Raw genomic sequence first — 72089 nt, 5'->3', positions numbered from 1 at the left:
AAAATAACCGCTCTATATTGAACTCCTCCCACAGTGAACCAACCATCTGCTCTACACACCACCGTGAGGAATGACCCTGGCTGACCACAGTGGAAGCCTGCCGCCACCGCCAGGCCAGGCCCTGCCCTCCCATGCTCCACTGTGCACAGGTGGCGCCACCTACTACAAGGCAGTCAGAGAGATGGGGAGCTTCTCTCACTAACCTGCTAACTCAACAGGAGTAACTTCACTTGACTGAGCTCTGGCCTCCAACGTTTCTGTGCATAATTTTATGAAGAATCTAAATGCCATTCACTAGATCAAAAAGAAAAAAATAGAAAACTCTGGACCAAGTAAATTTTGAACTCAAAAAATTAGGAGGGACACCAATTACATTAACAACACTTTCTTTAAAAAATAGAATCGCTTTCTTTTGAAATCAACCACAGTGGTGAGACGTGTTTTTCTTTTCAGGTGCCCCAGGATGGCACACAGCTGTACCCAGCAAATCCTGCCAGCTTCCGAGTCCCGGGATGCTGCCCCGCACCAGCACATGGGGCAGCGTTACCTCCCGACAGTGTGGAGAAGAGCACATGTCACCACTGGGCGATGGGAGAGCTGACAGAGACTCTTGGCTTCTCAACGCCAGACACGGTTGAAGAGCTTTCCTTGTTCTATTAGAAAAGTTCATGAGGAAGCTGTGAATAGGATCAGTCCAGAGAAGTAAAACTCTTTTATTTTCACTGTCCAAACATCAGTCAATGTACTGGGAAAGCCAGCGGAAGCCCTCGCCGTAGCCTTGCCTCTTGAGCACACTGCACATGAACACTTCCATGGGGCGGGCATTCAGCTCCTTCAGGGTCACATTCCCCTACGGGAGGCAAAACCAATAAAGGCCTGTTAGCATCCACATGGTGGAAAAGCTTGAAAGGGTGATCACAAATCACTCTCTTTATTCCTCAAAAGCAAAGGAAGTAGGAATTAATTATAGAAACGTAGTCAAGGCCATGCAGGTAACTTCCCCAGAGCTTCATGCTTTCAGCACAGTTCTATTCCCAGATTCTCTCTGTAAAGAACCTTTACTTTGAACACACCATCATCTGGAAAGTTATGACAGCTAACCAAGAAAAAGGCCACTAGGACCCACAGAACCAGCATGCTCTTTGATGGAGAGAAGTCCAAGACTCTTTGGAAATAAGGACATTCTTGGGGCACCTGGGTGGCTCAGTCAGTTAAGCATCCAACTCTTGGTTTCGGCTCAGGTCATGACCTCAGGGGCATGAGATCGAGCCCTGTATAGGGCTCCTCACTCAGTGGGGAGTTGGCTCAAGATTCTCTCCCCCTCCACCCCTCCCCCCACCACACATGCCTGCTCTCTCAAATAAATCTTTAAAAAAAAAAAAAAAAAGAGGGGCGCCTGGGTGACTCAGTGGATTAAGCATCTGCCTTCAGCTCAGATCATGATCTCAGGGTCCTGGGATCGAGCCCCAAGTGGGACTCCCGTGCTCAGCGGGGAGTCAGCTTCTCCCTCTCCCTCTGACCCTCCCCTTGCTGTGCTCTCTCTCTCTCTCTCTCTGCATGCTCTCTCTCAAATAAACTCTTAAAGAAAAAAAAAAAGGACATTCTCATTAGCACAAGCATTCAGAAATCTATACTAATAACAAATTATATCAAGGAAATTAAGAATTCATGTTGTATAACGCTCATGCAGAAGAGGGAAACTAAATTAAAGCAAATGTTTCTAGAAAGAAATCGATAATCAAGAAGAGGTAAAACTAAGAAATAAGAAACCATATAAAAAAAGTCAGAAGGTTATCAGAGACCCCAGAACAGGGAAATTTTTAAAACTGACTATGCCAAAACTACAAGCTGAAAAAAACAGAATTCCTGCTTAACTACAGTTGATCTCGATTTTCTCTCTCATAAGCACTTCTGCATCAGAGTTCTCCTTCCAGCTGGAGACAGCATATAACCTACTGATCTGAGAGACTCAGGTTCTATTCCTGGTTTTATCACTGACTTGGCTGTGTAGATCTGAACAAATAACTCTCAGATTTTCCTCATCTTCAAAATGGGGATTACAGTCCTACGTCTCTCAGCAGAGAACACTGAGGATAATCCAGTGCTTGGGTTTCAGTGCTTGGAAAGTGATCATGAATGATCACTCTTCTTCATAACCTGAAATCTCCGGCCAAAAACAAGACTGATTTCTGGTTAAGAAGGCCTCCTTCAAAAAAGATTTCTCTGAATTAGAATCAAAAGAGAGTCAGAAAATTCTTAAACTGGTAAGTTTGCCTTTCCTACCAATTTCTTCATCCTCATATACCTGAGGAAAATTTCATCAGAAAACAGTGAAAGAATAGGCTCCTGCCTTCTGAATGACTACAAATCACCTATTGGTAAAACCAATCCTAGGCCCAGTTAAACTTTTGAAAGACAAGTAAAATCTAGATAGCAAAATATGAATGTCTCGACAGCTGTGAATTTCCTTAATAATATGTCCCCTGATGATTTTTCTCTTACCTTTCCTGTGGTCTGTCCATAAAGCCCAAATATCTCACGGAGTTTTTCTTCACTGATCGCATCTGTTCTGTCAATCTTGTTACCCAAGATAAGGATTGGCACATTGGATATTGTTTCATCAGTCATTAGAGCCTAAAGACAACATAAAAGAGCTAGGTGAGGAATCTATGAAGGCCCACCAGATCATGAAAACCACCCGGACTTTCACTTGTCTACAAAGTATCAAATGTAAAGAGAAATTCTGATCATCTTTATACCTGAGTGATGAACTAAAAGTCTTCACGTTATACAACACTCTTAATATTAGGTAAGAAACTCCTCAAAATTACCTTGACATTAGGTAAGAATCCCCTAACAACCTCAAAACAATTGCAACTTAAGGCTGTGTCTATTTACAGGGCAGCAGAACTGCCCCAACCTTAACTCTGAGATAAATCACTCAGCCACAGACCATCCTCAGGCTATCCACTGAGCAGAGTCCTAGAAGACTGAATGCTCTGGCTACAGAGCCTCAAAGATGGCGACAGGAAGTCCCCGCATATACAATGAGTGCCCAATGTGTGCAAAGCACTATCTCAGGCACTGATAGGGATACAAAGAGATAAGACATATCCCTGGCCTCGAGAAATCCTCACTCTATGTTCATACACATCTGTCAACAAAGCAAGGCAAGTGTATGATTGTCACAATGAATAGGGACAGAATATAAATACCAGAAGACATTCGGGGAAATCAAATGGCAGGGGAAATGGTGGACTTAAGGAAAGTCTTAGCAAAGTTGAGGAACCCAAACTAAGCTCTGAAAGAAGGGCAGGTTTTGGACAGGTGGAAAGGAGAAGGAAGAATATAAGCAATGCTTTACAGTAAGAAAAGAATTCAGAAAGCCACATGGAGAATTGCCTGTCTTTATATGTTGACACACAGTAAAATAGAATGGGAAGGCATGATCAACATTATGATGCCTGAGACGTTAGCTGCAGTAGATCCTAAAGACCCCAAATCCAGAAATTACTGAATAGAATCTGTGTGTAAGGGGGCATCTGGGGGGTTCAGTTGGTTAAGCGTCTGTTTTCGGCTCAGGTCATGATCTCAGGGTCCTGGGATAGAGCCCCATGTCGGGCTCCCTGCTTCTCCTTCTGCCCCTCCCACCCCCACTTTCAAATAAATAAAATCTTAAAAAACAATCGTGTAGAAGAACACATTGAATTCATACAAAGTATCTATGTGTGCTCAGATAAGAGACAGTGACCTAGCCCAGGATGGCAGCATCCAAGGAACAGTGCCGCAGGCACTGTGGAGAAAGAAGTGAAGAGACTGATGTCTAGATGATAAGACAGGTAAAGAGGGGCCTGAGCTGGCACAGATTTCAAGCCTGGGAATCCAGTGCCCACTGACAGGAAAAGCTTGGAAAGGAGAGTAGAGCTGAGGGGATAAAGGGGAACATACTTTCGACCATCTTAGGTTCCAGGGATTGTTAGATAAAATCAGAGTAAGGATGTCATTCATTGATTAAATACTAACCAGATGCCTACTGTATGTCTGATGCTTTGCTAAGTGCAAGGGTTTCAAAAAGAAACAAAGGTCGGTCCCTTCTAAGTTCACAGTCTGATGAAGAGACCTACAAGAAAACCAGTGAGGACCACAGACACTGATAAGGTGGCGAGTCTAAGTCCAAGAGGTCAGGGAAAGCTTCCTAAAAGAGGTCATGGCTGAACTCCGGGATCTCTGAAAGGACATTTTTTAATTTACCAGCAAAAGTGGGTGGGGGTCCGATGAGAAAGCCTACAGCAACTTGTGCATACTGAAGGAAGGACAAATTGTTCTCTATTGTTTGGAATGTAGTTCAAGGTAGGCAATAAAGAGAAAAGAAGCTGGAGAAATAAACAGAAGAAAGATCAGGGAAGACTTTATGCAAAGTCTTTGCTATGCAAAGGATTTGTGGATTTTATCCAGAAGGTGATAGAGATCTATTAAAGGATATCAAAGAGGCCAATGGTAAGTCTGAAAAGTTCCTTCTAGCATTACAGAATGTGGCAGGGTGGTACTGAAATCTACATTCACAGGATCTGGACCACATGTCCAGGTAGATGGTAGGGAATGGTTCCATTCTGGGAGACTGGAATTGGTAGGTGGAGTTCTTTAGTAGATAGCATTATGTATGAGGCTGGAGCTCAAGAGAGGTTTAAAAAAGAGAAATCCATATGGGAGTCACTGGCCTGTGGGTGGCAGATGAAGGAATGAGAGTAGGCTGAACTAGCCTAGGATAAAATACAGACCCTAGGGAACACCAAAATTTAAGCAGGGGAATGGGTGCTTGTGCAAGAATCTGAGAAGTATTAGCCAGAGAGAGCACACCAAACCCAAGAATGCAAATGGGAATTCAACGAAAAGAGAGAATGCCAATGCCAAGAGGTCAAGTAAGGGAAGGAATGCCCTATAAGCGATTCTACGTAAGACCAGAGCTATAGATTCAAGAAACATACTCACAAACTCACAAATAAACATGGCACAGGTTCAAATTGCCAGGAACAAGAATGCAGAGAGACAGTTACAAATCAAATAAAAAGAAGAGGTGCAGGGTGACCCAGTAAGGATTAACAAAGGCAATATGACAAGAACTGTAAAGGCAAGAAAATGCAATGTTGAGAAAGGAGAAAACATGACAGTATCAAATGCTGCCTGTGACCCAAACTGAAGACTGAGAATAGACTGCTAACTAAGGTCTACAAAGTCATTCAGTGCAAGGGTGGGCAGGCACAGAGTGGGAACCCAGATTCAAACACATAAAGAACCCTTCATCTCTCTCTTAAGGTTTCACTCTCCCAATGCTTCAAAAACAGGGACCATCCATGATATGGGAAGGAAAAAGGCGTTCATTATGCTGGGGCAACAGGCACATACTGGGGAGTGTGGGAGCAAACTGGACAGTCACCCTATGATAGATAAAAACAAAGTTAACTTTCTGGAGTTCAAGCTGAGTTTCCTCAGGACACTGAAAAGCAAGGGCTTAGATTTTAAAACACCTTCTTACTGTAACTAGGACTTTCATCAAATGGTAACTGGAATGCTGAAGTATTAGCGCTACTGACCTATATTCCTTAAAAGAAAGAGAGACCATAAAAAGAAAAAATATAATCGTACATTTAGCTCAACTTTGGATTCCATGAGGCGAGGATGATCTGCACAGTCGACCAGAAAGACAATCCCGTTAATTGCTGGGAGGTAATTTTTCCAAACCCGACGTGCTAAAAGACAAAGTTTATAGTTGCATTAATCAAAAAAAAAAAAAAAACATATTTTGAAAAATTTATCTTTTTTTTGCCCTAAAATGGGCAAACCTTGGATAGGTTTCAATAGCATTCAATTCCATATAGATTCCCCAAGTCCTAACCAGTATTAAATCAGAACAAAGGGTATACACTAATGGCGTATGAACTGAATCTGATTTTTTCAAATTAAAAAATCAAGGTTTTCTGCCTGATTTTCGGAAAAACTGCAACATCTGGCAATCCCACACATACCTACCTACATGTCACTAATCAGCTGGAACTGAGTGGTAGCGACCCCTTTAGATGAAGTCTGGGCTCTTCCATTTGGCAAAGTTTCCACCACTCCCTACTGTCTGACACCCAGTCACTTTTACTCAGTTAAATGACCTACCTCACCCCGAAAGCCAAATTCATCAAGATGCAAATTACCTGTCCATATACCATTAGTTCCAAGTCAGTTCCTAACTAACCAATGTGTACGTGTACTGAAACACCTGCTCCGTCCATCCTCAGGAGATTGGGCCTGACAGGTGGTTGAAGTTGCCAGGCAATTACCTCAGTCTCCCATATTTAACCCAGGAGGCCTTATAAATTTTATTTATTTTTTTGTTTATGCCATCAAGTGATAATGGTTTGGGAAGCAATACTTTAATTTCTAAGTCATTCATCTCTAGTTACTTTCACTGGGATGAGTAACAAAGCATCTCTACATCAAATAGTTAATAATGGTTACCTCTGAAGAGTGGGATGGGGAAGGAGAGGCTGGGGGAATTTCCACCTTTTACCTTCCATATTCATATGCTGAGTGTGTATTCAATTTGTTACATGGAGCTTGAACTACCTTTTTTTAAGTAATCTCTACACCCAATGTGGGGCTCAAACTCACGACCCTGAGATCAAGAGTTGTATGCTTTGCTGACTGAACCAGCCAGGCGCCATGAGCCTGGCCTACTTTTAGAAGTTAAAATTTTTAAGTTTTTTTTAAGAAAAGGAAATCTCCAAATATATAGCATTTTAGTAATTTGTGTAAAATGGTGGCAAGTTATTGTGATAAAGTAAGTCTGTTAAATAAATTTGCCTCAAACAAAACAAAACTACATGTAACACATTCCCCCCCTTCTTAATCTATCAAAACCTGAAAGCTAAATTTATCACACCAAATAATACATTAAGTCTCAGTTGAGGGGTTTAAAAACATCTTTCCTGCTGCATTCTCCAAATGGTCTCAGTTCAGTTCTTACAACTGTATTATCTCTGAATTTAAATTTGTAAACAGTTACAAATCCTTTTGAAAGAAGCAGAAAAGCCACCATACACCCATTCCTACCCAAATGAAAATACAAGCTCATTATAGAAAAAAAAGATACAAGATCATCTATAATCCTCCAGAGAAACACACCTACTGCTAATGTTTTCCTATATATTCATTCAATCTTTTTTCTATACAGGTATTTTATGTGATTGTGATCATACTACATATGATTTTTGTGGGATATAAATATTAAAGGACTGAAATAAATGTAATTATATAATGAAATCACTGACTATAAAATCATTTGGATCACTCAGATTTTTGGTTAAACTTACTTGGCTAAAAAATTAAAATTACCAATATTCTGTTCTTTTAACTACGCTTTTAAAAAGCTGTATTAGATTCAACCTAATATAATGAATGCTCCAAAAGGAGACTTCTCAACTCAATAACAAATGAATAAATCTCACAAAATTTCAATAGTTTCTTTTTCCTACTTTGCAGAATATTTATTTTCACATCTTAAATGTTTTACTCCTAAGCCTAAAGTCTTGCCAAATGTGAAGTAAGTGTCCATCAGAAAAAGATGCCCCATTGTATGTATCTCCAAAACCCACACAAGATACCTGATAGGAATCTAGGAACCAAATGGACATGGCCATCATAAGGCAAAATGTACTACAAGAACAATAAGGTAGAAGGAAATGTTCTACCAACCGCTCCACATGGATAGAGTATACAAAATAGATCAGAGTGGTCGCAAGTATATCACTGTATTATTTTTGCAATTTTTGACAAATTTGAACTTACTTACAAATAATAACAATTTTCTACATACTTACACTCCATTGACTAAGGGATATAAAAGAGACATGATTAAATTTGATATTGTACTAGATCTTGTTCAAGAGGAAAAGTGCTATGAAAGAGATTATGGAGACAACTGACAAAAAGAGAAATATACACTACAGAGTAGATAAAAATAAAACTTCCTAGGTTTGATAACTTAGTATGTGTTACATAGAGACTAATAAATTGGGGCAAAAGGTATAAAGGAGTGGAGTTCTCTGTATTTATGCAACTTTTGACAAGTTTGAAAGTACTTAATTTTAAGTGATAAGATCTCAATCATAATTTAATCACCATTTAAAAGGTAAAAATGTCACAATGCTTAAAAAAAAAAAGGGTATAAAAAGAACCATACGTCAATACCATTCTTCCACTGAATCATCTCTTACCTTGCTCATGCCCACCAAGATCAAAAGTTGTAAATGTCATTCCAGCAATTGTAAGCTCTTCTGATGCTGAAAAATTGTCAAAATAGAAAAAAGACATAAACTCTTCCATCCAACAAGGCCCAGCTCCCAGTACTGTAAGTTAATACAAACACAAAATTTAATGAAGCTTTTACCTTGGAAAGAAAAGGATACAAGGGTGAAAACATTTCTTAAATTATTCTAAAAAGCCAACTTTCTTTTTCTCCAAAGTGTCTACTGCTTCTTAGAAGTAGACATGGGAGATGTGTCCCCTTACAGAACTAGTGAGAACAGATACTGACAGAGTCCCAGAGGGTTAGATTTAGGGGTATATGACCTGAATGTCATACAGAGAATTTTTTTCAAGTGAGCTGTCTTTTGAGATCTCAAGAAATCAATCAACTGGGGATTCATCCCCAAACCGTGACACTGACCTTCAAATATCAAAAGGTCACCTGGTATTTTCAAACCTACTTGGATGTAATGTTGGAACATGTTGGCCCAATCGGTCATCTTTGAGCATGTGTAGAAGAGTGGTTTTGCCTGCATTGTCCAAACCCAAAAATACAAGTTTTCCAGATTTCTTGTAGAGTCCTAAAAAAGAAAAAAAATTTAACATAACTTTGCTTTCTACTTACCAAAGGCTGCTTGTATTTAGATTGTTGGAGGAAATGTACAAAGTCTGAAACCTATGATATATTTCAAGTAAATGGTTTACCTAGGAACTGGAGCACGCTGCTGAAGCCATTGTAGATCCACTCAAAGATGAAAGACATTATTAATGCTTACTACCTGTAGAAAATATGAAAGCAGCAAACATTAGCTTTCTGAATCCTAGTACAGCTCTGGAGAAGTTAACCCTTATTCGGTAGCCCTGATGCATGTTTATTGTCCCATGTTTTCAGGTGTAAGAAAATAAAGGAAGTCTCTGGGGTCCTCAGATCTGCACAAACTCCTGATTTTCTATCAGTTTTCAATCTATGATACTCCAAGGACTAGGAGTTAAAGATATACTTTCCTCTTTTCTCCTCCAGGCAGTTGCTCATTCACATTCCCTAGATACATGGCTGCTGTCTATACCAGTTAGCAAAACCTCTACGAAATCAGTCCCATCAATAATCTAGATCAAAACATCACATCAATACACTAAGCAGAAAATAAGAATGAAAGCATATTGACCCTTCCTTGTAAACAGCTCTAAAAAACAGTCACCAAAATCCTAATGGCTGACATAATTTGCCCTGCCCCACTTACCAATGACTATTATTTTTTTAAAGATCTATTTATTTATTTGAGAAAGAAAGAGAGCTCGCGGGAGCGGGGAGGGGCAGAGGGAGCGAGAGAATCTCAAGTAGACTCCCCACTGAGCAGGGAACCCCGAGCTCATGACCTGGAGCTGAACTAAGAGTCAGAAGCTTAATCGACTGTGTCACTCAAGCACCCCACTAATGCTATGTTTCTTAACAATATTTATTTAACCCCTCTTACTGATTTGTGTGTCGACTTATAAAAAGAAACGATATCACTATTATGGACAACCATGAAGAAATAAGAGAATCTTTTCATAATGTGAGTAACCAAGACCTAACCCATTTTACAAATAGGGATTTTCTTTAAAATAAGAATACTTGTTCAGGGCATAGAATTAGGTTCCTAGCCAAGTACACACACTAATTAGTACTAATATTAAGACCACTTTTCCTACTGTTTTCCATAAGCCTAGACAAAACAAAAGATGACCCAAAGCTACTAAAAGGTCTACATACACTGGTAATGAACAAGAGGACTCTGAAAGGAGTTAAGAGGGTAAGATCTAAAGCCAGTGGTGGTGTCAAAGTTTCTCAGGTTCAACATTTTCTGGTCACTGAACTTTTGCCTCAGTATCTCAGATTTGGTGCAGGGAAAAAAAAAAAAAAGATCCCCATCAGCAAGACTCTCAGGACTCAGTCCCCATCCCCCTTCACTCTCCATCAGCAAGAGCATGTGAACACAAGGCTACACTAGATGTGACCAACTGCTCTCAAATACAACTTTCATGAACTTTTGTTTTAAAAAGTAAACAAAAGTTTACTTTTGTTACTTTTACTAGTGACCTTAACAGGGTTACCCACAAAAACCCACCTATATTCTTTACTCAAAGAATGCTAGATAAAGAAGTTGAAAAGTTGAGGCAATACATGTTAATTTGAGGGCTCCTGGCTGGCTCAGTCAGAGGAACCTGTGACTCTTGATCTTAGGATCATGATTTTGAGCCCCACATTAAAGGCAGAGACTACTTAAATAAGTAACTAAATAAACTGAAACATATATATATATATATATATATATATATATGTATGTATTTTTTTCTATCCAGTGACTGAGTTTTGTTTTGTTTTTAAAGATTTTATTTTTTATTTGAGAGAGGAGAGAGAGCACAGAGGAAGAGGGAGAGGGAGAAGCAGACTCCCTGCTGAGCAGAGAGCCTGATGTGGGGCTTGATCCTAGGACCCTGGAGTCATGACCTGAGCCACAGTCAGACGCTTAACTGACTGAGCCACCCAGGTGCCCTGAATTTTTTTTTTTTTTTAAATCAGGCCTGGGCGGCTGGGTGGCTCAGTCAGTTAAGCGTCTGACTCTGGCTCAGGTCATAACTCCAGGGTCCTGGGATTGAGTCCTGAGAGTCCTGCATTGGACTCCCTGCTGCCCCTCCCTCTTGCTTGTGGGCATGTGCGCTCTGTCTCTCAATTAAATAAATAAAATCTTTAAAAAAAATAAGGCCTTACCTATAAACCTTAGGGACTGCTTAATGCTTATTTTCTATGGGTCTTTAACATGGAAGGCCAAATGAGGCTTGGGAGTTTGGGTGAAAGTAGAAGCTAAGGCAAAAGCTTTTCTAAAAAAAAATACTAACTATGGGGGTTTTTTTTGCCCTTTTCAGTAACATTAAAATATATTTTGGCAGGGGCGCCCAAGTGGCTCAGTCAGTTAAGCGTCTGCCTTCGACTTGGGTCATAATCCTGGGGTCCTGGGATGAAGCCCCTCATCGGGTTCCCTGCTCAGCAGTGAGTCTGTTTCTCCCTCTCCCTCTGCCGCTCCCCCTGCTTGTACTCTCTCTCTCTCTCTCAAATAAATAAATAAAATCTTAATATATATTTTGGAAGAGACCAAATTTAGCATGTTAAATAATGTGGTAACTTAGTCGGCACTTTAAGAAGTTTAATGACTTAAATACACTTACACAGCTCCTGTTTTTAGGTTTCCTCTGTAGATAAGTAAAAGAACAATGTGTCTCTTCTCTGCAGTTCCCCCAAACCAGTCATCTTTCCCTACTTTTCTCAGTCTACAACTTGGAGAAGTGAGGCTCACCTTTACAGAGAACCTCTCTTTAAGATCACTCCTACTCTGAACTCCTTTAAAAAACCCATTGTTACATATTCATGTGTACTACACAGGGTTACAACCAATACTTTTATAGACTCTTTGTGAAGTTTTACCACATCGTTTTAGAATTCTTCCAAACTCAATGAATTCTCCAATGGGAAAACCCCTCTTTAAGGAATTTTTCATGGTAACTGAATTAGTCTGATTTTTCCAATTTATCTCCCCTTGACATTCTTGCTCCCCTCCAAAATGATCTATGGAAAAGTGCTCGGAGAAACTCTTCAGGTGATGTTAAAAAAAATTATAAAAACCCTTAACAGACCCAAAGTGTTACACTGTATTGCTACAGTTAAGGAAATGGCTTCAGTGGCTCCTCCATCCTTGAGATCTTAGGATCTGTACCCCTCATGAGTAGTTTTACAGTTTTATACAGTGCCTGCACATACATCTCGTTTCAACCTCACACAAACCCTACTGGGCAGGAGTCCTTAGTTTTCAACAACAAGGCAAGGATGCTGATACTCCTAGGTCAGCTGGCTTAACCAAAACTGCTCAGCTAAAAAAGTGTCAGTGCCAAAACTGAAACCTTCCTTTTTAAATGCCAAAGCCAAAGCTCTTCCTGTTAATATTACATAAAATTCAAATCCAACTCACAAAACTGCTTTTAAAGAAACATAAAACTTCCTTAACCCACCAGCTAAACAGATAATCTTCTAAAGTTTTCTTCCTTACAACTTACCATGTCTTCTGAATGGTATTTTAATAACTAGCATTCTATTTATTTCCTATCCTTGATCCACTCTACCACCTTATGGCATCTTGTGGCAAATTAGCGTACTCTAAAATTTAAGAACTCTAAACTACCACAAATTAAGAACTCTGAACTACCACAAAAGCACTGCCAATGTACCCCAAACTAAAATTTGCAAATTTCAGGAATGACATCAGAATGAAGTAAATAAAAAAGAGAAGCACTAGCCAATACTGACCATTAGCCAGTAATACATGCATTACTCTCTCTACATACTCATTTCTTATGCATATCATTACAACTTTGAGACACCATTCCTGGGACACATCTGGGATAGCAGGCTGCTGGTTTTTAGCTAAGAAACTATGCTTAGCTGCAGGGTAAATATCAAAGGTCAAGCAAGCCCCCAGGCAAAGCACCACAAGTACCCTGTCGCGACCTAAGCAGAAAGATCGAGGTAAAGGAGAAAAGACAAGAGCAAGGGAGATAGTAACAGAGACAATTTAGTGCCAACCCTCACAAGTGCACTCCTGACCTCTAGGCTAGAATCATGAAGAAAACACTAATCTATACCAAATGCACACGAACGAATTTTTCCACGCACTGAAGAGAGGGAGGAAAAGGGGAAGGTGGAAGAAGAAAATACGGGGTTCGACTCAGGGCATCTGACGATAACACAGAGCTGAAAGTCGGGGAGGGGGGGTCCGCACTGGACTGGGAGTCAAGAGATCCGGTTCGAACACTCCTCTTGCTATCGGCCGGGCCTTGGCCAATTCACTGCCTCGCGAACCTTATTATTCCCCAGGATGCAAACCAAGGATAGTCATCAAGGACTCCCACCCGCCCAAGGGCTGAGGCTCATCCGAGACGGGATATGAAACCGTTTCGCAAACCTGAGCACACAGTACAGACAAGAAAACTGTTATCCCGCCCCACAGCTGCGGGACCCCCGAAGGAATGCAGATCGACCCGATACCCCAAGGGCTGTCAGGGAACGAAGCAGACCGGCCAAGTCGGCCCGTCCCCACCCAGAACCAGCCCCGAGGCCCCACAGAACCGCCTGCGTGTCACTTCCCCCCCCCCCACACACAGCAACCCCGCCTGAGCCGGCCTCCGCCCCGACCCTCCCCGCCGTCCGCCCCAGCCCCACGGGTCCCTCGGCTCCTTCCTTCGCAGCAGCCCCCCGACTCACGGCCAAGGGGGCTCCTCCGGCGGCGGCGGGCGGCTTCGACCCTCCCTCACAGAACACAGCCCAGCAGCACCCGGGACCGCCAGCTATTCGCCGGATATACGTAACACCCCCTCCCCCGGGACTTCCGGGCGCGCGCTTGCCCCCGCCCCCTCGTAGCGTCACGGCGCTCTGAAACGCCGGAGCCACCTACCGACGACTCGGGCCGCGGGGGGCTGGGCCTCAGGCGCGCAGAGCGATCCCGGGGGCGGGCCAGACTTGGCTCCGCTTCCTCCGGTACGGAGAGCACGACGCGCGAGACGTGGCAGCGCCGGGACTCCGGGGGCAGGGCAGGAGCCTGGAGTTTCGCAATGCACCTAGACGCTCGGGATCGCCGCTTTTAGTCCAACTGCCGTCGCACACGATCCGGCAAAATCCGGAGCGGCGACAGGTGGCTAGGTAGGTTCTCGGACAGAAGAGTTGCCCCAACAGCCCTCCACCTAGGGTGGATCCCAGAAGGCCTTTGCTTCCAGTCACAGTTCTCTGGGGTAGCCTATGTTTTGGAAGAACAGCTAATATTCACTGAGCACTTACGTTCCAGGCAGTGCACTGAGTATTTTGCATGCATGCCTCCCCGTATTTGGCCTTGATAACAGCCCTTATGAAGCGGATACTGTTATTTTCCCCATTTTGCAAATGAGAGAACCAAGGTTCAGAATAGCCCAAGCTCATAGGCTAGGAAGTGGCAAAGCAGCACGTTGGCTTCTACTCTGCCGTCCTTCCCAAGCATTTTCTCATTTAATTCTGAAGACAGCCCTACGAGATTGGTATTATTACTCCAATTTTACAGATAGGAAAGCTAAGGCAAGTGATAAGATGAATGATGTTTTGGGATAGTAAGACCCAATATCATAAACATTTCAGTTCTCCTTAAGTACAATTACAAATTTAACACAATTCCCATAAAAGAAATAATAGGATTAATAGGTTTTGTGTGTTTTAAACTACCCTGTTTTGGGGTGTCTGGGTGGCTCAGTCGTTGGGCGTCTGCCTTCGGCTCAGGTCATGATCCCAGGAGGTCCTGGGATGGAGCCCCACATCGGGGCTCCCTGCTCAGCGGGGAGTCTTCTTGTCCCTTTGCCCCTCCCCCCTGCTCGAGCACTCTCTCTCTCATAAATAAATAAAATCTTTTTTTTTAAGATTTTATTTATTTATTTGACAGAGAGAGACACAGTGAGAGAGGGAACACAAGCAGGGGGAGAAGCAGGCTTCCCGCCTAGCAGGGAACCCGATGCGGGGCTCTATCCAGGGCTCTATCCCAGGACCCTGGGATGATGACCTGAGCCGAAGGCAGACGCTTAACGGCTGAGCCACCCAGGCGCCCCTAAATAAAATCTTTAAAGAAAGCACTTTGGTGCTAGTGCATGAAAAGCCAAACAAACCAATTAGAACAAAATACAGAAATAGACCCAAATATGTGCAGAAATAAGATTTAAGTGGCATCTGGCAACTGCAGTAATACTCAGAGGGAGCTGGATGGACAAGCTCACTACTTTCCCCCCTCTTTTAATCCTGTGAGTCTCTGCATTGAGTTTGAATCTTGTCCAGACATACAAAGCCATGCTCTGAGGCTTCTCCCCAGTTCTGGTTAAACCAGGAGAACTGTGTCCATAGGGCTTGGACCCTCAGTGTATGTACCCTGGAGGCATAGGGCTGCCCTAGCACAAGCTATTGCATTGGATTACTGGCCCTGATAGAAGGCTGGCTGTAAGAGGTCAGGGTGGGGGGGTCCCAAACCACAAGGGTGGCTTGGGGGGCTCAGGAGGAAGGAAGGAGCACAGAGGAAAATTATCAGGAGAGCTGCAAACTCTCCTTACCAAGTGGGCAGCCTTGAGCAAGTTGACAGATGCCCCAGGCCACAGGGTACCCAACTCTAAAATGAGTGAAAGAAGGATGTTGTACATGTAAGCAATTTTTCCAGAGTATGTTTTCAATAAATGTTTCAGTTATATGTTTAAAAATAAATAAAAGGGTTGGGACAATAGGTAGTCAAAAACAAAACAAAAACCTAGGGGCGCCTGGGTGGCTCAGTCAGTTAAGCATCCAACTCTTGATCTCAGCTCCGGTTTTAATCTCAGGGTCATGAGTTCAAGCCCCACGTTGGGCTCCATGCCCAGCATGGAGCCTACTTAAAAACAGACAAACAAAAATATTGCCTAAACACTTAAGCAAAACATTTAGTTGTAATTGACTGGAAGGCTGTTTGAGCCCAGCCTTGCTTTCAAACGTAACCACGTGTTTTCTTTTTGGGGTTTTCTATATTGGTGTGTCTGGTTGTTTTGGGTTTTTTTGTTTGTTTGTTTTTTGTCTGTTATGTCTTCATCAAGATAAGAAAGAAAACCTGTAATTCCTAACGAAAAAAAGATTGACACATTCAACTACAGAAAAATAGGAAAGTTTTCTATGACATATAGTGCTGATGGAACAGTGATGACACCATAAACCCAAAAGACAGCAAGTTGGGAAAAAATATGCATAATCACATCACAAGTGAAAGGTTAGTATGAAAAATACTAACTGTTGTTAGAAAGATAGGCAAGGAGGGGCACCTTGGTGGCTCTGTCGGTTGAGCGTTTGACTCTTGGTTTAGGCTCAGGTCATGATCTGGGGTTGCGGGATCAAGCCCTGCATCGGGCTCTGTACTTGGTTCGAGTCTGCTTGGAATTCTCCCTCTCTCCCTCTCCATCTGCCCCTCCCCCCGCTGACACACACACTCTCTCTCCAAAATAAATAAATCTCAAAAAAATTTTTAGAAATATAGCAAAGACTAGGACCAGACAATTCACAGGAAAGAAATATAAATGGGTCTTTTTAGGATAATAAACCAATAGAAACAGAGGAATTTTATGTAATTCTCCCCCACTCTGTTCTTACTCCCCTACACATGCTCAATACTATTAGGTAGATAGGACTCAGAAGCTAAAATAGAGATTGAAAGACATGTGTCAGTCATGGCTCTCCAGAGAAACAGAACCAGTAGTATAATATATATACACACATACATAAACATATATATATATGGATATGTGTGTATATGTGTATATATACACATATTGGCTGACATGGTTATGGAAGCCAAGATATCCCAGATCTGCCATCTGCAGGCTGGAGAACCAGGAAAGTTGGTGGTATGATTCAGTCCAAGCCTGAAGGCCTTGGAGTGAGAATTAGGGGGCTGCTGGTGTATGCCCTGGTGTCTGAAGGCCCTAGAACCAGGAGCTCTGATGTCTGAGGGTAGGAAAGGTGGATGACCCAGCCTCAAGAAGAGAGAAAGAGAATTTGCCCTTCCTTTGCATTTTTGGCCCATTTGAATCCTCAAGGGATTGGGTGATGCTCACCCACATTGGTGAGGACAGATCTCTTTACTCAGTCTACTGAATCAAATGCTGATCTCTTCCAGAAACACTCTCACAGACACACCCGGAAATATTTTACCACCTACCTGGGCATCCCTTAGTCCAGTCAAGTTGATACGTAAAATAAACCATCCCAGCATCTATTGGAACTGTCAACATGGAGGTAATGGGTGAGCCTGATAAATGCAGTTTTGGAGAATAGGTGCTAGACTGGAATGACTTAATGAGAGACGAGGAGAGGAAGAAATGGGGCAATGACCCTGGACAATGCCGTTAGAAACATGGCTGTGAAGGAGAGGAGAGACCGGGGATCCAAAAAGTCATAGATGATGAAAATTAATATTCTTTTCTGCTCAGTGGTAAAAACTGGAATACCATCTGTGTCAATATTTAAACATTGGTTCAAATCTTGAGAAAATAAACATTTGACTTTTGTCATCTGGATGATTTCATATAATGTTGATTAGAAAAATCATCCTGGAAAGCAGTCTTATTTTATTTTATGTTATTTTATTTTTATTTAGAGTGGGAAAGAAGGGGGGCAGAGGGAGAGAGAGAATATTAAGCGGGCTCAGCGCGGAGCCTGGATGCAAGGCTCAATCTCAGACCCTGAGATCATGACCTGAGCTGAAATCAAGAGTCAGACACTGCTGAAGTGAGCATGGAACCTCCCGCATCTTCAGCTTTCTGTGCCTGGTCCGTTTGGGCATCTCCATTTTCTGCAGGGTTATTCCCTTCCTCGCCAGGATTGGCTTTCCCTTTTTTCTCTTTGGGTCCCTTCTTTCCCTTCTTTGAAGGGCCTTTCCAGGTGTAGGTTCTGGCTTTGGAAGAGCAGGTTTAGAGTTGGAGGCATCAGGATGAACTCATGTTCAGCTTAATACAGATACAGACGGCTATACGTGGAAATATTTAGATTTTTGTATATACACAGGTCGGTATGCACACGTATTTCCTTGCTTTGTCAGCTGGGAGGACCCAGAAGCAACAGCAACTCAGCAGCAATGAGCACACCTAGCACCCAGATCTTGGCTTCTAATACCATTCTCCAATGAAAGGAACCAAGGTTCCTTGGAGAAATGGCTGATTCTAGGGCTGGGGCAGGGAATACACAAAAATAAAATTAAAAGGCAACCTCTAGAATGGGAGAAATATTTGCCAATCATGTATCTGATAAGGGATTAAAATATATAAAAAACTCATAGAACTCAATAGCAAAAAACCAATCTGCTTGAAAAATGGGCAGTGGATCTGAACAGACGTGATTCCAAAGAAGACATACAGATGGCCAACAGGTACATGAGAAGGTACAGCATCACTAGTCTTCAGGGAAATGTAAAACCACAATGAGATTAGTAGAATGGATTTTATCCATTTTTAGATGGATATTATCAAAAAGACAAGAGATAACAAGTGTTGGCGAGGATGTGGAGAAAAGGGCACCCTTGTGCACTGTTGGTGGGAATGAAAACAGTATGGAGGTTCCTCAAAAAATAAAAAATAGAACTATCATATGATCCAGCTCTTCCATTTCTGGTGTATCCAAAGAAGATAAAAACACAATCTTAAAGAGATATCTGCAATCCCATGTTCACTGCAGCATTATTCACAATATCCAAGATATGGAAACCACCTAAGTGCCCATCCGTTGTTGAATGGATAAAGAAGATGTGATATGTATACAAATGAAATATTCGTTCAGCCATGAGAAAGAAGGAAATCCTGCTATTTGTGACAACGTGGATGAATTGGAGACATTATGCTGAGTGAAATAAACCAGAAAAAGATAAATACTGTGTGATATCACTCATATATAGAATCCAAAAGAGCCAAACTCCTAGAAACAGAGTAGAGTGGTGGTTACCAGGGGCAGAGGGGTGGCGAAATAGGGAGATACTGGTCAAAGGGTATAAACTTCCAGTTATAAGATAAATACGTTCTGGGGATCTAAGGTAGAGCATGGTGATTATAGTTAATAACACTGTATTTTATACTTGAAAGTTACTAAGAGAGTAGATCTTAAATGTTCTCAGCACAAAAAAGAAATAGTGATCATGTGAGGTGACATGATGGAGGTGTGAGCTGACGCAGCGGTGGCAATCATTTTATAGTGCATAAGTGTATCTCATCAACATACCATACACCTGAAACTTACAGTGTTATCTGTCCATGTTCTCTCAACCAAACTGGGAAAAGAAAAAGACAGAGAAAAAAGGCTGAGAGAAAGAGAGAGAATAAGAGGGAGAGGAAGGGAGAAATATGTGATGGTATTTATGTATTTATGCTAAATGATTACTATTTATAGGGATTTATAAAAGAACATTTTTTGAAAATGGGCTCTGGAATCAGACTGCCTGGGTTTGAATCCCAGTTCCTCCACTTACTCATTCTGTAACTTCGGATAACTTAAGTAATCTTAAGATGCCTAAAATGGATAATGATAGTGTCTACCTCATTATAGTGTCTCTGGTGGCTAGTACAGATCCTGGCATATAGGATGTGTCTGATGAAGTTTGTTCAATAACTGACAGAGTGGATGAACTAATGACTTTTATGAAGATTAAATAAGATTATATAATTTTAGTTTGCTGGCACAATTCAAACATTCAATAAAAGTTGAATATTATCATCAACATCCTCTTCAGCCTTAAAATCCCTTCCTTTGCACGGGCTGTTCCCTCTGTCTGGAACACCTTTCCATCTCTTCTGTGCCTTGTTGCTCAAGACCCAGGTCAAGCAAACTCCCCCTAGTCAGCCTTTTCCAGGTGGCCCCTTCCCATATTGTCCCTCGACTTCTTTTCTACCATTAAAGCACCTCTGAGGTTGGTTTACATTGATTTTTGTTTTTTTCATGATGGCTTTATTGAGATATAATTCACATATCATAAAATTCACGCATTTGCAGTGTACAATTCAGTGATGTTCAGTATGTGCATAAAGTTGGGCAGTCACCACCCCAATTTTAGAATATTTTCACCATCCCCCAAAGACACCCCATACCCATTAGCCCCACTCCCCCTCACTCCAGCTTCTGGCAAGCCCTGGTGTACTTTCTGTCCCGATGGATTTTTCTATTCTAGACTTTCATGTAATGGACTCATACAAAATAGGGCCTTTGTGTCTGGCTTCTCTCACTCAGCACGTTTTCTAGGTTCATCCAAGTTGTAGCATGTGCCCGTAGTTCATTCCTTTTCGTGGCTGAATACCACCTACTTCGTGGTTATACCACATTTTACTTATCCACTCATCAGTTGATGGACGTTTGGGGTATTTACACTTTTTGGCTATTATGAATAATGCTGCTATGAACATATGTACAAATTTTGTATGGACACATCTCTCTCGGTATATGCCTAGATCTGGTAACACTATGTTGAACTTCTTGAGAAACTGCTTGTTTTCCAAGGTGGCTGCGCCATTTTGCATTCCCACCAGCAGTGTATGAGGACGTCCAATTTCTCCATGTCTACAATCATTTTTTTAGTGTACCACCGTACCAGGGAATTCTTGACGTCAAAGAGTGTAAAATTGTGGTTTTCTGTCACCCCAGCTCTCAGCCCAGTGCCAGTCACAGAGAGAAACTTTGTCCTCACCTCTTCCCTGCTCCATGGGACTATAGCAGCGTCATAAAGACATGATACCTTCCATGTTAAAATAGATGCTCAAGGTAGGAGTGGACTACTTTATTACACAAAATGCGGACACTGAGAAGTAAAAAGATCTGCCTGATGTCACACAGAGTCAGAGCCAGAACTCATGACTCAGGACTGGCGGCACGGAGCTCTTTCCTACAGTGCTCCATGAACTGCCTCTGAATTTACTCCAAGACCAGAGGAGAATCAACTTTGGCTCCAGGGATCTGGTGCCAAAGCCCTAGGATGGAAGCCACAGATAGCAAATTACCCTGCAATAGCATGTTTCTCTTCAAAATGCCTGGAAAGCCTACATTCAAAAACCACAGCATGTCTGTGTCTTTGAATAACCTTGTGATTATTCACCCTCCAGTACAATAGAAGCCGCATGACCCTGCACAGAGTCTGCGCTGTGGCTTTAGGGCCCCTGGGCACGGGCTGCGTCCCCAGGGGGTGCTGGAGCCTCCGTGTGGAAGGTCATGCATACTCCATGATGGTGCCCTCTCAGACCCTCTGTGGAAGCGGGCAGGCACCAGCTGCTGGCTATGAACTTGAGTTGTACAATGACGCTGTTGTTTCTGTTTGCAAAGGCATTCCGAGAAGCATCAGGTTGTTACTGAACTCCCACTATGGACTCAGTGCTGTGCTGGGTGACAAGGCATAAATATGGCCTCTGCCTGTGAGGAGCTGGCAGGCTGTTTAGGGATCCCAGCTCCGTGCTTGCAATGTATTTTAACGAGCTAAGAGGAGAGACAGGGATGCTAGGGAAGTAGACTTGAAGCAGGAATGTGGGACAGCAATGCCATCCGCCTCCGCAGGGAGGGAGCAGGGGGGCAGGCCAGGGCAGGATGGCCCAGGTGCATGGGGGCAGCAGTGAGAAGCCACACGCCCCACTGGAACATCCACACTACTGCTCTAAGGTGGAGGTGCGGGTGTCAGCTGAAGAGGCCTTCTGGGGCACTCAGGTCAAGCTCCTTATTTCCCAAGAATGGAAGTTGTGCATGGAAGGGGACCCAGCCCGTGAGTCTCTTGAGACCCCCTGACAAAGTGCAGCCAGTATTATGTGGCTTGCCAGGTGAAAGAGGAGACCAGCTTGGCACTGGGGAGAGCCATGGGGCTGGGATAGTGTCACATTCCAGCCCTTCGCAAAGGGCCGGGCCCAAGGCACTTAGAGACCTCAGGCAGGTCACATGGCCTCCCTAGTTCCATGTTGCAAGTAAATTAAATGTGATGAAGTACATAAAGCATATAGAACAGGGCCTGATACTTATTTAGTAAGTACTCACAAATGGGAGCTATTTAAAAAAAAAATTTTTTTTTTAAGTAATCCCTGCACCCAATGTGGGGCTCAAACTCACAACCCTGAGATCAAAAGACACATGCTCTATTGATTGAGCCTGCCGGGTGCCCCTCCAAATGGGAGCAATTTTTGTTGCTACTGTTGCTGTGGTAGTTGTTGGCTGATTTTCGCACGCTAATTATATTACAACTTGCCAAGAACTCTTTCACTAATTTAGGAGATTTATGACTAGAGCAGTGGTTTCAAACATCGAGGCATGTTAGAATTACCTGAGGGGAACTGGTTCAAAATTAGATTTCAGGGCCTAGCCCCTCCCAGTTCTAATTCAGTAGGAGATATATATATATATATATATATATATATATATATATATATATATAATAAAATATAAATAAAATGTTATCTATATCTATCATATATAATATGTATATTATATATAGTATGTCTTTAATTCTTTATTTTTTATAACTGTCTCAGGTGATTCAGTGCTGGTGGCTCAAGGACCACAGGGAGAGAGGCTGCCTTGCGGACCCTGCCTTTTCCACGCTTATCTCTACGTTCCCACCCCTTGAGATAATCCTTGTTAACTGTGGTTGGTTTTGTTTGTTCCCAGAAATTTTCTATGCCCTTACAAGCATATCCACTAATATATCTCTTTTCCCCCATGCTCACTTTGTGAAAAACACAAATAGGATCATAGGATAGAGCAGGGATTGGCAAATGTTTTCAGTAACATGTTGAACAGTAAATATTTTCGGCTTTGCTGGCCATATGGTCTCTGTCCCAACTACCAAACTGTCCATTGTAGCTTGAAGGCAGCCACAACAATTCGCAAATGAATGGGTGTGGCTGTGTTCCAGGGCAGCTTCAGTTGCCAGACAGGCAGCAGGCGGGATTTGGCCCACCAGCCACAGTTGGCTGCTACAGAGTACAACTATCACTTGGATATTTTGAATCTTTTCTGTATCAGCCCATGCAGTGACTTTATTCTTGAACTGCTACATGGTACTGAGAACATATTTAGCCACTTCTCAACTGGACAATTAGGTATTTTTCCAAGTTTTGCTGCACCAAACAAAGCTTCCATACCCTGTGCGCTTGGTTGACTATTCTTTTGTCAACTGGAATGAATTCTCAGAGCAGAATTGCTGACTCAAAGGGTAAGTGTGAGTTTAAAATTTTGACAGAGACTGCCAAATTGATCTCAGGCTCCTTTTTAAATTCAGATTGCCACATAACCTTGTGATTTTCATTGCTTAATCTTACTTCTGGTGAATATTTTCTGTTAGTTTAAAGGTTTTGTAATAACGAAAGGAAAGATTCCAAAGACCGACAGAGGGAACAATGAACTATGTGGTAACGGACTCCAGTTTATAATTCTTTAATAAATACTTGCCTACCATGAAGCGATTTGCACAGCATTCTTGTCCATGTAAAAGCAAATTCCCTTCTGCCCAGACTCCCAGAAAGCAGTAGGGACAGCTCTTTCTCAATGTAAAGAACATTCTGTGCAAAAGCACAATTTAAGCCCTTGCAGAGCAAGTATGTGGATCAGATAGGACATAACTGCTTTACAGCTACAGCACACGCACGCCTAGGCTCCATGATGGTAAAAATGAATTGCATTTCCAGTGGGAGTTCTCAATCAGACCCTTTTACACAGCTGGGCCAATGTTTCAGGTTCTCTTGCCTGGAAAAACGCACTGATCACACTCACTGTTGTTGAGATTACAGTTATGAACAATCAGCCTCCACCGAGCCTCTCCTATGACCCTGGCACCAGGGAAGTCCTTCACCTACATTCCTTCCACCCGGTGTGGATGGCTTCATGACCATCTTACAGATGGAAAAACTAAAGCTCACCCCGTAGGTTAAGTAATTTAACTATGGTGATAGAGTCAGATTTGACTTCCAAGTCCACGGGAAAAAATACAATCATTTACTGCATTGAAACGTAGCAAAAACTTTGATGACTGATTCCTAACTATTGTACCAATTCTTAGGAAGTCCTGCACATTGTATAATCTTTCATTACAAAATCTATTTCTCATCCTGACAAATAAATCACCTTCAGAAATCACATACGACTGTGACTGAGGCAACGTTTAAAAACAGACTTACAAAGGGAGTAAGAGAAATATTCTAAAATCTGAATGCTGACATTTCTGATTCTGGTCCAGACAAGATGGCATAGACCCATTTTTGCCTGCTCTTCATGGCTAAGCACAGCTACAAACCCTGGAAATGGCAAGAGACAACCAAAGGAAAACTCTGATTTTGATCAAGTGGCAAGCTGGTTTGGGACCAGGACCAGAGAGGAGAACAGTGGCAGGGGCATATGTGTCCTACCACCCATGGGAGAGTCCTTCCCAACCCTTGACCTAGCAATGGAAGGCAGGCCAGGTAGGTTCATTCCTCCCCCTTAGAGAATGGGAGTCTGTCTGGTGGCATGACACCAGCTGGCAAGGGGGATCACTGGGAGTCCAGCCAGGAATAAGCCACCAGGGAGGTATTCTCCTTCCACACAGACTCCCCCTTTCTCCCTAGAGGTGGGTGGGCAGGCTGAGCCCACGGGAGAAACCTAGCTATTGCAGGGGACTAGTCCAGGAAGCCTCTTTATCTCTGCAGCCTACAGCAAGACTCTCCTCCCCCACCCAGGGCACTAGCTTAGTAGGGTGGACTGGGAGGACCAGTTGGGGGAGCCACACACCCTCCCGCCAAGAGATGCCCACCAGCACCTTGAGGCAGCACCTGCAGGAACCAACAGAAGCCCCAAAGGCACTAGAGAAAACCAAACATACCAGAGTAACAGTGCGAAGTGCTGAAAATTAAACCGCCATTGAAACCACGGTCCACAAAGTAAGCCGAGCCCCATGCACCAGCCCTCAGTGGGGATGCCTGCTAAAATACAGGATTTACACAGGACCATAATACACAAAATGTCTAGGACACAACTAATCCATCATACTGTGAACGAAGAAAATCACAAGTTGAGTGAAAAAAGATAATGGACGCCAACACGGTGATGAATCTTGACAAGGATTTTAAAGCAGCCATCTTAAAACTGCAGTTAAGACTGTCGATTAGAAATTCCCTTGAAATAAGTTAAAAAATAGAAAACCTTGGCAAAGAAATAGAAATTATAAGAAAGAACTGAATGGAAACTATAGAACTAAAAATACAGTAACTTGTTCCATAATAACACCACCTGCTGGGTAGGTTCACTGTCAACGTGGAGATGACAGAGGACAGGGTCCATGAACTCTAGGACACAACAACACAACTCACCCAGTCTGAAACAGACAGAAGATAGACTGGAGAAACAAAACAAAGCCTACGGACCCACGGACAACACGGGATGTGTTCTTAGCACTGTTCAGTGTTTTGGGGCGCCCGGGTGGCTCAGTCAGTTAGGCGTCTGCCTTTGGCTCAGGTCATGATCTCAAGGTCCTGGGATGGAGCCCTGCATCAGGCTCCCTGCTCAGCGGGGAGTCTGCATCTCCCTCTCCCTCTGCCCCTCCCCCCACCTGTGCTCTCTCACTCTCTCAAAGAAATAAAACCTTTTTTTTTAATTTTTTATTTTTTTTTAAAGATTTTATTTATTTCTTTGAGAGATAATGATACAGAGAGAGAGCATGAGAGGGTCAGAGGGAGAAGCAGACTCCCCGCTGAGCAGGGAGCCCGATGCAGGACTTGATCCTGGGACTCCAGGATCATGACCTGAGCCTAAGGCAGTCGCCCAACCAACTGAGCTACGCAGGCGCCCCTCTTTTTTTTTTTTTTTTTTTAAGATTTTACTTATTTGAGAGGGAGAGAGAGAACGAGAGAGAGGAGAGCATGAGCTAGGAATTAGTAAGAATATAGCATCAAGGGGTGCCTGGGTGGCTCAGTCAGTTAAGCGAATGCTGTCGGCTCAGGTCATGATCCCAGGGTCCTGGGATCGAGCCCCGCATCGGGCTCCCTGCTCGGCGGGAAGCCTGCTTCTCCCTCTCCCACTCCCCCTGCTTGTGTTCCCTCTCTCGCTGTGTCTCTCTCTGTCAAATAAATAAATAAAATCTTTAGAAAAAAAAAAGAATATAGCATCAAGACTTCTTTAAACATAAGGTATTTCATTCTCAGGTTCCTAAAAATAAAGTCAGTTTTAGTCTAATAATTAGGAAATTGAATTATAAGATCATTGATAGAAAACAAACACCAAACAGCACCCATGCCCACTTGGTAACGTCAGGCTTCAGAGTAAAGTAAAAATACTATAAATGAAGTTCCAGCAAAATAATTTTATTTTCTAACACATAGTAAACATATACATCCAACATGCACTCGTCTTGCACATTTATTCACAAATGACTTCCAAATCACAACTGCTTTGATATTGAAACATGTACTAACAGTTATCTTAGTTGAGATATGAAAAATGCTTTTAGATGCAGAACATTCTGAATATATTGGTCGCAGCAGAATTTGCTTTAGTTAGATTAGTTCTATGAATTTAAAGCTTTGAAAAGCTACTACTTTTGCATCTAATACTCCAGATGAATAAGATGCAGCAATATCAGCTTGTATTCCACAGAATATTCATTAGTTTTTCTGGTGATGGAACCACTTATCCACTGCATTCAGAGAAAAGAAAACCAAATTAGAATCTCTATTAAGAATCAAAATTAAAAATAATAAAAAAAGAATCAAAATACACCCAAAATATAACAAAGAATACCATACTTGCTTTAATGTATCCTACCATAGATTACCTTAAAACAAACTTACGCCTGAAGTTTCACTACAGCAAAAACAGGTAATTTATCACAGTGTTTTCTTCTGGGCTTTCTCACTCTTGATACTAATCAATAAATATGTGGTTCTCACCAAAGAACCTTACAGAGAATTCTCAATGTAAAGGGGGAGAAAGCTGTTTTCTGGGTGCAGCAGCTGGTGGCCAGAGGGGGGATCCAGAGCCCCACATGCTCCAACATCCATGAGGCATCTACCCGGAACCCAGAGGAGAACAGCGGGTCATGGTTTGGAAACTGCTGTGATGGGGGTTGGCGTGAAGGGTGGCGTTAACAGCCATCTTTCTTCCCGCATGCATTATGGAACTCTAAAAATGTTTCTTCTTCCCTTCCTTCTCTTTCTCTGTGGATGTGGTGTGTAAGATAAATCTGTAGATACAGATAGAATTTTCCCACACATACACAAAATGTTTAGTGTAATTTTACTAGAATATAGATCTTACCATCTGTTGGTACTGTGCAGGCAGATTCGCATGGTGGTGGTAACTAAAATAAAATATTAAAATGTATTAGTCTAATTCCAGAAAAAAAATTAAAAAAGTATACCAACACAAAAATCTAAAAGAATATGAACAGATAGTAACTTCCCCAATTTTTAGGTTCTAAAAATAATTTATAATATATAGGAACAAGGCAAGGTTCACTCTACTGCCAAAAAACAAATTCAGGCCCTTAGCTTTTGATTGCACACAGGAGGATAAATAAAAAGAAATGTTGTTTGAAATAAGTGATTGATGCATATATAATGAAATTTATATATACACACACATATACATAAAAAGTAGGCAGAGTGTTCTCACTGAAAAGTTATGACTGTTAACCAGTGGTTTTTCCCTTCTAATTTTTCTCATTCACCTCAACTTTGTCGGGATTCATATTATAAAGATAAATCTAAATGTACTGGCTTCATGGTTAAATTTTTTTTCCTTGGACTACACCCCACTTACAAGGCAATAAAAAGTCAGACTTCATATTCTTTTCCTTATTTAATATAGTAAATGAGAATAATTTAAGATTATCTATTTCAGTCTTTTGGTTAACCCAAATCAAATAATTAAAAATAATACAAAGCCAAAATTACTTCTTTCATGAATAGTTTACTACCTCACGAGGAAGTCTTTTCCAGGGTTATGAACCACTCCTGCATGGTGCCTGAAAACTGACCATTTTCTTAGTCCTTGCTAAAACGAAGTCAAGTAAGTTCCCATTAATTCTTTTGGAAGAAGGGCTTATGATAGGCACACAGGATTTGGATTAGTCGCTACCTTCTGGAATCATTTTGATTGTTACAATTGTACTATTTTCCCATTTAGAGTTGACTAGGACCCTTCTCAGCTTCTCCCTTCAGTCAAATGTCCACTTGTGTGTGTTCATGGTTTATAATTTCAAGACTTCACACAATAATATGCATAGGGGAACTCCAATATCTGTTGAAAGAAGTACTTTCCCTCCCCATTGGCATCATTTTTTTTTTTAGCCACCAAGTATGTTCTTTTTCAAGGAAAACTTTTACATACAGCATCCACAATAGCTTTGGCAGCATCGGGATCACACTTGAAGGGGCTCTCAGAAACTGTAGTATTCATGCTATTAAATAAAACAAAAGTAGTCATGAGTCATAGTAACAAAACTTGTCTCTTCAGAGTTAAAAAGCAACAGAGATGGTAGGCCAGATGAGATTCAAGTTTGGTTTACTTGAATCTCAAGTTCACTCAAGTTGTAGGATACAAAATCAATATATACAAAAATCTGTATTTTCCATACACTAATAATAAACTATCAGAAAGAAAAATGAAAGAAAATAATAACATTTACAGTTACATCAAAAAGAATAAAATACCTAGGAATAAATTTTTTTAAAGTAATCTCCATGTCCAACGTGGGGCTCAAATTCACGACCCTGAGATGAAGAGTCGCATGCTCTGATTGAGCCAGCCAGGCACCCCAATTTGGGTGGGAAAGATGTGTACACTGAAAAGTATAAGACACTAATAAAAAGAGACTGAGGAAGACACAAATAAATGGAAAGAGTCCATGGTCATGGACTGGAAGAATTAATATGGTCAAAATATCCATACTACCCAAAGCAATCCACAGATTCCATGCAATCCCTATCAAAATTCAGTGGCATTTTTTCACAGAAACAGGACAAACCTAAAATTTGTGTGAAGTCACAAAAGACCCTGAATAGCCAAAACAATTTTGAGAAATAAGAGCAAAGCTGGAGGCCTCATACTTCCTGATTTCATGCCACAGTAATCAGAACAGTATGGTATTGGCATAAAAACAGATACAGATCAAAGGAACAAGATAGGCCAGAAATAAAACCCATTCATATAAGGTCAATTAATTTACGATAAAGAAGCCAAGAATATACAATGAGAAAAGGACAGTCTCTTCAATAAACGGTGTTGGAAAAACTGGACAGCCACACGCAAAAGAATGAAACTGGACCACTATCTTATACAGTACACAAATATTAAATCAAAATAGGTGAGACTTGAATAAAAGACCTGAAACCATAAAACTCCTAGAAGAAAACATAGGCAGTAAGCTCCTTGACATCAGTCTTGGGGATAAATTTTTGGATTTATCCAAAAGGCAAAGGCAAAAGCAAAAATAAACAAGTGGGACCATATCAAACTAAAAAGCTTCGGCGGAGCAAAGGGAACCATCAATAAAATGAAAAGGCAACCTACTAAATGGGAGAAAATATCTGCAAAGCATATATCTGATAAGGGGTTAAGATCTAAAATATATAAAGAACTCATACAACAATAGCAAACAAACAATCTGATTAAAAAATGGGTAAGAGGACTGGATAGGAAATTCTCCAAAAAAGACATCCAGATGACCAACAGGTACATGAAAAGGTGATCAACAGCGCTCATCAACAGGGAAATGCAAATCAAAACGACAGTGAGATGTCCCCTCACACCTGTTAGAATGGCTAGTATCAACAAGGTAAGAAATAACAAATGTCAGTAGGATGTAGAAAACAATGAAGCCCTTGTGCACTGTTGGTGGAAATGCAAACTGGAGTAGCCACTACAGAAAACAGTAGGAAGGGTCCTCAAAAAATTAAAAAAAGAACTACACCCTATGATCCAGCAATTCTACTCCAAGTATTTACCTGAAGAAAGCGAAAACATGAAATAGAAAACATATATGCACCCTCATGTTCACTGCAGCCTGATTTACAACAAGACATGGACACAACCTAAAGGTCCACCAAGGAATGAATGGATGAAGAAATGTAGTAAATGTAGTATATATACACAATGGAATATTAGCCATAAAAGAGAATGAAATCTTGCCATTTGTGACAACATAGCTGGAACCTGAGGGCATTATGCTAAATGAAGTAAGTCACACAGAAAAGGCGATGTATCGTATGATCTCACTTATATGTGGAATCTAAAAAAACAAAAAACAAAACCAAGTTCATGGATATAGAGAACATACTGGTGGTTACCTGAGGTGAGGTGAAGGGTGGATGGTGAAGGCGGTCAAAGGTACCAATTTTCAGTTACAACTAAGTCATGTGTATGTAATGTACAAGCATGGTAACTATAATTAATAATACCATATTGCATATTTGGAAAGTAGCTAGGAAAGTGGATCTTTAAAGTTCTGATATCAAGAAAAAAATGTTGTAATTATGTGTGGTGATGGGTGTTAATTGGACTTATGGTGATCATTTTGCAATATATACAAATATCGAATCATTACACTATATACCTGAAACTAACATAATATTATGTCAATTATACCCCAATGGAAAATAATTTTTTGAAAGTTGAAGATGGTAGACCAGATGAAATTCAAGTTTGATTCAGTGGAAAGCTTTCTCACCTGTATTAAATATTCTCTTTATTTTGCCAAGGTATAATTATTCTTGTTGCCAATTTTATTCAAGTACCTAAACAAGTTCAAATTTAGAAATCTAAGGACTGAATGCCCTGTAATTCTCACTGAAATAACTAAGAAATGCAAATTAAAATGAGAAACATATCTTTCCAAATTAGACAAAAGCAAAAAATCCCATCAGTTCCTGTCAGTGCTGGTGAAGCATCTGAGATAAATGGCCTAGCGGGAGCAACACTTAGTTCTTGGAGAAACATTTCTGGAAAATACACTGATAAACTGTCTCCAAACCTTTTAAAAAGTCCATGTGCTTTAATAGAGAAGTTCTACCTCTCAGAATTCAAACAGATTTAAACAATGATCTATAAATGTTCAATATACGCCATCTCACCATTGATAAGAATGAAAAGCTGAAAGTAACCCAAAATGTCCAGCAATGGGGATGATTAAAAATGGTGTATCTAGGAGGTGGGATATTATACAGAGATGGAATATTACATAATATTATAAAAATATTTTTAATGATATGAGGAAATACTTATAGTGTTAAATGTTTAAAAAAATCATCAAACATGGGGCACCTAGTAGCTCAGTAGGTTAAGCATCTGCCTTTGGCTCAGGTCATGAACCCAGGGTCAATGCATGTTAAGTAACAGATAACTGCAGATATTTCCTTGTTCATTTTAGATTATTTCTCATCATACCCATGTTATACTAGTACTATAATAATGAATATATAGGAAATTTTGAACTTATGGATAAACAAAAACAAAGCCTATATTTTTAAAAAATCCTCCTTATCAGGATCAAGCCCTGAGTTGGGCTCTCTGCTCAGCGGGGAGCCTGCTTCTCCCCCTCCCTCTGCCTGCCATTCCCCCTGCTTGTGCTCTCTCTCTCTGTCAAATAAATAAATAAAAATCATTTTAAAAAATTAAAAATCATAAAACAAATTATACATGCAATATAATCCTAATTATTTTTTAAAGTATTACACATACAAGAACTGTAAAAAAAAAAACACACACACTCTAAATGTTAATAGGAATATCTACGGAAAAACTGATAAGGAGGATTTTTTAAAAATATAGGCTTTGTTTTTGTTTATCCATAAGTTCAAAATTTCCTATATATTCATTATTATAGTACTAGTATAACATGGGTATGATGAGAAATAATCTAAAATGAACAAGGAAATATCTGCAGTTATCTGTTACTTAACATGCATTGAGGTCATTTCTATAGAAATAAGACACCACAAAAATTGAGAACTTAAAAGCAATGTCTTATGATTGTGCATTTTCACACAAATGTATAACTGCTCACTTTTTCTTCTGTTTGTGAAAAGACAGTGTTTTCACTTTATAGGACATTATCCTGACTCACAGAACAGAAGATCCCTGAGAATTATTTTTATACATTAGGGTTTTCCCATACTCAGAAAAAAATCTTACTGCCAACTTTTGACATTTAAAAAAATGAATATGATACACATACACACACACACATATATATAGTTAGAAAATTCAGAAAGTCGTAAAATGAAAGCCTTCCTCTCCTCTCCAGATGGTTGTCCTCAAAGGCAATTATAATTTATAGTTCTTCCCCCCCTCCCAAAAAAATTTAGATATAAATACATAGATGCTGGTATTATGTGTGTGTGTAGGGGGGGGTTTATCTTGCATAAATAGGATCATATTAAATATACTACTAGGAACTTTGCTTTTCTCCCTTTATTTTGGGTATCATTCCATATCAATTATACAGATATTCTTTTAATGTGCCATATACTGGCACATGTTCTAGTATATAGATATACTTAACCATTACATTTTTTCCTAATATTTTGCTATTATAAATGACATAATGAACATCCTTATACATGGATCTTGGCGAATTATGGATATATTCCTAGCAGTGGTGGTGTGAAGAAATACATGCAATTTTAATTTTTCTATTGGATCCTGTCAAATTGCCCTTCACAAAGGTATACCCATTTATACACTCAACAGCTACATATGTATGTTCTTGGTATCCCTAGCTATCATCTGAGTTTCTTTTAATTTTTGCAAATGTAATGGGTGATATCATTATCTTGCTGAATCGCATTTTAAATTATGAGACTATAGAGCTTCCTTTATGTAAATTTCCTTCTCCTACCTTTTTTCTCCATCTATTGTTGTTTATCTTACCAACTTGAACAAGCTATTTATATATTAAAGAATTTAGCTCTTCATTGTATTTTGTTTAAAAAAAAAAAGAACTGGGAAAAATTGTCTCCTGATACATAAAAATATCACAAGTAAACCTTTCTTGTATGGATTTTGAGTTTGTGCTCTGTTTAGAAAGGCCTTCCCTGCTAATAAAGAAATTCACTTAGGGGCGCCTGGGTGGCTCAGTCAGTTAAGCGGGCCACTTTTGGCTCAGGAGATGGATCTCAGGGTCCTAGGATGGAGCCCCTTGTCGGGCTTCCCTGCTCAGGGGGGAGCCTGCTTCTCCCTCTGCTCATGCTCTCTCTCAAATAAATAAAATCTTTAAAAAAAAAAAAAGTTAAAGAAATTCACTTCTACTTTTTCTAGAATTTTTCACATCAAAATTTATGTGTCTGGCATTAAATACTGCTGTAAGACAAAGGCTGTAAACTCAACCACCAACAGGCTGCACCCAATTAACATAAGGGTGTAGAGAAGCTAACTGTAAGAAAATGTGCTGAGCTGCTTCTGAGGGGCGCTCCTAGGGCACCTGCCTGGTCACAGCACCTCTTAAAAACAAAACAGAACAGCCAGAACATGGTGATGGTTGCCAGGGTGCATCTCTGGTAAGGAGTATATGGAGCAAGGTAGGGATCTAGCCTGTTTTCTTCCTAAACAGCCAGTGGGTCCAAAACCATTCATCTGTAATACTTTGTTATAAACTAATACATGTTTGGGCCTACCAAACTCTAAAGGACTGAGTGATTTGACTTTCTCCTTCAATATCAAACTTTCAGGAAAACAGTATTGTACATTTTCACACAAATGTATAACTGCTCACTTTTTCTTCTGTTTGTTTCCCAACTGAGTGCAGAGCCTGATGCAGGGCTCGATCTCACCACCCCAACATCATGACCTGAGCAGAAATCCAGAGTTGGCCATTTAACCGAGTGAGCCACCCAGGCAACCCCCCTGCATCTCTGTTACATGCTTGGCAAATATTTAACTGCTCGATAAATGTAAGCTATAATTATTAGCAGTAATAAATTTTGTGTCCATGGTAGATACTGGTTAAGCTGCAATGCATCTTCTATATTTATATCAGAGAAAAATTCTTGCACTCAAAATTATTTTACTCACTACATTCTGAGCACCCCGATGTTACGAAGCCTTTCCAATTACCCTCACAAAGCTCTGATCTCACTGCCCCCTTTATAGTTTTAGTTTGTACTTGTTCAGAGTATCTTATGAGTACTTTTCAGATGCTTACATATCTACCTTCCCACTCCCTTTAGGACTGACTGACAAAACCCGTTCTCTCTTTTCTAAGGGAATGTAATGATACAGTGTGCTTATGTCATTAAAACCTTTGGAGCAAACTGGTCTGCTTTTTGCGTTAAACATGCAGAGAAGAGTTACTGCTTACCAACTGATTCCCTTTCCGTCGGTTTTCTTTGTCACTAATGCTCTCCAATGGTCATGAGTGCTTTTAATAATATCAATTGCAAAATCCTATAATTTGAAGAGATATGCATTACAATGACAGATAAGTGTTCTTTCCTTATTATCAACATTTTCCCAAAGACTGATTTGTCTTTTCTGAATTCACTTCCTTGTGTCAAAAACGGAAGAGAAAATTTAAATGAATAAATCAATATCAAGGCTGTCTTACTTATGTCTTTAAACATTTGTTTTATGATTGTATAGTCTTTAAATGGTAACAATATAGTTAAATTAAAAAAAAAAACAAAAAACCCAATCTAGTTAAATTAGTTTCAATACAAACAGGCTTAAAGCTACACTTCTAAATGACGCATTACCTTATCTTTAAATCCTGCATTGAAAGCAAACTGGTTTTCTGGTTTTCCGTCAGGAACCTTGTACCTTCTAAACCAGTCCACAGTAGCTTCCAGGTAGCCAGGTTTCAGCCGCTTGACATCATTAATATCTAAGAAGAGAATAAGCAGATTGTAAGATGCATATGTAATTATTCATGCAATAAAAATCTCAAGTACATACCTTGAGAGAGCTATGGAATGGATTATCAAAAAAGTAAAAGATAACAGAGCTAACCACCTTGTTGAAAAGAGAGCACATACACATGAAAAGGAAATCATCTATGACTTTATTAAGGGAAGAATCAATACAATAATTTCTATTAGAAGAGGGGAGGGAGAAATGACTGGGGGCTACCTGATGAAAGAACTAGTTTGGCAAGGTTCGATAAAGTCTATGAGAAGGGCAGAAGATTCTAAAAAAGACAGCCTGAGGCTATATTCAGAGGTACACACCCCAATTACCAAAGACAAGAAAAATGGATTACACTGAAATCCATTGATGGGTGATATATTAAACAAGACTAGACTTCTCACGCTCTATAGGATAGGCATTCTATATCACAATGCTCTAGTTCTGGCCAACAGAAAAGTGTCCTGTTTAAAAAAAACGTTTCAGGGCATCTGGGTGGCTCAGTCAGTTAAGTGTCTGACCTTTTTTTTTAAAGATTTTATTTATTTATTTGACAGAGAGCGAGCGCACAAGTAGGCAGAGCAGCAGGCAAAGGGAGAAGCAGGCTCCCCCACTGAGCAGGGAGCCCAACACGGGGCTCGATCCCAGGACCCCGGGATCATGACCTGCACCGAAGGCAGACACCCAACCGACTGAGCTATTCAGGCACCTCAATTGTCTGACTCTCTTTTTTTTTTTTTTTTTAAGTTGTTTGACTCTTGATTTCGGCTCTGGTCATGGTCTCAGGGTCATGGGATTCAGCCCCTCGTAGGGCTCTGCGCTCAGCAAGGGAGTCTGCTTGAGATTCTCTCTCTCCCCTGCCCCGCCTCCCACTCGTGCTGGCTGTCATGTGCGCTCTCTCAAAATAAATAGATAAAATCTTTTTAAAATTTGTTTAAAAAATTAAAATTTAAAAACTTTTCAAGGTTTCTGTATAGCCATCAACAATGCCTAGCCTCAAAGTCCTCAAGCTAAACTTCAAATAACCAAACTGCTGTTCAATGCAAGCAAACAGAAGAAACAAGGGTTAAAAAAACAATCAAGAAAAGTACTACTGGAAGGAGGAGTACATTCAACAACAGAAGCGCATTTAAATTTTATAGACTTTGCTTAAGTCTAATTTATAATCTGTGCAGTTAAAGAATATCATGCATTCTGTTATCATAGTACCACCAAAAGTACTGAAAGTTTACGAAGTGAACTGGGAAATGTTTAAACACTGATAAATTTCAAGGAACTTATAATTAACACAAAACGTGTCACCTGATGCCAAAATTTGAAAATCCAGAAATCTGAAATGCAAGTGTGGGCATTTGCCAACACCAACAACCAACTCTCTAGTTCTCCAGGTACCAACAGCAACTGGGTGTCCAATTCAATCCACCTGACAACCTCTACCTGGGGCCAGCTTTCAGTTCCCACAAGTGAAAGGGCTCAGTCCCACAAGACTGACCCCACTTCAGACACCAGTGGTTTCGAGGGCTCACAGGACTCCCTCCTCAGGTTTAATTTGCTAGAATGACTCCCAGAACTCAGGAAAACCCTTTACTTAGGTTTACTGGTTTATTATAAAGTATACAACTCAGGAACAGCCAAATGGAAGACATGCACAGGGCAGGTGTTGGGGGCTGGGGGGGGGGGTGTGGGTGCAGAGCTTCCAGGCGCGCTCAGGGTGGGTGTGCCATTCTCTCAGCACCTCCCACGTGTTCACCAACTCAGAAGTGCTCCAAATGTCATCATTCCAGAGGCTTGGAGAGCTCAATCTCCAGTCTCCCCTCCCAGTCCCAGAGTCCGGTGGGTGGGGCTGAAAATTCCTACCCTCTAATCACTTGGTCTTTGATGACCAGCCCCAATCTGAGGCCAGCTAGGAGCCCCACCTAAGTCATTAGCAGAAACTCAGGTTTGAAGAGAAAGGCTCATAATGAATAACAAAATACACTCAGACACACTCAGGAAATCAGGAAATTCCAGGAAGTTCTTTGCCAGGAACTAGAGACAAAGACCAAATTTATTTTTGTATTCTACCATAGCCTGGAAAACTATGGGAGCTGATCAACTCTCTAATTGTGAACAGGACCTTGAAAGGTATGCTGGATCTAGACTGGGGAACCCTGAACACCAGACCCAGAAAAGAAAAGATAGGAAAAAAAGAACCCAGTCAACTTTTGTTCCTCATCTTGCATGCTGTGTACACAAAGACAAAGCCAGTGGTCTGCAGAGCTACAGAGCGGTCTGCCTCCTGAAGCCACATCAAAATCCTACCAAAGACAGCACCAGTTCCGTGCCGTTCCCTCCTGGGTTTGGCTTTCCTAATCAGCCAGGCAGCACTGGTAGTGTAGCGTGCATGAACCCCAGGCTCACATTCACCGGTTCCCATAAAGCAACAAGGCGATCTGGCTACCGTGGGCCCCACAATGACAAAGAGGATCAACGTGTCCAACCTGGTTGCTGCAGTCCTCTTCCAGGGCTCTGTGTGTATCTCTCCCAAAGTTGTGGCCAGTCAAAAGTTCTCTCCATCTAGGAACTCCAGTAATGGATGGCAGACAGACACTGTCTTTTGTGGGAAAGCTGCATATTACTTGCACCACGGGGCCAGCCACCCAGAGAAGGTTTTCAGGCTTCTAATAGCCTCTACTGCAGGGAAATGATACCCTAGCAAAATGCCGCTGACATGATGACAGGTGTGGCTTCCCTAACTGTGGCCAGAGCATGTCACTTAGTGCCTGTGCTCTTATGTAAGCAGCACACGGGAAAATGGACACATTGATCACGAGAATCATTGTCGAGGGGTATAAACAAATAGAATGAATGCATTCTCACTGTACAATATTTTAACAATACGGAACTATCTGAAACAAAAAGTCAGTTTCTCTTTATCCTTCTCTCTTTCTGCCTCTCTCTGACTCTTCTGCTATCACATCTCCTTCTGGCTATAGCTGAGAAAGGTTCTCTGCCTTCAAGGACTCATGAGATTAAACGGGACCCATCTGGATAATACAGGATACTCACTCCATCTCAGGGACCTAACCTTAATCATATCTGAAAATCCATCTGCCTTGTAAAGTAACCTATTCAGAGTTTCTGTGGATTAGGAGGTAGACAACTTTGGAAGGGGTGTGGCTTTCTTCTGCTACTATAAAATTCTACAGGTTTTGAAAAATGCATAGTATCATATATCCACCATTACAGTGTCACCATTCGCGGTGAGCAGAGGACTGTCCCCAAAGATGTCCATATCCTAATTCCCAAAACCTGTGAGTATGTCATGTTACATGGAAGAGGGAATGAAGGTTGCAGATGGAATTAAGGTTACTAATCAGCTGATCTTGAAACTGGGAGATAATGCTGGGTTATCTAGCTGGACTTAATCTTCAAGGTCTTTATGTGGAAGAGGAGGGCAGAAGAGTCAGGGAGAAGACGTGATAAAGACTTGCCTTGGAATTGCTGCCTTTTAAGTGGGGACATGAATCAAGGAATGTGGGCAGCCTTTAGAAGCTAGAAAATGCAAGGAAAAAATATTTCTTAGAGCCTCCAGAAGGAACACAATCCTGCTGACACCTTGATTTTAGTCCAGTGAGACCCATTTCAGACAGGCAAAAGAAGACCAAGTCAATAACTAAAATGGATTCGATCATTAACTAGAGTCATGATTAATATAAAAATAGTCATGATAACAAGAGTTACAAGGTATAAACATTTCTTTTTCAAAAAGGACTCAATCAAATTATAGCACTAACCCATACATTTATGGCCAACTGATTCTCAATAATAATGCCAACACAATTCAATGGGGGAAAAGAATAGTCTTTTCAACAAATGGTGCTGGGACAAGTAGATGTCCATATCCGAAAGAATGATGCTGACCTCCCACTTCATACCATATACAAAAATTAACATAAAACAGACCAAGGCCCTAAATGTGAGAGCTAAATTTATAAAACTCTTAGAAAGAAACGTTAAGTGTAAACCTTTGTGACCTTTGGACTAGAGGTAATGGTTTCTTAGATATGACACCAAAAGTAGAAGAAACAGAAGAAAAATTGATAAATTAGACTACGCAAAAATGGAAAACTTGAGTGCTTTCATTAAGAAAATTAAAGGACAATCTACAAAATGGAAGAAAATATAGGTAAATCATGTATCTTAAAGGTCTGGACAATCTACAAAATGGAAGAAAATACAGGTAAATCATGTATCTTGAAGGTCTAGTATCCAGAATACATAAAGAACTCCTACAACCCAACAATAAAACATACCACTACAATGGCTATAAAAAAAAAAAAGGTAACAAGTGGGCAAGGAAGTAGAGAAATCGGAACACTGATGGCCGGTGGCAGGACTGTAAAATGGTGCAGCTGCTTCGGAAGAGTTTGGCCATTCCAGAAAAGGCTAAACATGAGAGTCCCCATATGACTCAGCAGCTCCACTCTTAAGTATCTGTATCTGAGAGGATTAAAAGCATATGTCCACATAAACTTGTTCAGGAATGTTCATAGCAGCAGCATTATTCCTAATAGCGAAAAACAACCCAAATGTCCATCAACAGATGAATGGATAAACAAAATGTGGCATAGATCCATGCAATGGATAGAATTCATCCATCCAATAAAAAGGAAGGATGGCTGATACGTGCTATAACATGGATGCACCTAGGCATTATGCTAAGTAAAAGAAACCAGACACAAAAAGCCCCATGTATATGAAATTCCACGTTTATGAAATATCCAGGATAGGGAAATCCATGGAGACAGACAGCAGATTAATGGTTGCCAGGGCCTGGGAAGAGCAGGGACTAGGGAGTGACCACTTAGAGGTAGTGTTTTCCTTTGGAGTGATGAAATGTCCTGAAACTAGACAGTGGTGATGGTCACGCAACCTTGTGAATGTACTAAATGCCACCAAACTGTACACTTTAAAATTGTTAAAATGGTGAATTTTGTGTTAAGTGGGGGTGGGGAATACGTGTTACGAGGTAAATGAGCCCTGAAAACATGATGCTACGTGAAAGAAGCCAGACAGACACATTATCATAGGATCCCACTAGTGCGAAATGTTCAGAACAGGCAAGTCCATAAAGACACACAATAGATTCATGGTTGCCAGGGACAGCGGGAAGTGGGAACAGGCAGTGACTGCTAATGGCTATGGGGCTTCCTCTTAGGGTGGGGAACATGTTCTGGAATGAGATAGTGGTGACAGTTGCACAACTGAGTGAATATATGAGAAATCAGAGAATTGTATACTTTAAAACAGCAAATTTTATGGTATGCAGATCCTATCTCAATAAAGAATATTTTTAAATAAATCAATAGAGCAAGTGAATGCCAGTATGTATAGAAGAAAGAGAGAAAACAGTCAACACAAACTACCAGTTTTTTTCTTTCCTGGAATGAAGGAGAAAGTTTATTTACTAGGAAGTTCACTATGTGAAGTAATGCTTTGGTCGAATGTTCTGCTTCTCCATTCTTGAACAGTTTGAAGGCATGGGATTATTCCTTATTGCTTACTGAAGGCAATTCTGTCATTATAGGTTAAGTTTGGTGGTGCATAAGATTTAGATATAGATCAGATCTTCAGATTTCCTTACCATTGTAATTGGCTGCATCAGGATCATCCACATTAATGGCAATGACTTTCCAGTCAGTTTCCCCTTCATCGATCATAGCCAGTATGCCCAGAACTTTCACCCTAATTATTTCACCTCTTGCACATACCTGAGAGTCAATAACCACAGTTAGGACAATACTACAGAATGAACCTTTGGAAGAAAAGTTTTACTTGGCAGATAACAGGAAATACGGAAAATGCCAAGTTTCTGCAAACTTACCTTAAGATTGTTCCTTTGAGCAATTTTTAAAAAAAGCTAAGCAAGCAAATCCCTGCCAGTCCCATCAAAATTGAAAATAGGTACCCTTATTACTTATAGGCCCTAAGAAAAGCAGTAGCATGGTTCAGGATAATTCATATTTTTTGAACTGTCACTGATTGTGCCAAAGAATAAATCCTCCATAATGTTTCAAACTCATATTTAAATGTATACAAATGCTTAGATGAACTAGAAGCTTTTAATTTATCAAAGAAACATCATTATTTTGCTAATACTCATATATTTTATTCACAGTACTTTTTAAAGGATGAACTTTATATACCTCATGACTATCATCTTGACACTACAGAAAAATATTTCAGAGCCCATTACCTTACTTCCAATTTCACACACATCAATGGGGTCATTGTCACCACAACAGCCAGTGTGTTTGTCATTGTGTCCTGGGTCTTCCCAAGTCTAAAGAGTAATAACAATAATAAGGCTGAGAGTATATCACTCCTACACATACTACTGACAACGTGGATTGTGTTTGACATTAAAAGGTCACATCCCATAAATCTTTCTGCAAAAATATGAATCTTCAGCTATTTTCTTCTCATCTTTAAGAAATTCTTTATTCACATCTAAGAATCTTCACTAGACACAATAATTGTAATTAAATGCTGGGGTTCTATTATGCTAAATATGCTATGTTACATACATTAAACTAACTTTAAGCTTTAAAACAGAGAATGATCTTCTTTCTTTTTTTAAAGTTTATTTATTTATTTATTTTATTTTTAGTAATCTCTACACCCAATGTGGGGGGCTTGAACTCCCTACCCTGAGATCAAGAGTCCCGTGCTCTACCGAGCCAGCCACACTACCAATAATGATCCTGCACAAAACAAACAAAAACCAACCACCTAATAGCTGAGACAACATGCAAACACAAATGCAAAACCAAATATTTATGTAAAAAATACATTAAAAGTAAAGTGTGTTTGATGAACTCTTCATGCTCACTATCTCCTACTAACTAGATTTTCCTTAGAATGAATTTCCAAAACAAAGGTAGGTAGACAATAGTACTAACATGGAAATGAAATATTCTGGTGGCAAAAGTGTCGTCATTGCCCAGGAGCCAAGACTGAAAAGTTTAATCAGGATTTTCTGGAGCTTTCAATTGCTGGCTTTATTTCCTGAGTCCTTGTAAAGCACCTCACAAAGGAACAGCTGGCCTGTGCTCAACTGCAAGTTTAAAATGTAGCTAATGTTCTAGTTCTCACCCCCCCCCCCCCCCGCCCTCCGCCGTCTAGAACTTAATTGTCAGATTTGTTTGCCTACTCAGCTGGAGTAAAGGCAAAAACATCAAAGTGAAGGGGCATAAAGGAAGACTGGATGCAACAAAGCGGACTCCAACCTCCAGAAGAATAAGTCTTTCAGCAGTGTTTTCCCAAAGGGATAATATTTTGAGGCTAACTACTAAATCAACTGAAGTACAAAGTGAAGTGCTATAATTAAGGCAGACAAACGACTCTGTGATTACCTAACAAGCTCGAGGAGTTTGATATATGTTTTGGTAACTTACAGATTGTTTTACAGTAGAGCCCACTCAATAGACTTAATGGTTAATAAAAACAATTTATCAATAGGGAAAAAAGTAAAATTGAATTTTTTCATGTAAAAATCTTAAGTACCACAGGCATTAGCCTGCTAAACCAGAATTAAATACCCATCATTTACTCATAATAGACATGATTCTAGTGACTCTTCATTCAAATACTAAATAAGAACCTACTATACACACTGGCATGGTGCTGGGGATAAACTGGTAAACAATGCGGACATCCTCCCTCCTCAAAGTGTTGGCTGCTTAGGAAAACAGAACCCCACTTACTACTTTACCACAAAAAAGACTGGCATTAAGAAGAAATCAGGACTCCCAACATAAAAGCTTACATGTGTTAGGTTCAATAGCCATAAGAGCTAAGTGCTAGTAATATCTTGGGGAGATAGGTGTCGGCAAGGAAGAAGGGCAAGTTAGGCGAGCTGGCAAATGGCAGACTTGGGAAGTGGTGCCAAAAATCAGTGCTTTCAACCACTAGGCTATACAGTCTCTCCATAATAGGTTTGCCACTCATTCTGCAAAGGAACCATGCGTGTGGTTTATAACCAGACCATATAGAAAAATAAAGATTTCAGAAAAGAACAAACTTTCAAATGTGAATTTAAACACTGTAAACATTTATCTTTTAGTTTATCTTGAAGATAAGTTGCTCAAGGCAGTATTAAATTAATTACTCTTATGTTGTTAAAATCTACTATAGCAAAAACTTTCTGCATGTGTTTAAATGTTTTTCACTAATAGTAGTAGGTTAATTTTTTATAAGATGAAAAGTACATTCTGAGCAGTCACACAGAGACATACCTGGGGGATGGCACCATAGTTCCAGATATATCCTTTATAAGGGAACAAATTTGCAACATAACGGAGTTTTCCTTTTTTCACATCTTGTTTAATTGGGTTTAAAGGGTCCTTCGTAGCTATCTGAAATAAAAAATTTCAAATCATTTTATATTTGGATATAAAATACTATTCAAATAAGAATTTGAGGAAATGAGTTATGGAATGCACATCCCCTAATTCCACTTTAATGACTTACTTTAACTCCAACATTTTTATGATTTGATTAAAAGTTTTTACATAATCAGCCTTTAAGTGGAAAACTTATTTGAGGTATATAGAAGGGAAAAAACCAAACAAAAAAACATTTACTTATTCCAGAAAGCAAAAACTAAAATTACCTGGAATAAATCCTAACATTGATAAATGTTTGAAGGTTTTTATTAAAGGGCAAAATAAATATTATCCAACTTAAACTTTCCTTTAAAACCTTAAAATTATTCAAATATTTGAGTATATAATATATACAAAATGTGGTTACTGTCAAAAAGCTTAATTAAGTGATATAAAGTATGTAACAAACATCTACAACAAAAAGCCAAACCTATTAGGTATCATCAGAAAGAAATTAACAAAATGCAACAGAAATTTCAATAAAATCACAGGTGGCTGGGGTTACTAAAGAAAGCCCGTTGACTCTGTGGAGGAGTCAATGATGGACTTAAGGGGAACAAGACAGGAGAAAAAGGTAATTCTAGGCTTCCAGAATGCCAGAAGCAAAGGTATGGGGAAGGAAAGTCCGTAGCATATTTGCAAACTGTAAATGTTTGAGTTGGAGCCCAAATGGGAGATTGGCAGGCAACAGGAGATCCAACTGGAAAACAGACTGGACTAGCAAGAAAACCTTCAACTTCAGCTGTTGAACTCTTGAGCAAATCAGTGTGGCTACGTCAAAATTAATATCCTAAATCTAATTATCAATGTAAGGGGAAACGTACCTCCATTTTTGCATTAGACCAGCGTGGTACTTCAACTACCATGTGGAACACATCCTGAAAAAAAAAAAGAATGCAGATGGTCACAGGATGGTCAGGTTCTCCTCCTTCAGTGAGCATGCCCTAGTTCTTCCAAAGTTAAACTGTTCATTGGATAGGACCTTTGAAGTCAATGGGCTTTCAACAAAATTCATCAAAAAAATCAGACCGACTAATAAATGAAGAGATAAAGCGAATACGCAAAATAACTGCAGAATCAAGGTGGTGGTGTAATTCTTTCAACTTTTTTGTATGTTTCAGTAAACGTAATCAATTTTTCATAATAAAATGTTGGGGGGTGGGTAAGAATGTTCCTATAAAGAAAGGAAACAGTTTTTAAACATAACAGAACTTGTATCTCTGAGGAAGGCCATCTTCAAAGCAATCATCTCTAAAGACTATTCACTTCCTCGGGATGCTGCAATTGCTCAAGATGTTTTTGGAACTCTGACTTCAGAGGCAGTTTGTAAGACAAACCCCAAGTCCATTTAATTACTTTGTCATACTTTAGTTTTAGTCTCATACAAAATCAATCAGCTTGATTATGTAACCACATTATTCTCCCAACTTGGCTGTTTTTAAAAAATCAAGTACTCCTCAAAAAGACAAGAAGTTTGACATTGAAGAGCACATAAGTTCCAAAAATATTTTAACTCATGGCAGTTCTACTGTAATTATTTTACAGCCTTAAACTGAGCTCTAAATGGTCAGAAAATTATTTTCACCAAGGAATAAAACTTTAAATGCGGTTTTTCAGTTTATAGCCTCCACAAAAGGCATACATGAAACCAAATCAGCAATTATTCTTTTATAAAATGTATATTTTTAAAAGTGGACTTCAAATGAAAATCACTTAGTTACACACTTCTTAGGACTACTTCTCTGCTACTTTGCATCAAAAACAGGGACTGAGGGGTGCCTGGGTGGCTCAGTCGTTAAGCGTCTGCCTTTGGCTCAAGTCATGATCCCAGGGTCCTGGATCAAGCCCCAGGTCGGGCTCCTGAGTGAGCCCCAGGGAGCCTGCTTCTCCCTGTCCCTCTGCCTGCCTCTCCCCCTGCTTGTGCTCGCTCTCTCTCTCTCTCTCTGTCAAATAAAATAAATAAATAAAATCTTAAAAAAAAAAAGAAAACAGGGACTGATAAGTTGCAAGGGAGTAAGTTAAAGGTTTCAAGCCAATAATTACCCTGCTGTTCCTTTTAACCAAACAGAAAAGCTACAGAGTTCACAGTCTAAAACTTCTGTCACTTATTTAAGTTCATGGTCAAACTGGGGGAGACTAAATCGTTTCACAAGTTTCTGTTCCAAGACTCTTAACACCTACTTGATATAACATAAAACCGACAAAAAAAGGAGATATTTAAATCCAGGACTGAGCTAAGTGCTCTATCCCTGTAAAGTAATAACTGTGTGGTTTAGAAAAAGTAACACATTGTTCATGGGTAGACCCAATCCTTGATTAAATTTCATTCTACCCACTATATGTTTTCAAGAACTTCACGTCTATCTTGTACCACTCCTCAGGTATTAAAATGGAAGATCTCTGTGTTTGCGAACGAGGCAGGGCGTTGTTTTCAGCAGCAATATCCTAAAGGTTCACAAGGTGGTGCTGTTACCACGTGAAAGAGTAAGAAGCAAAAACAAGGAGACTGGTTTATTTTTTTTAAAGAAAACATTACCAAATGAATAAATTACCGCAAGAAAAAAAGTAGCAAATAGAGCTAAAATATAGGAATTCGAAATTTGGTAACTATATTGAACATTTTAATTGAATTAAGTAAGTATGTACAGATCCTTAACAACCACATTACCTAATATTACAAACCTACCTAACTATAATGGGAAGCTAGCTAGCAGAGAAAGAAAAGAAAGAATGAACCAACATTACGAGAAAGAAAACATCTTTCCGAAAACGGTAAGATAACTCTACTGCAAACAGAAGAATTCCAAATGCCTGAAGGTTTAGTGCTTTTTAGGAATTAGCTAGGCCAAAAAACAGCAAGAAGTATCCTGTAAAGAGCCTCAGAGCCGATTCATTCATTTTCTTTCAACAAATAATGAATCCTTGAGTGCCACTGTTCTGTTACTTTTCCAGGCACTGAAGACTAGCGGTGAACAGAATAAAAGCTCTTTTTAACTCCCTAAAAGTTGGATCTCCCAATCGGGTTGTTTCTGTGTGGAGGCCTCAGGCTGGGGACAACTTGGGGGCGGTCACAAACCTGGGTGAGGGATCTTGTCTGTAAAATGAATGTTTAGCACATTTTCAAGTGTTTGGAGATGTCACAGTAACTACTTTTTTTTAAAGCAATGAGCTTATAGCTTTTAGTCATTCTCTGCAACAGAGGTGTTATTTAAGTATTTTGATATAAAACGGGAGCTTCATTCTTTAGCAGAAACTACCACTAAAGAATAGTTGATTTCTCCTAGATATTCAGGGAGTTGTTCAGGTGACCAGTGATCCTTAGGATTTTCAGGGCAATATAAGAAATCCAACCAATTACTCCATTGCTGGAAACACTTTTACTGTCAAATTATGCATTCTAATTGGAACTCCTGTGCACTGTTGGTAAAAATGTAAAATGGTATGGCCACTATAGAAAACAGCAGTTCCCCCAAAAATTAAAAATAGAATTACTGTATACCCATGTTATAGCAGCATTACTCACAATATCTAAAATGTAGAAGCAACCCAAAAAAGGGAAGAAAATTCTGACACGGGCTATAACCTGAATGAACACTTGAATGTGCTAAACATTCATTTTACAGACAAGATCCCTCACCCAGGTTTGTGGACCGCCCCCCGCCCAGCTGTCCCCAGCCTGAGGTCTCCACACAGAAACAACCCGATTTGGAGATCCAACTTTTAGGGAGTTAAAAGAGCTTTTATTCTGTTCACTGCTAATCTTGAAGACATGATAAGTGAAATAAGCCAGTCACAAAAGGACAAATATGATTCCACTTACATGAGGTATCTAAAGGAGTCAAATTCAGAGAGACAGAAAGTAGAAAGGTGGGGGGGAAAAAGTAGAAGGTAGCTGCCAGGGGGCTGGGGGAGGGGGGAGGATGGGGAGTTAGTGTTTAATGGGCACGGCGTTTCAGTTTTGCCAGCTGAAGAAGAGAGTGATGGAGATGAAGGGTGGCGTTGTTTGCACAACAACGTGAATGTACTCAACACCACTGAACTGTACACTCAGCAATGCTTAAGATGGTCAATCTTATGTTTATGGGGATTTTACAATTAATAATTGGAAAAAATTATGCATTCTTACATTGCCAATGTTTATGCATTTAAAATACTGAGACAAGGGGCACCTGGGTGGCTCAGTCGTCAAGCGTCTGCCTTCGGCTCAGGTCATGATCCCAGGGTCCTGGGACTGAGCCCCGTGTCGGGGTCCCTGCTCAGCGGGAAGCCTGCTTCTCCCTCTCCAACTCCCCCTGCTTGTGTTCCTGCTCTTGCTATCTCTCTCTCCATCAAATAAATAAATAAAATCTTTTAAAAAATAAAATAAAATACTGAGACAAGATTTTAGGATATTTAGTACCACCCAGTTACAAATTCATGCCTTTTTTCTCTAATCCCAAATGGTTTCAACTATGACTTAGCTCAATCCTGGGTCTGTGGTTTTATTATCCCCATTGTTAGGGCTTCTCAGAACTCTGTTCCCCACTTCTACTATGCTCTGATTCTAAATCCCTGCTCTGGTATCAAGCTCTCAGCTCCTTATTTATAGTTTCAGCAGAAGGAAGGAAGAAAGAGGTTAGTATTCCTAGTACGATTTTGACAAGCCTGTGGGAGGCAGAGGAAAGGTGAACCACAGCTTTAGCTCTGACTTCCCAAAGTCAGAGACATAACAGTCAGTCTTACTTCCCAGGTTTATAATCATTTCATCAATAAGAATGTCAATGTTAAAGGTGTCCAGACCCTGAGGAGATTAGAAAGCTTAAGGCTAAAATTAATTACATCACTCCATTAAATCAAAAAGATTTTATTTTTTTAAAAGACTTTATTTATTTGAGAGAGAGAGAGAGCGCACACAAGCTAGAGGGGCAGAGGGAGAAGGAGAAGCAGACTCCCTGCTGAGCAGGGAGCCTGATGTGGGTGAAGCGCGATCCCAGGACCCTGAGATCATGACCTAATCTGAAGGCAGACACTTAACCGACTGAGCCACCCAGGCGTCCCTAAAATCAAAAAGATTTTAAATAAAAGTATTTTAGGAATAGAAGAAATGTAACCTATATCATGATTAGTCTTTTAATTTCATTGATTAAACAGAAATATTACAGTAGTATGGTGATCACAGCTTACATCTCCAAACTGGTCAGTTTGCTTGTGGGTCAAATTAGTAGTCTAACGAGCTGTTTACTAATGAACAGGCTATAGCTATTTGGTAGGCTATTATTACTAAGGCAGTTAAGTATGTGTATATAGGGAACATGCTCTTAATTTAATTATATCCCATCACTGAATCTTAGTAGTAAAGTTAAATGTGTCTTTACTGGGAGACCTTTGAACACCCCATGACTTATCTGTTTCCAACACTGGATCTGAAGCCTACTGAACATGACATGCTATATTGCAAAATTATGTAAGTAGCTTAAATTAGCATTTCCAAGTTGACCCATCATGTGTTTCTCTGGATACCTTCAGGAGTCAAACAAATGCGAGACACAGGAAGAAATAGAAAATCACTCTGATTCCATCATCCTTTACTTTTATTTTTGTTTTGCAATAAAATTTGCAGAAAAACAGTGGTGGTAGAGAGGATTTTTTTCTAAATATATCTAGAGATTAGGCATCAAGCAAGAGGCTAATAAAAAACAAGGGCTGCTTGCCTTTTTTTTTTTTTTTTAGTATCTAGAATAGTTTTGGAGTATAAAATCCCTATCAGAAGAGCTCACATAATGAATAAGGAAATGTTCCAGCTCCATAAAGGTGCTTTTGAAAAGGTGTACCGGGGCGCCTGGGTGGCTCAGTTATTAAGCATCTGCCTTCGGCTCAGGTCGTGATCCCAGTGTCCTGGGATGGAGCTGATCGAGCCCCATGTTGGGCTCCCTGCTCAGCGGGGAGCTTGTTTCTCCCTCTCCCACTCCCCCTGCTTGTGTTCCCTCTCTGTCTCTCTCTGTCAAATAAATAAATCTTTAAAAAAAAAATGGTGTACCAGATTTCATCATTTCTAAGGATATAATACCTTATTAAGTGCTCACCAAGTGACAATGGCTCCTAACCATTAGTTTTAGGTTTTGGCTTCAAAGTCAGTTTTTTGATTACAAGATATATACTCTAAGCTATTAAATATAAATGGATTCCTCCTTGTGCACTGTTGGTGGGAATATAAATTAGTGCAGCCATTATGGAAAACTGTATGGCAGTTCCTCAAAACCCAAAAAATAGAACTACCATACGATCCAGCAATCCCATTTCTGGGTATACATCCAAAAGAAATTAATCATAATCTTAAAGAGCACTCCCATGTTCACTGTAGCATTATTCACAATAGCCAAGACACAGAAACAAATGTCCATCAACGGATATGGCATATATACATAAATACACACACACACACACACACACACAAATATTATTTAGCCTTAAAAAAGAAGGAAATCCTGCCACGTGTGATTACATGGATGAACATGGAGGACATTATGCTAACTGAAATAAATCAGAGAAAGACAAATACTGTTTGATCTCACTTATAAGTGGAATCTAAAAATGTCAAACTCATAAAAACGGAGTAGAATCATGGTTTGCCAGGGGCTAGAGGAAAAGGGGAAATGCTGATCAAAGGGTGCAAACATTCCATTATGAGATGATTAAGTTCTGGAGATCTTAAATGTACAGCATGGTTTAATGAAATTTGCTAAAAGAGTAATCTTAAGTATTCTTGCCACACACACAAAAAGTAAATATGTGAAGTGATGAAGAGGTCAATTTGCTTGATTGGGGGTAATCATTTCACAATGTACACATACATCAAAACATCACATTGTATACCATAAATACGTGATTATTTGTCAATCCTACCTCAATAAAGCTGAAAAAAATTTTAAAAATTTTTTAAAAGAAAAAGCAAATGGATTCCTAATTATTTCACTGACAAATGATAAAAGTCTATTTGAGGAGCTCCTGGGTGGCTCAGTTAAGCGTCTGCCTTCGGCTCAGGTGGTGATCCCAGGGTCCTGGGATCGAGCCCTGCATCGGGCTTGGGCTCCTTGTTTAGTGGGGAGCCTGCATCTCCTTCTCTCTCTGGATGCCAGTCCCCCTGCTTGTGCTCTGTCAAATAAATAAAATCTTAAAAAAAAAAAACTTAATTGACGTGTCATAACTAAGAATAAGCTCCTATCCACCCCCAATCAGATAAGCTTTAAGAGAACTAAATTTTAAAAACATATTATAACCATAATCTGTTCACTTTCTTCTCTTTATAAAATCAAGCAAAAAACGACGTGAATGGAACTGGAGGGTGTTATGCTGAGTGAAATAAGTCAATCAGAGAAAGACATGTATCATATGACCTCACTGATATGAGGAATTCTTAATCTCAGGAAACAAACTGAGGGTTGCTGGAGTGGTGGGGGGCGGGAGGGATGGGGTGGCTGGGTGATAGACATTGGGGAGGGTATGTGCTATGGTGAGCGCTGTGAATTGTGCAAGACTGTTGAATCACAGACCTGTACCTCTGAAACAAATAACGCAACATATGTTAAGAAAAAAGAAAAAGAAGAAGGTAGCAGGAGGGGATGAATGAAGGGGAGTAAGTTGGAGGGGGAGACGAACCATGAGAGAGGATGGACTCTGAAAAACAAACTGAGGGTTCTAGAGGGGAGGAGTGTGGGGGGATGGGTTAGCCTGGTGATGGGTATTAAAGCGGGCACATTCTGCGTGGAGCACTGGATGTTATGAATAAACAATGAATCATGGAACACGACATCAAGAACTAATGATGTAATGTATGGTGATTAACATAACAGTAAAAAATTTTTAAAAAATCAAGCAAAAGACTGCATTTCCAGCTGTCAAACTTTTCTATGATTTTCAATGACTAACAATTTTGACCACAGAACTTTTCCCAAGAAAAATGCATATTTACACTAAATCTTAGTGTCACAGAGTTCACAGAACCTCAGAAACCCATCCGTGGCCATTCCAGGGCCTGGAGGTCACCAGGAAATCCCTGGACTAGAAGACTGTAGAGCCTTTCCAAAGGAAGAAAGTTCTTATGCATTTCCTTTGAATTCTAAGCGTAAATAAATAAATAAAGCCTTTTCTTCTGCATTATCAAAGAGATATTTACTGTAGAAAATTTGGAAAATATAACACTTGATCTTAGCCAAAAGGCCAAGAAGCGATGAAAATTTGGAAAATATAAAAGGCACAAAGTAAAATCCACCCCACATACATAATCCCTCAAGGAAGTATAGCACGGTGGTTAAGACCACAGGTTTCTGAGGGGTGCCGGGGTGGCTCAGTCGATTAAACTGTCTGCCTTAGGCCCAGGTCAGGTCCAGGGCTCCCTGCTCAGCAGGGAGCCTGCTTCTCTCTCACCCTCTGTCCTCCTCACCCCACCGCATGCTCTCTCTCTCTCTCAAATAATTAAAAAAAAAAAAAAAGACCACAGGTTCTGAGCCAGAATGCCTGGGTTTCAAGCCCGCCACCACCACTTATGAATTCTAGTTGCTGATCCTGGACAATGGGGCTAATAAAAGAACCCAGCTCAGAGAATGACATGATGGCTAGATGATATAATCCACAAAAGGGCTTTAGCATAGTACCTAAGGTACAGGAAGGAGTCAACAAATAGTAACAATATATATTTTTAAAGATTTATTTATTTATTTATTTGAGAAAGAGAGAGAGCATGCTGCTGTGCTTGTGAGGGAGTAGAGGGAAAGGGAGACAAGGAGACACCCCCCTGAGCATGGAGCCCAGGGCGGGGCTCAATCCCAGGACCCTGAGATCATGATCGAAGCCGAAATCAAGAGTCGGATGGTCAACTGACTGAGCCACCCAGGTGCCCCAATAACAATATTTTTTGACCTTCATTTTTTTTTTTACAATGATTTTTTTTTTTTAAGATTTTATTTATTTGGGAGCGAGACAGCGAGAGAGACAGGAAGCAGAGTTAGGGGCAGAGGGAGAAGCAGGCTCTCCTGCTGAGCAGGGAACCCGATTCAGGGCTCAATCCCGGGACTCTGGGATCATGATGTGAGCTGAAGGCCGACACTTAACCAACTGAGCCACCCAGGCGCCTCTACAATGGTCTTAAATGAGTTTTCATCGATAAGCTATATACACAGAATCGTACGCAGAATGTAATCTAAAAACACCCACCAAGATTAACACTGCTCAGGAGTGAAGTAACCTGCTCAATATCGTAAGGTCAGTTAGTGGTAAAACCAGGACTAAAATAAAGATTCCTTACTCCCAATTCAGTGATTTTTACTCTATAAAATAGAGCTCTGAAAGGCTAAAGAAATAACCAGTCATTGTGCTCAACATCATCATCCTATTTGTTCGGTTATTGTTTACTGAGACTTTCCTATAAAGCCAGGCATTGTGGCTGTATGTTATATGCATATTTAATCACCCATCCCAACTTTATCTTTTTGACAAAGTTGACACACCACAGAGATTATGGTTAGAATATCTGTTTTCAAAATGTAGTCACCTGCAAGCTCATTTGAGGCGGGGAGAAATAGTTTACTCTCAGTTATGACATGCAGATTAAGTTAATTGTCATCAGTTTTCATCTGTTCCCAGTTCTAACTTTGGTTTAGAAAACATGAAACCAAAAGATAAACAAAACAAAAATCCAAAAAACCCATTCCATATACACACAAAGTTGGGGAAGTGTTTAAATTATTAATTCAGTGACATTTTAAAAATTCAAGGAACTGTCTATAAAAAGAAACAGAAAATTCAAAACAAAACAAACCCTGTTAAGGAAGTGAGTAATCGAAAAAGCATCCACTTGAGTGTATCCCCTCTAAAGATTTCAGGTACCATGAGATAGTATCTCTAAAAAGTTAAGAATGATATATAACTGCAGGGGCACCTGGCTGGCTCAATTGGTAGAGCATGCGACTCTTAATCTCGGGGTTGTGAGTTCAAGCCCCATGTTGGGTGTAGAGATTGCTTAAAAATAAAATCTTTTTTTTTTTAAGATTTTATTTCTTTATTTGACAGAGAGAGACACAGCGAGAGAGGGAACACAAGCAGGGGGAGTGGGAGAGGGAGAAGCAGGCTGGGGAGCCTGCTTCGGGGCTGAGCAGGGAGCCCGATTCGGGGCTCGATCCCTGGACCCTGGGATTATGACCTGAACCAAAGGCAGATGCTTAAAGACCAAGCCACCCAGGCCCCTCAAAATAAAATCTTTAAAAAGGAAAAAAAAGAGGGTGCCTGGGTGGCTCGGTCAGTTAAGTGTCTGCCTTCAGCTCAGGTCATGATCCCAGGGTCCTGGGATAGAGTCCCTTGTCGGGCTCCCTGCTCAGGGGGGAGCCTGCTTCTCCCTCTCCCTCTGCCGTACCCCCTGCTTATGCTCTCTTGCAGTCTCTCTTTCAAATAAATAAATAAAATCCTTTTAAAAAAAAGAATGATAGACGACTGCAAAAAATATTCTGTTAAATTTCTGAAGCATCAACCTATTTGATTATATGCTTGACTTTTTTTTTTGCAGAGGAAAAAAGCAACATAGTTCCATATTTATATATCCTCCCAATGGTCACCTGGAAAACAAACAGAAGCCTACATTGTTAGAACAAGTATTTAACATCAAAGTTTAAGATACAGAACAGAAAAATACCAAACTCCTAAGTGTAAATATCAAGTCATGACATTTGAGCATTTTAAGATTTAGATAAAGCTTCATCTACTCAGTGTTTCACACAGCTTACGCTATGCTCTGGATTTCAAAAACTTCTCTTATCTCAGAAGTTTTATGTCAGAAGATACTCTGAGCTACAGGTATTTTTATATGTGACCCAAAACAGACCTAGAGCAAATGACAAAATCCATCGGGTCCTTGCCCTTGCCTTCTTCCACTCAAAGGATTTGCAAATAATCCAAGCAGAGTGTTTGAGTCACAAGGATTCCCAGAACTGGCTGATTACCTAGTGGCATATATACTAAATCGAAAGCTGTCCACATTGAGAAGTTCTGACCTGGAGCAGAATCTAAACCTTTGGGCATTTTTCCTTAGTAGAGCTGACAGAGTCCTCATCATCACCCCTCAAATGACTGACCATAGTAGAGATAAAGTCAACAGCCACACACATAAAAATGTATTTACAGAAACTTAATCACACTGGAATTTAAAAAAAAAATGGAATTAATCAGATCTTTTATTTAGGCTATAATCCAAAATAATTTCTGTGTACCACACCCTTTTTTGTGTGTTGTATAAACTTCCTTAAAAACAAAACAAAAGAACTCTTTCCTGCTTCTCAGACAGGAATCTCAAGAGCTGAGGTTCACTGAGGTCTGGACCACTGGTGAAATCCAGAGTTGTTACAAGAGCTTGTGCTTTTGAGCCAGCCCAGAGTGGTACAAAGGCTGAGTCTTCATTTGAGTAATCCCAGATAATCGCCACAACCAGTCCCATACAAAACTTCAAGGAGTCGCAGAATAATCTGAGTGGAGATGTTTTACACGGCGCCAAAATGTAGTCTCCGTTTCCTATTTTGGAAAACTCGGCACCGCAACTGCTAGAAGCATCTGACTGTTGGCTAGAATATTGTCCAGTTACTTACAGCTATGGTTTGAATGTTTGTTCCCCCCCCCAAATTTATTTGTTGAATTCCTAACCCTCAATGGTGATTGTACAGTAGGTGGGACCTTTGGGAAGTGTTTAAGACATGAGGTTGGAACCCTCACGAATGGGGTTAGTGCCTTATGAAAGAGGCTCCAGAGACATCCCTAGCCCCTTCTGCCACATAAGTACATAGCTAGAAGTCCATGACCAGAAGGGGTCCCTCACCCAACCATGTTCGCACCCTGATGTCAGACCTCCAAGCTCCGGGACTTTGAGCAATAAATTTTTGCTGTTGATAAGCTATCCAATCTTCAGTATTTTGTTACAGCAGCCCAAACGGACCAAGACACTTAGAAACACAAAAAACCAGCTCTATGTCAAGAAAATATTTTTCTTCCCTAGCACATCTATATGTCAAGTTACCATCAATAAACTTTCAGTCATTATTTTATACCCCTTAACTACTCAAAATGGTGTGAGAGGTTACTGTAAAGACTTTGAGATATATATAGATATATATATTAATTATACACCAAACAGATAATCAAGCCAACCAAATGATGCCAATTCAAGAGGAAGGAAGGATCCTGCAGTTCATATCAACTGCCAGGAAATCAGATGTAACAAATTAGTTTCTGAATAAACACAACTTTGAGAATCCCACAGGAGAACACATACCTCTAATTAGAGGTCCCTCCTGTAACTGTGGCACGTAACTGGCCTCTGGCCATTCGCTCCACTGTCCCCAGTTGGAGGCCAGCTCAGACAGGCTCCTCAGAAGCAACACGTGAGTCTGGTCTAAACTAGACCCAAACGGAAACCCTGAAGTCTTGGAGGGGCCAGGGCACCTCCCCACCAGACACACCTGACAGGCGCATAGGCCAGGGCAGCTTAGGATGGTGTCCATCAAAATAAGTAGGAAAAGAAAAGGACAAATTTAATAAAATAACACCACCACCACCACAGCAAAAAAAAACACAATAGCCTGCCCCTCCAACTTCCCACTCAGGCTCTGGATGTTGCTGCCAATTCTCTGCTCCCTCCTCTACTGGCAGTGTGCGGCTTTGGGATCCCAGGCTCTCTAGCTGGGGTCTGGGTTGCAGTTTGTTCTAAGTGTGGAACGTCCGGGATCCCGGGGCTGAGCAGCAGCAGAAGGCTTCCGCTAGAGTGAGGGCTAGGCAGTCAGTGGCCCACCCTCTGGGGTGTGGGGGCCATGCTCGGCAGGGACCCCTAGCTCTGCAGAGTTTACTTTAAACTCCATCATCATGAGGTGATTAAAAAAAAAAAATCTCTATACCTAATGTGGGGCTCGAACTCACAACCTGAGATCAAGAGTTACATGCTCCACAGATTGAGCCAGCTGGATGCCCCAAAAAGAATTCTTAAAGGTATAAAAAAGCAGCAGACATTTGTCCTTGTGTTGGTTCCTAAATACAGTACAAACTTCTCCTATTGGGAAGGCGGCTAAAACAAGCTATGAATTAAAAAAATAGTAACTAGTTAAATTTGAACAAATAATGCACGCTCTTTGTAAAAAGATTAGAAAATATAAAAAGGCAAAAATGAAAATAAAAACAGAAAGAGTCACCAGCAATTCTACTTCCAAAGGATCACAAGGACTTTGGAATATATAGCTATAGACATTTTTCCCTAGCAATGTAAGATTCTTACCAATTTGTGGTAAACCTATCAATTTGTGAGGTTTCTTCAGTTTACTGGTGTGCATAAAAAGATCTCTCTTTTTAAAAGTCTGTAGACTTAGGGTGCCTGGGTGGCTCAGTTGGTTAAGTATCCGACTCTTGATTTTGGCTCAGGTCATGATCTCAGGGTCGTGAGATGGAGCCCCACATTGGGCTCCACACTAGGCGTGGAGTCTACTTAAGATTCTCTCTCTCACTCCGTCTCTTTCCGCCCTCTCCCGCTTGTACACCCGCTCTCTCTCTCTCAAAAAAAGTCTGTAGACTTAACCTTTATTAACACTATGAGTCTTAACTCTACCAATCCATTAAAAGTACTGAATTTCCCTGTAGTCACTGAATACTCTAGTTTATTCTTGCTGTTTAATATCCCACAACCCAAATTTTGTGCTGGCTACCTGGTTAATTTTATTTATTTATTTATTTAAAGATTTTATTTATTTATTTGACAGAGAGAGACACAGAGAGAGAGGGAACACAAGCAGGGTGAGTGGGAGAGGGAGAAGCAGGCTTCCTGCTGAGCAGGGAGCCCAATTCAGGGCTCGATCCCAGGACCCTGGGATCATGACCTGAGTCGAAGGTAGCCGCTTAACAACTGAGCCACCCAGGCGCCCCTACCTGGTTAATTTTAAAACCACTTATGAAGTACTAAGATTTTAGTTCCAAATACACATACAAAAAGACGAATGTGATTTCTTTCTTTAAACCAAGGCAACTTTATTATTAATTTTTTAAAGATTCATTTACTTAGAGAGAGAGAGAATCCGGAAGCAGGGTCCCCGCTGAGTGCAGACGCATGAGGAGGGGCTCGATCCTAGGATCCTGAGATCATGACCTGAGCGGAAACCAAGAGCCAGCTGCCTAATCAACTGAGCCACCCAGACGCCCCTAAACCAAGGCAGCTTTAAAACATTTGTGTCTCTTCCTCTACTCCTTCCCCAATTTATAGTTGCTTCTTTAGCTAAATAATCTGGATTTAAGACTGACTTCTTATTTAGTCAATGTACCTTTAACTCACAGCACGATAAGGTATTTTAAGCATTTATTAAGATATATATGAAAATTCATGTGGAACTAACTGATCTGAGTAAAGAGACTACATTTAAATGAGGACATCTTACCTTATCTGCATAAATTGGAACATCATGAAATGGAGATATATATTGTCCTTTTTCATTTTCTGCAAAATGAATTAGAAAAAGTTATTACTAATTTTTTTGTTAACTCTAATTCCAGATGCATTAAGTACACATTTTAAAAAATATTTAATTTTTTAGAGTAATTTTAGGTTTACAATACAATTGAAAAAAAGGTAGAGATTTCCCATATCCGCCCCCCGCTCCCTCATTTGCAGAGCTTCCCCCCATTATCGACACCGTTCACCAGAATAGTGACATAGCCATTTTTTATTCCCAAACCAGAAAAACTGGTTGTATACTTTACCTTCCTGACCCCTCCAAGATTGGGTTAAGTTTTCATCCTATGCTTTCCTTAGGTGTCTAACAGATACCTCTGCAATGAGGGCAGGGGCTGCCTTATATCATTTTGTATCCCCAGAGTCTAGCAGTGCCTGGTAAATAAAAGGGGATCAAATTGTTTTGGACTGATCTTACCTCAGTTAACGGTTTAAAGAACTAATGAAATAGTTGGGCTGGGGAGAAGGGGGGGACCAACTTGCTGAATTATAAAACCCTGTTGTCTTAAGTAATGTTCCAGGAAGACAGAGCCATCTTAGATTATTATATTTCTCAAGGATGATCTAGTTGCAACAACACTTTCACCGGTAATTTCTATATTCTAGAGACCTAACTGCCATATCCAAAAAGTAATTTCAGAACTTCCTTACTATTCTTTAAGAAACCTAAGGGTCAGTCCATACTATATCCCTTCACATTTAAAAACCAAGGTGGAATAGCAAAAACTGAGCAGTGACCATCCCCTGTCCCACTATGATCCCTTCAGAGTCAGCTGTGACTTTGCAATCATATCCACTATCAGTTTTTTTTTTAAGATTTTATCTATCTATTTGACAGAGAGAGAGAGAGAGAGCGCGCGCACGAGCGAGCACAAGCAGGGGGAGCAGCAGGAAGACGGAGAGGAAGAAGCAGGCTCCCCACAGAGCTCCCCATGTGGCTTGATCCCAGAACCCCCAGAATCACAACCACCGGAGCAGAAGGTAGACGCTTAACTAACCGAGCCACCCAGGTGCCCCTCCACTATCAGTTTTAAAGAGACTGACAAATATAACATTACAGAGGTAAAAAATCCTCTACTAAGGAAGAGTGCTAAGAAATCTATGATTTTAAAAAAAACCCTTAAGGGGCGCCTGGGTGGCTCAGTCATTGAGCGTCTGCCTTCGGCTCAGGTCATGATCCCAGGGTCCGTGCTCCGCGCTCCACGGGAAGCCTGCTTCTCCCTCTCCCACTCCCCCTGCTTGTGTTCCCTCTCTCGCTGTCTCTCTGTCAAATAAATAAATAAAACCTTTAAAAAAAATTTAAAAACCCTTAAAATTATGTTATTGCATAGTTGTTTCTAATTATTATTTCCTACGTCCCAGAGAGTTCTACCTGATAAAAAGTTACTTTAGCCAGTGCCAAAGTCAAGGAGTGGCTATGGTCTTCCATAATGGCCATCAAATACTACCATTACATAACCTAAGTAAAAACTGCTGTTTGAATACTGCTTGAAGACAATTCCCCAATCATCCCTCCACCTTCAAACTCTAGGGTCACCTCTCTAAATCCCTCCTACAGATAAATTCTGGAGCCAACGCTAAATCTAGGAAAAATAATTTAGTGAATTATTCGTCAAAAGTTCCCACACTGCCCTCATTTAACTCCGAAGTTAAAGAAAATGGGGAGTCCCATCCTTCCTGGGTTTTGCATGGTAACCTTCAGCTACATGTGTAAACTTGAGTTCACTTTCATTTTCCTCCCACAGAAGGTTACTTTTTGCTAGGGGCTTTGTTCTTTCTCTTCGGATTTCCACTCGTCCCCTCTATCCTGCTCTTTCCTGCCCTTCACACACCACACGCAAAGTGCTGCACCTGCCCGTTGCCTTCCGAGTAAAAGTGTTCTTTACAGTTAAATTAGAAATGCCTTTGGTGGCACATTTTCGAACGCCTCCGTTGTCTCCAATCATCTTTTCCTCGTGGCTTGGGGAGGGGATGGGTAGAGATAAAGATAAACCCAAGGTAGCTTTCCTCCACCTGCAAGACAGAAGGTCATGCGCCAGGGAAAGCGGGGCTCAGCCAGCCCGCAGCGTGCTGGGCTCTAAGCGCAGCTTCAAGGCGCGGACCTGGGGTGCGTCCCCCTCAGATGCCGATTCCCTGCCCAGGGGCAAAAACTTGGCACTTTCTCACTCGTGCTTCCCAGACTGACGTCACCTGTTTGACTTGAACGGAACAGCTTTCTGTTTCACAAGGCGCCTTCCCAGCATCTGTGCTACCGGGGACACCCCGGCGGGAGGGGCAGGAGCGTACCCTGGCGAGGGGTTCGGTCCTCCACTGACGGCTCCTGAGCCCGGCCTCAGTTTCCCCGTCTGCAGAACGCGGGGCTGGATTTGACCCTGCTTGGTGCCCACAAGCTGAGCTACAGTTCAGGAATTAAGGTCCTTAGGGAGTCATCCACCCTGCCCCAGTTCCTCCAAATCAAGCAATCCTCTTACGAGGATCAGTTTACCCCCAGACACCTTTCTAGGGTGACTCAGTGGCTTCCTTTCCCCATCAGACGGTGCCCGCCCGAGCAGGACACCTGCAGAACTAGCCCGGCCCGGGGTCGGGTCCCACCGCGCGTGTCAAAGAGGAACGCCGAGCCCCGCCGTCCCGCCTGCGAGCGCGACGTGTGAAACCGGAGGCCGGCCCGGCCCAGGCCCCGGGCAGCCCGAGGAACCCGAGGAACCCGGCCCGCGCCCGGGACGAGGGGCGGAGCGCGGGCCGCAGGCGCCGGGGCAGGAGGCGAAGCGAGGCCCGGGAATGAATGGGCTGGCGGGCGGGGAGGGGCCGTGGGCCGCCGACACTCACTGAGGAAGACTCGGTACTCGAGGGTGAAGGGCGCGGCGCGCTCCTCGCTGCTGAAGCCGTTCATGGTGCCGATGACTAGCCGCCGCCTCGGCCGCCGCCGCCGCCACCACAGAGCCGCTAGCCCGCACGCGGCGCCGACTGACAAGGAGAAACCTCCGCGCCTGCGCACCGCGGAGACTGGCGCAGCGAGCGGGGCGGGGAACGGCTTTAAGAGGCCACCCCACCCCCGCCCGGCCCACTCCGCGCGCAGGCGCACTCCGCCCGGCCCGCGCGTCCTCTCGCCCCAGCCAGCCTTTCTCGGCCCCGCCTCGCGGGACCGCCTCCTGGCTTCCAGGCTGGCCCACGTGGCTGGCGGCGAGCTCTGGCTCGGCGGGTGTTCTGCCACCGCTCCGAGTGCTGTGGGACTCTGACAGAGGTCAGTAAAGGCCCAAGTTCTCAGCTTGCGCCAGCTGGGAATTGCCCGGCGACCCCTCCCCCACCGTGCACCCGGGGAACTCTGACCCCCACCCAGAGTAATACCTTCTCGCAAAAGGAGTTCCAAAGTCACATGCTTAATCAGGCAGGCCCTGCCTTTGATCTTAAAGATGTGCCTGTTTAAGCGAAGTTGAATCATATTACTGAACCCCTGTCCCCACAATGGCCACCAGGTGAGTAACCAGCTCTGCCACTTTCTAGTGTAGGACAGCGGGCAAATTGCTGCTAACCTTTCCGACTCAGTTTCTCATCTTGGGACATGGAGATAGTAATAGTAACTATTATGGGTTGTTGGGACGATTAACTGGGTCGATGCATGTCAAGAGTCGGAGGAAGAGCCTGGCTTGTTGTAAGCACTGTGGAAGTATGACTTGTTATTTCTACCCTCCGCAGTGAAGGATTCACTCTGCCCCCCTCCTTGCTCAATCCACCCCGGGTCCCCAGGGACTTTTCAGTTGTAAGCTTTGGGAAGGTCCAGGCATGCACTCAGAGTCCCTTGAGCACATTTCTCTCAGGCATAAGTTCCTTAGAGCTTGTTTATCAACTTCTGTTCTATTGAGTCAGGCCAGACCCCAACAGCTAAAGTCTGATTGAGGCTGTGGTCGGTTAATTGAATCAGTTACTTCCCCAATCCTGTATGTATGTATGTATGTGTATGTACACACACGCATATATACATATATATATATTTTTTAAGCGTATTTCAGGGGTGTCTGAGTGGCTCTGTCGGGTAAGCATTTGCCTTCAGCTCAGGTCATGATCCCGGGGTCCTGGAATCCAGCTCCCCACTCAGCAGGGACTCTCCTTCTCCCTCTACCCTTCCCCCTGGCTCTTGCTCTCTCTCGCTCTCTCTCATAAATAAACAAATAAAATCTTAAAAAAAAAGTGTATTTCAAAATCCAAATTATAAATTAGGAACTGATTATTCACTAATTTGATTATATAATAATGAATATTTCAAAGAATGCCTAGTTTGATGGGCTGGGTTCCTTTAAAAGATCTCATTTTTCTGGGGCATTAAAGAAAATATGCTTTTTTTTTTTTAAGATTTATTTATTTTTGAGAGAGAGAGGGGTGTGGGGGGCAGAGAGAGAGAGAAAATCCTCAAGCAGACTCCCCACTGAGCGCAGAGCCCACCACAGGGCTGGATCCCGGGACCCTGAGATCATGACCTGAGCTGAAATCAAGAGTTGTACACTTAACCAGCTGAGCCACCCAGACACGCCAAAGATAATATGCTTTAAAGACATTTTGATTTAAACTTTTTTATTTCAAAGCAATGTCTACTATGGAAAATGAGATGACCCCCTGTATTTAATGAAAACTTAGTAAGATAATTTCCTAATGAGTTAGCATGTTCCTCCCTTGTCTCCATTCAGACTCCCATTAATTTTCAGAAGGCCATGACTCATTGACCTTTTGAACAGTACACCACACTGTTTTACTGCAGTTGGAACTTGGAACACAGGGCAGGCAAAAAAAGAGTAGAGCAGGAATTTAGTCAGTAATACAATGTATTACTGGAAGTTAAAGGAATCTCTGCAGAGTGAACACTACGTAGGATTAAGTTCAGGGAGTTTGTTAAGGGGATGCTCTTTGGATTGAGTTGCTCTATCAGTTTTCTGCCTTTGAGCCCAGAATCTTGTCTGTGGCTGACTTATGAACAGATGGACATGATGCAATTGTGTACTACAGGCACTTTCCCTTTTGCCTCCTGCCAACTCAGAGCAAGATAACAAAGTCTTGCTGACCTCTGGACTTGCACACCAATTTTTGTTTCATCAAGTATGTTAGGAAAACCAGTTAATATCATCTCCAAAACAAGCCACACCCTGGCTTTGCTGGGCCACAAGTCAGTGCTTTGGAACCTTCCCTTGCAGGCAGGGGTGGTGAGATCCATAGGCTCAAGTAGATGTTGTTCTGTTTCTCTATCTCCCTGGGGCCTCGCACAGTACCTGGCCTAGAGGAGATGTTTAATGAATCTTTGCCAGGCTAATGGATAGAGGAATTAATGCAAAGGAGGCAGACAATACCTTCTTAAGTATAGTAGTTTCACAAAGGATAAACCCAGCTGCTGCCAGGCATTCTCTTTCTTGCTCTGTAACAACTCCAGTGGCACTTCTTTTCAATCTTGTCGTCTTTGCTATGGTTGACCCTGCTGGGTGCCTCCAGTTTTCTGATGGTCTCTCTTCTTTGGCTCATGACCGCATTCTCTTCTGACGTTTCTGCTACTTCTCTGGCCACCCATTTCTCATTCTGCCCCTTAGCCTTGTCTTCCTCGCTTCATCTTAGTCAGCATTGTCTTTCTGACTTCTCATGTTCTCTGTCTCTAGAGGTACCAGGTACCCTCTCCCTAGATTATCTCATGTATGTATTTGGTATCAACTACCACCTACAGCTCCTGCAACATGAAAACTTTCAAATCTACAGCTAAGTTCTATTTGACACTTATTGGGGTCATTGTCTCTGCTAGGTGGTAGGGATGTAACACTTAGAAAGACATGGTCTTGGGGCACGTGGGTGGCTCAGTCGGTTAAGTGTCTGCCTGTGGCTCAGGTCATGATCTGGGAGTCCCAGGATCAAGCCCTGCATCGGGCTGCCTGCTTAGTGGGGAGTCTGCTTCTCCCCCCGCTCATGTGCTCTCTCTCACTCTCTCTGTTTCTCTCTCCGAAATAAATAAATAAAATCTTTTAAAAAAAGAAGAAGAAAGAAAGACATGGTCTTGGCCCTCAAAGAAGTTATAGTCCAAAGGGAAGGCAGACTTCAGCAAATAATTACAATAAATGCGGATAAGTAGAGTGGTAAAGTAGGTACAGGGCATCGCATTATGGGAACCGAGAGCCACCTCAAGGGAGTGAGACTTAACCTATGACCAGAAAGCAGAGAAGGAGTTAATAAGATGAAGAGGATAAGGCAGAAACCAGAAAGGGATTATTAAGAGATGAGACCAGAGAAGTAGGTCAGGGTTAATTGGTGGAGGGCCTCGGAAGGCATGATGTAGGGTTTGAACTTTTCCCTAAAAGCAATGGGCAACTTAAGAGTTTTTAGCAGGAAAGGGGCACAATTAGAATTGCTTTAGAAAATGGCTCTGGTAGTGGCTCGGAGCCTGGATTGAAGTTTTAGCAAGACTAAAGGCAGGAGACCCAGGAGGAGGCTGCCACAGTGGCCAAGGTTAAAGATGCTGACCGGTCCCTGGATGTAGGCGGCAAAAGAGAAGAGCAATGATGGAGCCATGTTTAAGGTAGGATCAATGGAACTGGTCGTTGGTTGGATGGAGTAGAAGACGAGGGACTGATTGCTTGAAAAAGGAAGGAAATTCTGACACACGCTACTCTGTGGATGAACCTTAAAGACACTATGCTCAGCGAAACAAGTCAGTCACAAAAGGACAAGTACCGTGTGATACCACCTGCATAAAGTACCTAGAGGAGTCAAAATCACAGACACAGAAAGTAGGGAGTTGCCAGGGGCCGGGGGAAAGAGGGAACAGGGAGATATTGTTTAATGGTTATGGAGTTTATTGCCACTGGACTATATACATTTAAAAATGGTGACAGTGGGGGCGCCTGGGTGGCTCAGTCGTTAAGCGTCTGCCTTCGGCTCGGGTCATGATCCTGGGGTCCTGGGATCAAGCCCCGCATCGGGCTCCCTGCTCAACAGGAGGCCTGCTTCTCCCTCTCCCGCTCCCCCTGCTTGTGTTCCCTCTCTCACTGTGTCTCTCTCTCTCTGTCAATTAAATAAATAAAATCTTAAAAACAAAATGGTGACAATGGGGGGAATGGGGTAATCGGGTGACGGGCATTAAGGAGGGCACGTGATGTGATGAGCACTGGATGTTAAAACACAACTGATAAATCATTGAACGCTATATCTGAGATTAATGATGGACTATATGTTGGCTAATTGAATTTAAATAAAAAATTTTTTAAAATGGTGACAATGGTTAAAAAAATATACAGTCAGGGGCCCCTGGGTGGCTCAGTTGGTTAAGCGACTGCCTTCGGCTCAGGTCATGATGCTGAAGTCCCAGGATCAAGTCCTGCATCGGGCTCCCTGCTCAGCGGGGAGTCTGCTTCTCCCTCTGACCCTCCCCCCCCATGCTCTCTCCATCTCATTCTTTCTCTCAAATAAATAAATAAAATCTTTAAAAAATATATACAATCAAATGTATCTTTCTTTTTTAAAAAATCACACAAAGTTTGAGACATTGGTGATCAATAGTTACTCCAAAATGTACACATAGGATGGTGTATCAGATAGAGTCCGACTGGACCAAAACTACTCGAAATGTTTAAACCAGAGGGACTTTTAACACAGAGAATCAGTCAATAAGTGATAGAAGAGCTAAGAAGCCAAATACAGATTAGCAATAGCAGGAATTCTAGAGGGACCAGGTGGGAGGACAAGGCAGCGTCCTTGGGGAGGAGCTCAGGACCCATGGTCAGGAACTGGAAGCCCAGCAGGCCTGCCTATCTGGAGATAGAGTTGCTCCTGGAGATGCTGCCTGGGGAAGGATGGGGAGACGTATTCCTTCCCTTCCTCACATTCTCCAGTCTCCTACCAGTGATTCCCATTGGCTGGGCCCAGATGGAAGCCAACTGTATTAGTCAATTTTGACTAGTTATGTTGCTGTGATAAACAGTATAACAAAATCTCAGTTGCTTACAAGAATGAACATTTATTTTTCGAGCTTCATGGTGGTGCCGTGAGTCACCTGTAGCTCTGCCCCATATGCCTTCTTGTTTGCAGACTGAGGCTAAGTAGCATCCCCCAGCCTGCCCCTAACAAGACCAAGCAGAGGGGAAAAAGAAATGGCCAAACCACACAAAGGCTCTTAAGCTTTTGCTTAGAAAGGTGTATGTCCCTTCTACTCACATTCAACTAGCTAAAGCAAGTCATATGACCTTGCCTGATGCCAACAGGTTATAGAAATATACTCCTCCTGTAACAGACAATGCAAATGGGTAACCATGTTGAGAGCTGTATAATTCTCCTACAGGGAGAGAAGCAAATAAATAGTAAAAATAATATTCTCTCATCACAGCCTACCTTCTTGGTCATAAATATTCATTTCTCTCCTTTTTGCATGAAAACTATACTCACTCTTCCTACCAAGAGTGACACCCAAAAGTTTCAACCAATCATGACACGAGGGCGCCTGGGTGGCTCAGTTGGTTAAGCGACTGCCTTCAGCTCAGGTCATGATCCTGGAGTCCTGGGATCGAGTCCCACATCGGGCTCCCTGCTCGGCGGGGAGTCTGCTTCTCCCTCTGCCCCTCCCCCCTCATGTGCGTGCTCTCTCTCTCTCTCTCTCATTCTCTCTCGCAAATAAATAAATAAAATTTAAAAAAAAATCATGACACGAGGGCCAAAGTTTAATATCTCATGATAGTCTCGGCATTATGTCCAGATATGGCTCCTCTTGATCCAGAGACTAATGAACTTAAAGACAAACAAATGTTATCTACTGCCCCCCACATCTATACCTAATACGAGATGGTTGAACAAAGACAGAATAAATAAGAATAAACACTTCTATTCATCAAAAGAAAGAATGAGAGACTCACAACCATCACAACCATCAATTCTTAGAATTCCCAAATCCTGCTGGGTGTAGGGAACATTCCTTGATTAAGTTCAAGTTCAGGTCCCTGGGCGTGGCCTGTGTTCTTCATAACTTGTGGCTGATTGGGGGCTGAGCAGCTTTTTCAGTTTCCTTCCTGTGCACAGAAATTTGGGAGCCCAAATGCTGGTCTCCAGCAATCACATCTTTTAACCCAAGCTGATGTGTCTTGGCTGCACACCTCTTTTTACACCTTGAGCAGCATTTGACCTGCTTCTAGTCAGCTCTATGTGCCAATTAGCATACCTATAATTCTTTTCAAGACATACCTCTCTCTCTAGGCATCACTGGTGAGGGAAATTGAACTTACCAAGCCTCCGTTGGAGACCCACTCTCTTAAGTCTATTTTCCCTGAGTCACTTTATCCATCAAGAGACTCACTAGCAGCCACTGCTCATGACCTCGATCTGGTCTCTGTCCCAAGGCTGAATTTTAATCTCTGCTTACAAAATAGTCAATTCTTTTCTGAGCTCATCTCTTCCTTGTAGCCGCCTGTCAAATGCAGCTAAAAACAACAAAGGCACACTCAAAACAATCCTTTCCCCAACCTTTTTGCCTAAACTCACAAGCTACTTGGTATGTTATCTGCCTTCTAAATGACCAAAGGCCACACCACTTGCTGCCCACCACTGGGAAGCAATGGCACATACTTTTTTTTTTTTTTAAGATTTTATTTATTTGAGAGAGAGAGCACAAGCAGGGGGAGTGGCAGGCAGAGGGAGAGGGAGAGGCAGGCTCCCCTCCCCACTGAGCAGGGAGCCTGACGTGGGGCTTAATCCCAGGACCCCAAGATCAGGACCCAAGCTAAAGGCAGATGCTTAACCGACTGAGCCACCCAGGCGCCCTATTAGTCAGCTTTTTCTAACAGATAGCCCTCTCCCCCAAAATCTCGCTGCATTCATTTCTTTCTCAGATTACATGTCCGGGCTACAGATTGGCTTTGACTCTGCTCCACATTATCTGTTATTCTAGGATCCTGGTGGAGGGACCAGCTCTTATCTTGGTCTGATGGTAGAGGGAGAAGAGAAACAGCTGAACCATACTGTCAGGCTCCTAAAGCTTCTGGTCAGAGTTGATACTGAACTTCTGTTCACTTTCCATTGGCCAAACATACTTGGTAATAATGGGTTCTATACTCCTGTGTCAGGGAAGAGAGTGAATAATTGGGAACAATAATATAATCTTGTATGCCTCTGACACAGGAGTTTGGGAAACCTAGGCTATAGGGATTTACTGCCACCTGCCCACAACAAATACAGCAGAGCCAGAGGAAGAGAGTGAAGAATGGTTGGATATGACAACAGGGACTTAGGACAGCAACAGAGCTGGAGGAAGAGGCAGCTTGAATAGTTACAGTGACATAGTCCATTATATAAGACAGAGGGAAAAAAATGTCCAGAATTGTCAGTAACACATAATGGAGAAAATCTTACAGAGACTCTGGGGGGTGAGGAGGGACAAAAGTCCAGCTTGAGAAGTCCAATGAGTGGTTAGATATGAGGCCTGGGGGTGCCTGGGTGGCGCAGTAGGTTGGGCGTCTGCCTTCGGCTCAGGTCATGGTCCCAGGGGCCTGGGATCAAGCCCTGCATCAGGCTCCTTGCTCAGTGGGGAGCCTGCTTCTCCCTCTGCCTCTGCCATTCACTCCACTTGTGCTCTCTGGCTTTCTCTGTCTGTCAGGTGAATAAATAAAATCTTTAAAAAAAAATAGATATGAGGCCTGGAATTGAGAAGAGAAACAAAGGTTGGCTGAAGTCATTGTTTTGGGCAATTGAAGCCACAGGAGAAGATGAGACCACCTAGAGAAAATATCTATAGGAACAAAATACAATTTTTTTAAAGATTTTATTTATTTGACAGAGAGAGTGAGAGAGCACAAGCAGGGGGAGCAGCTTAAGGCAGACACTTAACCAACTGAACTACCCAGGTGCCCCACAATTTTTTTTTTTTTAAAGCAGAGGGCCTAGAAAAGAACCCTGAGGGATTTCAATATTCCAGGGATGGATGGCCAAAGAAGGCATGACAGAGAGGTCAGAGGTAAAACAAGGAAGTATGGTGTCTTGGAAGCCAGAGGAAGAGGGGGGCAAGTTAAAAAGGGGATGATCAAGCCTTACATTAGCTGCCTTCTAGACTTCTCAACATGGCTGGTGCATGAGCATCTCATATTCACCAAGTCCAAAAATTTTTTATCTTGGGATAGACTCAGTTGACAGTGGCTCAACGGCCCAGTACCCTACCCAGGAGTTCCTCACGGGCCTCTCCTGGTTAATCCCTGTAGCAGTCACTGGTGGTTGCCCACCTAACACCTATCACTCCCCTTTCTCCTTCCCAACAGGACTCTTGTTCAGACATGCATCCACCCACCCCTGTATGGCCATGTGTTTCGGGCATTGTGGTGCCATCCCAGCCCCAGGGGAGGGTCTGATTAAGTTTATCACAGTGGTTCTGTTCCCCTGCCAGTGACTAGTTTGGTTGTAAATATGTGACACAATGCTGCCAATGCAGTCTAAGGGGAGGTGTGATAGAGTCTTCTTTGCTTCTATGGAGATACTCTTCTTCCTTTACACGTTGTCATGGAATTGGCCCTGTCCTACAATCTAGAGGGGACAGAGGCTGCAGGTAATACCAATATTCCCAAAATGAAGATGCCAAGGGGGACAAATCTGGGGTCTTGACGTCACCAAGCTGCTGACTTAATTAAAACTGGGCCCTTCCTGCCTCAGGTCTTTTTATGAAAAGATAATAAATTGACCTTCCTAATAGCCAATGCATTATGTAAGATAATAAATTGACTTTGTTGTTGCATAAAAACCAGTTTGATTCACAGTATTATGTTTCTTGCAGCCAAAAGACATTCTAATGGATACAACTTCCCATCAATATTTCACTACCTCCCCCAGATTAATTAGATTGGAGATTGACTCTAGTTCCAGGGATGGGCCTTGATTTGTCTAAATCAATCATTGTAATCCTATCCCCTTTACCTGTCTGGAACCCCAACAAAGAACGTGAAATTCAGAACATGGCGTTCTCTTAGCCACAGGGATTGGTTCGGGAATGGACATCTGACCTAATATGAACCAATATAAGTTTCCTGCTTCCTTCTGAGAAGTTCTCTTAGGAGAAAGTCATGGGAAGAGATATTCAGGTATTCCTTCTGTCTCTCTCTCTCTCTTTCTCTCTCAATGTAAATAAGAAAGCAGGTAGCTCTGATTGCTGATAGCTGCATTCTGCACCATGAGGGAAGCCAACCTGAGGACCAAGTTCACACCGTAGATGGCAGAGTAGAGGAATGGAGACCGTGTGGTCCCTGGTGACTTTGTTGAGATTCTGGATCAACCAATCATCTGCACTTAACTATTTTGCGAACCTTCTGTTTAAGCCGGTTACTGGCATCTAAAAGTATCCTAGAATGATGGTCCATCCTCTCACAAGCTAGCAGTTACCAAATAATACTGAATTGATCTCTCAAACATCCCATGAACTTGCTGTCTCTTCTCCATCCCTACTGCCTTAGCCAATCCTGGGATATCTCACCCGGATGCCCCCAAATACCTCCTCCCTCACTGGCCTCCAGCTCCATCTCCCTCCAAGTCACTCTCTACCCACTGCCGTATAAGCTTTAACAGATGAAGATCTGAGTGCATCACTTCCGTGCTTCAAGCCCTCCTCTCTACCTGGCTGTCTCTAATTCAGTCTTTAAGACTTATTTCAAGCCTCTTACGGGAATTCTTTTCTGACACTCCTCAGGCTGTTCCATTGCTTCTTTGGCCAACCATGATATTCCCTTGTAAATACTAGTATACCGCATGACAGCTTTTGTCTTTCCCTCACTGCCTACTGGACTGCGAGAGGTCCATGTTCCCAGAGTTAGCAGACACGGGGAGCATTGTTGAGCATACACATACCAGATTTAAGTTTTATCTAAACTTGTCACATACGCCTAGAAGTAGGGAGCGAACCAAGTAAGAAACTTGGTGACATGTCAAGAACACTGGACTGCAACCCACAGAGCCTGAAACTTTGCGTTGATTTCTCCCACTTGCAAGATGTGGGGGCATCAAGGAAATTCCTGGGCCTCTACACAACTCCATTCCCCATCTGTAAAATGGGAAGACTGAGTCATGTCGGTGGTAACATGGCCTGCTGTCTCCCTTTTTGGGGGGATGGCTATTTGGACACTTTTCATTCACAGTAAAGATGCAAAAGAGGGAAAGCTACTAATACGATGGAAAGCAGAAAGCAAATGCTCAACGCTTTCATAATGAGTTTATTGTCCATAATTTATAGCATAGGGAACAGAATCATTTTACCAAGATGTGGACTCAAGGAGAATGATTTTGGTCATTAGAGGTGGCTTCAAAGCCCCTCCAGACAGCACTGTGAATGAACAAACTACGTTGTGTAAAGTACTCTTCCTTGGGGGTGGTCAAAACATGGAAACGTAGGTTTGCTCTGTCACTGGAACAGCTTGGCTTTGGCTGTTCTACCTCCCCGTGGAGAGGGAGACAGAGCGGGGCGGGGAGTGATTACTCCTCAAACAGAGAGTGATTTAACACCACCACTGGCTATGTGACAGATAAACTACTGTGCCCAAATCACTAAGCTTGGGTTTTTCCACCCACATTGATTTGGATGCTTGCACATGACAACAGCCACATTTGTTGGTGACAGGGATTCAGGGGCCTGGGCACTGCAGCTAGCTAGAGAACACAGACATCTCCAGGCAAGACATGGCAGCCAGATAGGCAACTTCTGCCCCATCACGGACTGCAAGGCACAGGAGGCAAAAGGATAATGGCTTTCAGCCCCTGGAGACTTGGTGTGGCATTGGATCAAACTAAGTTTTCACCTTTTCATCACACTGCTGGTACGCCTTCCATCTCAAAGTTTGGGAAGTCACTAAATGGGATGGAAATGCGGTCTTCTGGCCAAAAGAGCAGTCTGGAGCCTGTGGCTGGCTGGTTTTATTTTTGGATCAAAGGGGACCTCCATCAAGCCTCTTTGTTTTATTCCGAACCTCAATATCCAGTATAGAAAGGAGAATCCACAGCATCTTGCGGGGGAACCTGTACTTTCTGGCCAGATGGATCAAGATGTGAGTCCCAGCTTCACCACCATCTAGTTAAGGGACCTTCAGTAACTTACTTGGGTTTTCCATCTGTAATATGGGAAGAGTAAGAAATACTTGCTCATTTCATTATGTCACCCATTCAACAGACATTTACTGAGTGTCTCCTATGTACCAGGCAATGTCCTAGATCTGAGTCTACAAAGGTGAGTGAAACAGACAGAGCTCCTGTCCTCATCGAGCTTGTGAGTCTCTTGGGAGAAATAAATCACAGGCAAAAGCACTGAGTACTGTGCCTGGCTTTTAACAGTTTTCAGTTGACCAGAAATGTAATTCTTGAAATTCAGTGCCGTTTGATATGTGTTAATTCCTTTTTCATTGATCCCTTTCCTGTCTCAGGGGCTTTGCAAATGATATTCTATCTGCCTTGTTCTTTCCTCAGCAATTCACAT

At 41.7% G+C, this 72089-nt stretch overlaps 2 protein-coding genes across 3 annotated transcripts in view; both read right to left on the bottom strand.

The window, feature by feature from the left end:
- The window catches only part of SAR1A (secretion associated Ras related GTPase 1A), a 15196-nt gene extending 1483 nt beyond the window's left edge, over positions 1 to 13713 (bottom strand). The window contains exons 1-7 of one of the 2 annotated variants that reach the window (XM_073878892.1): positions 13586 to 13713; positions 8998 to 9071; positions 8754 to 8873; positions 8262 to 8393; positions 5644 to 5747; positions 2503 to 2634; positions 1 to 850 (exon numbers count right to left, since the gene is read on the bottom strand). The exon at positions 1 to 850 is cut by the window's left edge and continues 1483 nt beyond it. In XM_073878892.1, the coding sequence (XP_073734993.1) occupies positions 734 to 850; positions 2503 to 2634; positions 5644 to 5747; positions 8262 to 8393; positions 8754 to 8873; positions 8998 to 9055 (663 nt within the window). In that variant the 5' untranslated portion in view covers positions 9056 to 9071; positions 13586 to 13713 and the 3' untranslated portion in view covers positions 1 to 733. The remainder of the gene's footprint in view (positions 851 to 2502; positions 2635 to 5643; positions 5748 to 8261; positions 8394 to 8753; positions 8874 to 8997; positions 9072 to 13585) is intronic. The other variant, XM_025850158.2, reaches the window with a different exon arrangement.
- A 12450-nt stretch (positions 13714 to 26163) lies between these two features.
- Positions 26164 to 60664, bottom strand: PPA1 (inorganic pyrophosphatase 1). The gene is made up of 11 exons (XM_025850310.2): positions 60473 to 60664; positions 57573 to 57631; positions 43971 to 44024; positions 42997 to 43116; positions 40956 to 41042; positions 40344 to 40470; positions 34570 to 34697; positions 34176 to 34261; positions 28211 to 28280; positions 27137 to 27179; positions 26164 to 26516 (listed from the first exon to the last, which is right to left on the bottom strand). The coding sequence occupies exons 1-11, from the start codon at positions 60534 to 60536 to the stop codon at positions 26485 to 26487; spliced, it is 870 nt and encodes a 289-aa protein (XP_025706095.1). The 5' UTR covers positions 60537 to 60664; the 3' UTR covers positions 26164 to 26484.
- Between the last annotated feature and the right edge of the window lie 11425 nt (positions 60665 to 72089).

Source organism: Callorhinus ursinus, unplaced genomic scaffold (genome assembly GCF_003265705.2).
Source record: "Callorhinus ursinus isolate GAN/ISIS: 27379988/994484 unplaced genomic scaffold, GSC_fseal_2.0 scaffold31, whole genome shotgun sequence".
In the NCBI taxonomy this organism is placed as follows: Eukaryota; Metazoa; Chordata; class Mammalia; order Carnivora; family Otariidae; genus Callorhinus; species Callorhinus ursinus.
The sequence above is the reverse complement of the archived record's forward strand: the minus strand, read 5'-3'. Positions and strand labels throughout refer to the sequence as shown.

Bases quoted from the DNA above. Each gene is read 5' to 3' on its own strand.
- PPA1 (XM_025850310.2), bottom strand. From the start codon at position 60,536: ATGAACGGCTTCAGCAGCGAGGAGCGCGCCGCGCCCTTCACCCTCGAG. The intron at 57,632-60,472 runs GTGAGTGTCGGC...TTCATTTTGCAG, and splicing joins CGAGTACCGAGTCTTCCTCA to AAAATGAAAAAGGACAATAT. The intron at 28,281-34,175 runs GTAAGCAGTAAC...TTTATTTAATAG, and splicing joins GACGGAAAGGGAATCAGTTG to CATGAATACTACAGTTTCTG.